The sequence below is a fragment of the Salvelinus alpinus genome, chromosome 13 (genome assembly GCF_045679555.1).
Source record: "Salvelinus alpinus chromosome 13, SLU_Salpinus.1, whole genome shotgun sequence".
Lineage (NCBI taxonomy): Eukaryota > Metazoa > Chordata > Actinopteri > Salmoniformes > Salmonidae > Salvelinus > Salvelinus alpinus.
Window position 1 is genome coordinate 21298196 of NC_092098.1, and position 71542 is coordinate 21369737.

General features: G+C 42.7%; 4 protein-coding genes across 10 annotated transcripts in view; 3 read left to right on the forward strand and 1 right to left on the reverse strand.

The window, feature by feature from the left end:
- Window positions 1-496: 496 nt before the first annotated feature.
- Window positions 497-10946, forward strand: LOC139537337 (serrate RNA effector molecule homolog). Of its 2 annotated transcripts, none has more exons than XM_071338534.1 (20): window positions 497-609; window positions 1266-1404; window positions 1551-1695; window positions 1774-1920; window positions 2131-2319; window positions 4838-5007; window positions 6208-6398; window positions 6568-6699; window positions 6912-7128; window positions 7235-7410; window positions 7594-7655; window positions 7792-7870; window positions 8006-8200; window positions 8298-8468; window positions 8628-8781; window positions 8899-9092; window positions 9239-9395; window positions 9670-9759; window positions 9945-10047; window positions 10682-10946. In XM_071338534.1, the coding sequence occupies exons 2-20, from the start codon at window positions 1284-1286 to the stop codon at window positions 10755-10757; spliced, it is 2769 nt and encodes a 922-aa protein (XP_071194635.1). In that variant the 5' UTR covers window positions 497-609; window positions 1266-1283; the 3' UTR covers window positions 10758-10946. The 2 variants fall into 2 exon arrangements, with proteins under 2 accessions (XP_071194635.1, XP_071194636.1); XM_071338535.1 differs by having other exon boundaries at window positions 6568-6663.
- An 8969-nt stretch (window positions 10947-19915) lies between these two features.
- On the forward strand, window positions 19916-23680 carry LOC139537338 (putative nuclease HARBI1). Of its 2 annotated transcripts, XM_071338537.1 has the most exons (10): window positions 19916-20960; window positions 21051-21112; window positions 21195-21281; window positions 21369-21410; window positions 21479-21652; window positions 21732-21767; window positions 21866-22420; window positions 22490-22605; window positions 22702-22813; window positions 22908-23680. In XM_071338537.1, the coding sequence occupies exons 1-6, from the start codon at window positions 20858-20860 to the stop codon at window positions 21765-21767; spliced, it is 504 nt and encodes a 167-aa protein (XP_071194638.1). In that variant the 5' UTR covers window positions 19916-20857; the 3' UTR covers window positions 21866-22420; window positions 22490-22605; window positions 22702-22813; window positions 22908-23680. The 2 variants fall into 2 exon arrangements, with proteins under 2 accessions (XP_071194638.1, XP_071194637.1); XM_071338536.1 differs by lacking the exons at window positions 19916-20960; window positions 21051-21112; window positions 21195-21281; window positions 21369-21410; window positions 21479-21652 and having other exon boundaries at window positions 21669-21767.
- Window positions 23681-25778: 2098 nt separating this feature from the next.
- Window positions 25779-29960, reverse strand: mogat3b (monoacylglycerol O-acyltransferase 3b). Of its 5 annotated transcripts, none has more exons than XM_071338539.1 (8): window positions 29697-29960; window positions 28500-28590; window positions 28022-28129; window positions 27784-27854; window positions 27457-27661; window positions 27066-27240; window positions 26656-26840; window positions 25779-26292 (listed from the first exon to the last, which is right to left on the reverse strand). In XM_071338539.1, the coding sequence occupies exons 2-8, from the start codon at window positions 28579-28581 to the stop codon at window positions 26138-26140; spliced, it is 981 nt and encodes a 326-aa protein (XP_071194640.1). In that variant the 5' UTR covers window positions 28582-28590; window positions 29697-29960; the 3' UTR covers window positions 25779-26137. The 5 variants fall into 5 exon arrangements, with proteins under 5 accessions (XP_071194640.1, XP_071194641.1, XP_071194639.1 ...); XM_071338540.1 differs by lacking the exon at window positions 29697-29960 and adding an exon at window positions 29451-29539; XM_071338538.1 differs by lacking the exon at window positions 29697-29960 and adding an exon at window positions 28988-29502.
- Window positions 29961-42437: 12477 nt separating this feature from the next.
- The window catches only part of LOC139537341 (neuronal tyrosine-phosphorylated phosphoinositide-3-kinase adapter 1-like), a 46122-nt gene continuing 17017 nt past the window's right edge, over window positions 42438-71542 (forward strand). The window contains exon 1 of the mRNA XM_071338543.1: window positions 42438-43270. The gene's annotated coding sequence lies outside the window, so the exon portion shown is untranslated. The remainder of the gene's footprint in view (window positions 43271-71542) is intronic.

Here is a 71542-nt window from a genome sequence, read left to right on the forward strand (position 1 = left end):
AATGATAGAGGAGTTGGCTTCAGGACACAGTATGGGACCAAACAGGATCATGTAGCCTGGTGGTCCCAGCCCTGTGATCTGAGTCACACACACAGCACCTGTCAGGTGGATGGTTTATCTTGGAAAATAATAAATGCTCACTAACAGGGATGTAAACAAATTTGTGCACACAATTTGAGAGAAATAAGCATTTGTGCTCATGTAAAATTTCGGGGATCTTTTATTTCAGCTCATGAAACATGTGGCCAACACTTTACATGTTACGTTTTATTTTTGTTCAGTGTATATTTTTTAAAACTACCTCTATGATTCATATTTTTGTACAATTATTAACTTCCCCTGAAATTCATATGCTGCCTTTGAAGCATTCAACCTGATATATGATATGTATAATTAAATGTATATAAGACCTTTGTGACGTTTGTAAAAGTTATTTTTATTGTATGTTTTATTGTTCCTTTTTTCTTAAACCCGTGTGTTTGGCTATATTCTTAACTAAATATGCAGTTTGAACGTGTAATCCAACTTCCGGGAAATGTGTTTCCTGTCTAACAGCGTCGCCATTAAGAGACCACGCAGGATTGCTAAAAGAACGTGATTTATTAACAGGTAATTTACCCCCTATAAAGTTTCATTTCATACTGTCACGACATGTATACTAAAGCTGATGTTATGTAAAGAAAGTAACAGCATATGTTTTGTAGCACGTAAAATACAACGGCCTAGTAAAAGTACCGACCTTGCTTTGTTTGCGTCTACCGGTACTAGCTAGCAACTTCCAACTAACGCGGCTAGTTAGATAGCTAGCCAAATAACAGTGCTGGGGACGCTAACTTTAGCTTGCTACTATGAACATGTTAACTAAGCTAGCAGTAAATTGGAAGTACCTAATTAAACTACAACTAGCTACCATGGAGAAAGAAGTAGCTAGCTTCACTAAACCTTCGAAAAACAGATATTCAAGCTAGCTAGTTAATGCGGCGCGAACACTAGCTAGTTAATGTTAGCTACATAAACAGCTAGCTAGCTACTTGAAATGCCATGTAAGATGTTGGTTAGCTAACTGGTCATGTGACTCCCAGTAGCATACCTCAATCAGGAGGCACATGCTTTGCTACACACATTTGGCTAAGGACAACGTAATGTTGGTGTTTAACAAATTATGATGATTATATTAGCTTGATTACTGTGGCCCGTTCGATTTCATTTGTTTGCTGCCATTAGCTACTTACCATTTTAATGTTTATTATGCTATTTGTCCACAGACCTACATTTTTAGGTTGATGGCGGACAGTGATGATGAATATGATCGCAGAAGGAGAGACAAGTTCCGTCGTGAGAGGAGCGACAACTATGACCGCTCCCGAGAGAGAGAGGAAAGGCGTAGGGATGACTGGAATGACAGGTGAGGAAGAGGGAATAGACTTGTATAAAACAAAAGAGAAATAAAGACACATTGGAAACAACTTTTGAAATTAGAGACAACAATTCCAATCCATGTCATACATGCATGGTGTTTCACATGTATCTTTTTGCTCTTTCCGTTTACTGGCGCCCATCTGCAAGGGAGTGGGACAGGGGCAGGGAGCGGCGTAGCCGGGGGGAGTATCGGGACTACGAGAGAGGTCGCAGGGAGAGGTTCTCCCCACCCAGGCACGACATGAGTCCCCAACAGAAACGCATGAGGAGAGATTGGTGAGAATCAAATTTATCTACACTACCCTACATTGCCGTCCACAATGTTTGAGTTAATCTTCCCTCTGTTTTGATCAGGGATGACCATGGAGGAGATCCCTACCATGGTGGGTATGACTTGGGCTACGGTGGTGGCGGAGGCCCCAGCTACGCCCCTCCACAGCCTTGGGGCCACCCTGACCTTCATCTCATGCAGCCTCACCATGGCATACCCATCCAGGCAAGGTGAGGAGGGTAGACTGTGCACAACCAACCTGTTCATGCAGACATGCTGTCTTTGTCATCTGTGGAAAGCAGATGACATTAAAATGGCACCATGTTTTTGACTGGAGCTGTGACTGTTCCACCCAATAGATTAGCTTGCCCTTAGTTAGTCAAAGTGTCTAAGTAACTGGTTATCTCACACTCTTTTTAACCATGTCATTTGTCTACTAGGCTAGGAAACATCCATGATATGGATCTCGGCCTGCCACCTCCAGTGATGAAGAGCTTTAAGGAGTTCCTTCTGTCCCTTGATGACTCTGTGGATGAGACCGAGGCAGTCAAACGTTATAATGAGTACAAGATAGACTTCCGACGGCAGCAGATGCAGGACTTCTTCCTTGCGCACAAAGATGAAGAGTGGTACGATTATCATAGCCTTTGCTGCTCTATTATTAGTATTCATGATCAGTTTGCTGTGAATTAGGCTGGCAACACTGACAACCTTTCTATTCACAGAAATTGTCAGTCAAATGGATCTGGCGCTATCGGAGCTGTTCTTTAATAGCTTGGAAAAGACAGTATAGTTTGTGGAAGACGTTAGGCCTATATTTGACAGGCTGCGATATCAAGGCATACAAGACTTTTAATTGGTTATCTAACTAAAAAGGGTATTGTTGAATGGGTGTATTTAAAATATCCTGAACATACTTAATTACATTTATTATATATAACGATTTTGATCTATTATTGAAAGTGTTAAGAAAATACTTGGTATTTTGGGCAGGCTTATCATGCATACCATGCCACCTTCAGATAAGAATAGTTGGTTAATGCTATGGGCGGTTACCATCATGAATAGAGAGGTCAGTAAATAGCCTAGCTAGTAAAGAGTACAGGATAGAGATTTGGCTCTTAAGTGAATCTGATTTGGATAGTCATTTGACACAGTTTTTAACAGAGTATGTTTGTTGGTTTTGCTTATCACACAAACAAGTGTGTCCAGGGATTATGATACAATGTCAATGTTATTTTTTTTTCTTAACTTAACCAAACCTTCTTCCCTCCCACTCCTCCCCCCGCCCTTCACAACAAGGTTTTTGAAGATGAGAAAAACTGGAACTCCTCGCAGGAATCGTTATTAGACAGCTAGGGTTTGCACTGCGCACAATGCAGTTGCTTTTAGACGTACAGTACCAGGCATACTAGCTAGACAGACAAATAAACCACCTGCGCGCATGGAAATATTTTCTTTTCTTTAGTATGTGATGCTTTTTTCCCCCATTTTTTGTTTTTATATTTGGATCAAATCGAATCCCAAAACCGAAAATGAAATTGTGTGCGCACACAAACACAGTAGGGGGGTGAAGTGGAGCCCATTTTTACAGAAGAGACCCCTCTCAGTATATATGTGTTGTTATACTGGGAGAAAAAAAGGTAAATTTTGACCACTCCATGGCAAATTTGCTCTTCTGAACTGTAAAATTCTAAACTGTGTTATGTTATTTTATTTGATTATCTGTGTCCCTTTTGCCTTTGAGTTATTTTTGGTGCGTTGACCTAAAGCATCCTGATATGTTTCACAAACGGCTATACTCACACACAAACATAACACCATGCAAACTTTGTGAAGAATCCACAGTAGGACACCAGAGCATTTCCAGGTGCAGAACAAAAGTGTTTCTTCATATGCCAGTCACTTGAGTGGACCTAGATACACTACATAACCAAAAGTATGTGGACACCTGCTTGTCGAACATCTCATTCCAAAATCATGGGCATTAATATGGAGTTGCTCCCCACATTGCTGCTGTAACAGCCTCCACTCTTCTCGGAAGGCTTTCCACTAGATGTTGGAACATTGCTGCGGGGGACTAGCTTTCATTCAGCCACGAGCATTAGTGAGGTCGGGCACTGATGCTGGGAGATTAGGCCCGGTTCGTAGTCTGCGTTCCAATTCATCCCAAATGTGTTCGATGGGGTTGAGGTCGGGGCTCTGCAGGCCAGTCAAGTTCTTCCACACCGATCTCAACAAACCAACCATTTCTGTATGGACTTCAGTTTGTGCACGGGGCCATTGTCATGCTGGAACAGGAAAGGGCCTTCCCCAAACTGTTGCCACGAAGTTGGAAGCACAGAATCGTCTAGAATGTCATTGTATACTGTAGCGTTTATAGGCTCGTAGGCTTGTGTGCAGCTGCTCGGCCATGGAAACCCATTTCATGAAGCTCCTGACAAACAGTTCTTGTGCTGACGTTGCTTCCAGAGGCAGTTTGGAACTCTGTCGTGAGTATTGCAACCGAGAACAAATGGTTTTTACACGCTTCAGCACTCGGCGGTTCCGTTCTGTGAGCTTGTGTGGCCTACTACTTCATGGCTGAGCTGTTGTTGCTCATAGTTGTTTCCACTTCACAATAACAGCACTTACAGTTGACTGGGGCAGAAATGTGACAAATGGACTTGTTGGGAAGGTGGCATGCTATGATGGAGCCCCGTTGAAAGTCACTGAGCTCTTCTTCTACTGCCAATGTTTCTCTATGGAGATTGCATGGCTGTGTGCTCAATTTTATACACCTGTCAGCAACGGGTGTGGCTGAAATAGCCCAATCCACTAATTTGAAGTGGTGTCCACATACTTTTGAGTATATATTGTAGTTGCATTTAATTGATGGACATGCTGTGTTCCCCCCAAATAAGACATTGCAGGATACAGGAACGTTCAGAAAAAAGTTGTCCTCCAGTATTTTAATTTTGTTTTTTAAATTTGATTTAGTGTTTGGGTATAGAATGGCAGTATATTAGTCCCAGTTAATTGCTGTAGGCCAGTTTATTTGGCCTGGCCATACATACAAGGGCATTCTCTAACATTCTGCTCTCCTCCCCTCCATCCCTGCTCCTGTCTCTCTCCCATGCTCTTTTGGGGACATTGTTGTGAACTCAGGTTCAGATCCAAATACCACCCGGATGAGGCGGGCCGGCGGAAGGCTGAGGCCCACAGTGGCTTGCAGAACCGGCTGAATGTCTACATATTCCTGATGGAGAACGGCTGGTTCGACACCGTCTCCCTGGACATGGAGAAGGCCCAGGCCATCATGAAGGTCTTGGATGCAGGTAGAGTAGTGGGTGTGGTTAGAGGTGGGTGGCAGTGGGAGACCTCTCTAATGGCTTCATTCAGCTCTCTTCCAGAGTATTTTGATGTCAACCTTAGTTTCGAGCAGTGTCAGGATGAGTGTTATTTGTTGGTTTAGTTACCTCAACAGGTTATATATCCTAACCCAGTGTTCACCAACCTTTTTCTGATTCAATATCACTTTCTGGGTCAAAATGCAAGCCGAATTCTACAATTCACAATTTTGTAACATGACTTAAAAAACGTACGCCTATGCAACATGAACCTATTAAAAACAGGTCTGTAGCAATGAGGGTTGTTCAATATTTTTCTCAGACCATTTTGAAATGATATTTAAAAATGTAAGGTATATAATCACACTGGTAATATATAATTTGTTGTATTACTTGAGGCACAGCTTAGTGAGCATAAATAGCTTTTAAAATTTTTACTGAACTGATGGCCTGCGTCTAAGGCTTCCTCTCACAGTCCCTCTGAGACTGACCAAAAGGACACACATTATTCCAGCTAATGGCAACTCGAGTCGCACTGCATTATTTCTGCCCCATGCACCAATTCATGTTACTCCTATGACCAGAGAAAGTTTAATATTTCTTAATATTGAAGACAAGCGAGCCTTATTTTTATCAGCTTATCTATACAATTTGCTACTTATGCATTGCAACTGCAGTGTTGATTGTAGCGTAAGTGGAAGTAGGGAGAAGCACATTTAATGACTTATAAGTGTTGAATAACTTAAATGTGAACTTCCTCGTAAAAACAGCAGGTCTTTGCTGTATTCATTGACACTCTCTTTAGTCATGGTTTTAATCTCACAGTATCAACTTTGCTGTGTGTTTGAGGCTTCTTTTTACAGTCTTTACATAAGGACGCTCAGATCAGTGTCTGCAGTTATCTTGATTTGCTCTCCGGGGCTGCCGGGTAGGCACAGTTTTACTTTCAGACACATGAAATGGTTCAAACTGGGAACACTTCACTATGCCAGCGCTAGGGCAGCTAGTGCACCTACTGCCAACAGCATGAAATGAATAAGACAAAAATAGATATGCAAGGCTTTATCATTGGGTTTTTTACAGAAATGTTTGCTGAACGACTATGAATGCCTTGGAGATCGACCAGTCGATCACGATCGACCGGTTGGTGACCAGTGTCCTTACCCCTGTCCTCCCTCTGTCATTCAGCGGTGATAAAGATGGAGGGAGGGACAGATCATGACCTGCGTATATTGGAGCTGCCGTCTGAGGAGGAAGAGGAGAGGGAGAGAGCTGACAGGGCGGCAGCTGTTGGTCCTGGAACTGAACCCCCCAAAAAAGAGGAGCCCAAGGATAAGAATCAGGACAATGACCGCAAACCCCCAGCCGACAAAGAGAATGTATGCTGTCTTGTCGTAACCACTTTTTCTTTGCCCTGCTCTATTCTTCCCCCTCGAGAACAGGAAGTCATCCAATTCTATTGGTCACATACTCATATTTAGCAGATGTTATTGCGGATGTAGTGAAATGCTTGTCATCTAGTCATTGATGTAGCAAACTCTGCCACAGGGGGAGAGTGATGCCTGCAGCACGGAGAAGGGTGCAAACGGTGGTGGTGAAGCAGCAGCAGAAGAGAGTGAGGGAGAAGAGAAAGGAGAAAAAGAGGTGAAAAGCAAAGAAGTTGTGCCTGAGCCTAAGAAGGTTAGTGTTTAGCATCCATGTGTCTTAGTCCATCTTTCTGTCTTTTAGAATGAATGTGCTGCTCTTAATGGGCCAAATCCTAACTTGCATCGATGACAGTGGGAAATTTGCACTAAGACAGTACTCAAGTTAGGATTTTGGCTAATTGATTTGAATCAGTGATGTATCTATTGACCTTTACCACCACCTATTTTCCTTCCCATGTGTGTTAGCTGAGTAAGAAGAGGAAGCGGAAGCACAGTGGAGACAGTGAAGATGAGGCCAGTGCCTCTGAGAGTGACTCCGATTCAGACTCCAACTCCCATCATTCCTCTGATAAAAATGCAGAGAAGGAGGATGAGGGTGAGGAAAAGGAGGAAGGGGAGGACAAGGATGATGAGGAAAAGGAGGAGGGGGAGGACAAGGATGAAGAGGAAGAAGAGGGTGAAGGTGAGTGATGAAGGGACTGCGTTGGGGTCACTGTTTTCACAAATTCTAGTATTCAAATATATTTTTGGTAAGGTAATGACTTCTCTGCTCCACTCAAATTGTGTAGCTGACGGAAAGAAAAGCAAAGAGGAGAAACCAAAGGAAAGGGCGAGAGAAAGGGAGAAACAAGAGGAGAAGAAACCCAAGGAGGACCAGCCCCTGAGACCCAGGCCTCTCCACAGGACCTGCTCTTTATTCATGAGGAGCATCGCCCCCACAATCTCCAAGGCCGAGATCATAGCTGTGAGTTCAAGCAATTTGCCTGTACAAACATACTGAACACTTGTATGGACTGTCAGAATGACACTCTACTCTGAAGTTACATTGATACAAGGGACTCTCAGATACAGCTGTTACCCACACACACACACAATGACTGGAGGCATCCAGGAGGAAGAACTAACCTGTTGTTTTTGCCTCCCCCAGCTGTGTCGGAGATATCCTGGGTTCATGCGAGTGTGCTTGTCTGATCCCCAACCGGAGCGCAGGTTAGTTCCACTTCCACAGCTGGACCCTGTCTGCTGCTCCTTGCTGCTAATGGACTATAGTGGACGGTTGAAAATGTACCGTCTGTCATTCGCCTCATGTATGTATACCTCTTACCACCTCCATTCAATGTGTCAGGTTCTTCCGACGCTGCTGGGTGACGTTTGACCGCAGTGTCAACATCAAGGAGACCTGCTGGAACCTCCAGAACATCAGAGTGAGTTTAACAACCTTTCAAGACTACAACATTAGGCAGTACTGGAACCTGATGATGAGCAAGATATGGCACTTGAGTCACACCGCTGGTTAGTGAGTTTTCTGACCCTGTATGTGTCCTCTCGACTGTGTGTAGCTGCGTGACTGTGAGCTGGCTCCGGGGGTGAACAGAGACCTAGCCCGGAGGGTCCGCAACATCAACGGCATCACTCAGCACAAACAGGTGCTGCGCAATGACATCAAACTGTCAGCCAAACTCATCCACTCTCTGGACGACAGAGGCAGGCTGTGGAGCCAAAAGGCCCGGGGAGATAATGTGTCTGCTGTGGAGGTACAAGACACTGAAAGCAATTTGGCATCTTTGCAGTATGTATCATGAATTTATCCGTTTCTTGGATGTTTAATCCCGTATTGTGTGGTTGTATCAGATGGCGGCTCAGAACCCCATCCTGAAGAACATCACTGACTACTTGATAGAGGAGGTGAGCGCTGAGGAGGAGGAGCTACTGGGCAGTGTGGGCGGAGCTGATGCAGAGGATGGCAGCAAGGAGGGGAACCCAGCTGAGATCACTGTGGAGAGGGATGACACGCTGGTCAAGGTCCATCCATCTGCCTTGGCACACACTGATACACAGCAGCTTTACATTATTTTTATATTTTTATTTATTTTACTGTTTGGGTTTTGTCTGACACTAAAGTAGTCAAATGAAAAGGAAAAAGTACATTATCTTGACTTGATTTCCTTCATCTCTTCCCAGGTGTTGGACCGTCTTCTCTTCTACCTGCGTATTGTCCATTCCATTGACTACTACAACAACTGCGAGTACCCCAGCGAGGATGAGATGCCCAACCGCTGTGGCATGATCCATGTGCGTGGGCCCATCCCTCCCAACCGCATCACACACGGGGAAGGTGAGCAGGACACTACTGTAATATTCAACACTGGCTAGGCACACATTTGAGATGGCTGCATCATACACTGACACACTATTGACTGACTGTCTCCCCCTCCCCCTGTCATGCACTCAGTGTTGGAGTGGCAGAAGACATTTGAGGAGAGGCTGAGCCCCCTATTCAGTGTGAAGGAGAAGCTATCAGAGGAGGAGGCAGGCAAGATGGGCCGAAAGGACCCGGAGCATGAGGTGGAGAAGTTTGTGTCGGCAAACACCCAGGAGCTGGGCAAGGACAAGTGGCTCTGCCCCCTCAGTGGCAAGAAGTTCAAGGTGTGTGTCTGTTAGGATGGAAGTAAATTGTCAAACAGAAATATTGTATATCCAAAGAGCATTAAGCATGTACTGGTCTGTATCTCCCTTGCCACGGTGTGGTGCAGATTAAAATGTGAATTAATTTGTTCCCTCTGCCTGGCCAGGGCCCAGAGTTTGTGCGCAAGCACATCCTGAACAAACACGGGGACAAAATTGATGAGGTGAAAAAGGAGGTGGTGTTTTTCAATAACTTCCTCATGGATGCCAAGCGACCTTCCCTCCCGGAGATGAAGCCACCTCCTCCGCCTGGCCCAGGACAGGGTGAGGGACACGTTGCACATAGAAATAGAATGAATAGCGCTGACACGATTCCCTGTTGTCGCTGACGATCATATTTGTTCTACACCATACATTTTGTATTCGAACGTTCTGTAATGTTACATCCTCCTGAACAGGCCCCCGGGGAGCAAATGTTTCTAGTATAGTTTAGGTGTAGGGGAGCAAATGTTTCTAGAATAGTTTAGGTGTAGCTGTATCATTGAATCTTAGTGTGTATTTTTCCACTGACCCTGTCTCTATCCATCTCTCTCTGTAGGAGTTCTTTCTCCAGGCATGCCCTTCCCTCCCCAGGGCCTCATGGGCTTCGGTCCCGGCCAGCCTCGTCCTCCTGTCATGGGTTACGGAGGTGAGCCTCTGCCTCGGCTCCTATCATATAATCAATCACATTGATTTATTAAGCCCTTTTTACTTCACCACTTATCCTGAGAATTTAACACATTACGTTTACCACAACTATGTAATTCATTTGGTTGCAGCTCTCAGGTATTCTGTTCTGACATGACACACATACTGTACCTTTCTCTTCCCAAGGTGGACCTCCTTACCCACCAAACCAGTATGGGGGCGGTCGGGGTAACTATGACAACTTCCGTGGACAGGGTGGTGGCTACCCTGGTAAACCCCGCAACAACAGGTGAGACCATGGTCAGTTAGGGACGAATACCGCACCAATAGCTTCGGCCAACTGCATACCACTGCTGGCTTACCTCTGAAGCTAAGCAGGGTTGGTTTTGGTCGGTCCCAGGATGGGAGACCAGATGCTGCTGGAAGTGGTGTTGGAGGGCCAGTAGGAGGTACTTTTCCCTCTGGTCTAAAAAAACATCTGAATTCCCAATGGCGGTGATTGGGGAAATTGCCCTGTGTAGGGTGCCGTCTTTCGGATGAGACGTTAAACGGGTGTCCTGACTCTGGTCACTAAGATCCCATGGTACTTATCGTAAGAGTAGGGGTGTTAACCCCGGTGTCCTGGCTAAATTTCCAATCTGGCCCACATACAATCATAGCCACCTAATCATCTCCAGCTTCCAATTGGCTCATTCATCCCCCCTCTCCCCTGTAGCTATTCCCCAGGTTGTTGCTGTAAATGAGAATGTGTTTTCAGTCAACTTGCCTGGTAAATTAAGAGGTTAAATAAAAAACATTTTTAAAAAGCTTTCCTTTTCTGCTAATGACTGACTTATGTTTAGAAACCTCTGTTAATTTTTCTGTCACTCTTTCCTATTTCTATGCTGTGCCTCTTCGCTCTGCATCCTGGCTGTTTCCTTCAGAATGTCTCGGGGAGATCCACGCAACATCATTGAATACCGTGACCTGGATGCACCTGATGACATGGACTTCTTCTAGACTATCCATTTAATTATTTTAATCTCTTTTGTTTCTAATCATTGTAATTTCCCCTTCTCATCCCCTTATGTTAAGTGATGAATTAGCCTCCTATTTTTTTGTTCAGTGTCTGCAGAGCAAATGCTCAGTACAATTGTAACCAACTTGAATTAAAAAAATGTATAACCTCAATAAAAACGAATTTGATGACATTGGCAATTTTTAAAATATATATCAGCAAAAAAAGAAACGTCCTCTTACTGTCAAATGCGTTTATTTTCAGCAAACCTAACATGTGTAAATATTTGTATGAACATAAGATTCAACAACTGAGACATAAACTGAACAAGTTCCACAGACGTGACTAACAGAAATGGAATAATGTGTCCCTGAACAAAGGGGGGGGGGGTCAAAAGTAACAGTCAGTATCTGGTGTGGCCACCAGCTGCATTAAATACTGCAGTGCATCTCCTCCTCATGGACTGCACAAGATTTGCCAGTTCTTGCTGTGAGATGTTACCCCACTCTTCCACCAAGGCACCTGCAAGTTCCTGGACATTTCTGGGGGGCATGGCCCTAGCCCTCACCCTCTGATCCAACAAGTTCCAGACGTGCTCAATGGGATTGAGATCCGGTCTCTTCGCTGGCCATGGCAGAACACTGACATTCCTGTCTTGCAGGAAATCACGCACAGAACGAGAAGTATGGCTGGTGGCATTGTCGTGCTGGAGGGTCATGTCAGGATGAGCCTGCAGGAAGGTTACCACATGAGGGAGGAGGATGTCTTCCCTGTAACGCAGGCAATCTCAACGCTGTGCAATGACAACAAGCTCAGTCCGATGATGCTGTGACACACCGCCCCAGACCATGACGGACCCTCCACCTCCAAATCGATCCCGCTCCAGAGTACAGGCCTAGGTGTAACGCTCATTCCTTCGACCATAAATGCGAATCCGACCATCACCCCTGGTGAGACAAAACCGTGACTCGTCAGTGAAGAGCACTTTTTGCCAGTCAGGTCCAGCGACGGTGGGTTTGTGCCCATAGGCGACGTTGTTGCCGGTGATGTCTGGTGAGGACCTGCCTTACAACAGGCCTACACGCCCCTAGTCCAGCCTATTGCGGACAGTCTGAGCACTGATAGAGGGATTGTGCGTTCCTGGTGTAACTCGGGCAGTTGTTGTTGCCATCCTGTACCTGTCCCGCAGGTGTGATGTTCGGATGTACCAATCCTGTGCAGGTGATGTTACATGTGGTCTGCCACTGCGAGGACGATCGGCTGTCTGTCCTGTCTCCCTGTAACGCTGTCTTAGGCGTCTCACAGTACGGACATTGCAATTTATTGCACTGGCCACATCTGCAGTCCTCATGCCTCCTTGCAGCATGCCTAAGGCACGTTCACGCAGATGAGCAGGGACCCTGGGCATCTTTCTTTTGGTGTTTTTCAGAGTCAGTAGAAAGGCCTCTAGTGTCCTAAGTTTTCATAACTGTGACCTTAATTGCCTACTGTCTGTAAGCTGTTAGTGTCTTAACAACCGTTCCACAGGTGCCTGTTCATTAATTGTTTATGGTTCATTGAACAAGCATGGGAAACAGTGTTTAAACCCTTTACAATGAAGATCTGTGAAGTTATTTGGATTTTTACGAATTATCTTTGAAAGACAGGGTCCTGAAAAAGGGACGATTATATTTTTGCTGAGTTTATATATATATATACATACACACACAATCAAAAGTTTGGACACACCTACTCATTGAAGCGTTTATTTTCATTTTTACTCTTTTTCTACATTGTAAAATAATAGTGAAGACATCAAAACTATGAAATAACACAAGGAATCATGTAGTAACCCCCCCCCAAATTAAAGTGCAGTCGCAAAAACCATCAAGTGCTATGATGAAACTGGCTCTCATGAGGACCACAACAGGCAATGAAGACCCAGAGTTACCTCTGCAGAGGATAAGTTAGAGATACCAGCCTCAGAAATCTGCCATTAACTGCACCTCAGATTGCAGCCCACATAAATGCTTCATTGAGGAGACTGTGAATCAGGCCTTGATGGTTGAATTGCTGCAAAGAAACCACTACTAAAGGACACCAATAAGAAGAGACTTGCTTAGGCCAAGAAACATGAGCAATGGACATTAGACCGGTGGATATCTGTCCTTTGGTCTGACGAGTCCAAATTTGCGATTTTTGGTTCCAAATGCCATGTTTTTGTGAGACGCAGAGTAGGTGAACGGATGATCTCACCAGGGAAGAAACCCAGCATCTGGTGATGTCTATGGGTTCCAGACTTCAAGCAGTCATTGACTGCAAAGGATTTGCAAACAAGTATTACAACTCACAATTTAATTTATGATTGTTAGTTTGTGCAATTACTCTTGAGCTCCTAAAATTGGGGGGGGGCTATGTATAAAAATGGTTATAATTCCTACACGGTTCATACAATAATTTTGACAAAACCCTTAAATTAAAGATGAAAGTCTATACTTAAAGCATATCTTGATTGTTTCCTTTCCAATCCATTGTGGCGGCGTACAGAGCTAAAATTATGCAAATTGTGTCATTGTCCAAATACTTATGGACTTGACTGTATATATATAATATGATTTTGTAATATCTTGTTGTGTACCCTTGGTAATGTTATAGTATGACTTAATTAATTAATATACAGTATATAACTACTAGAGAGACAGCGCTGCACTTGAACTTGGTTTATGCCATGACTGCCATGCAATACCCTACCTCGCGCATGCGGAAACTACATCACAGACTTCTACTGTTTTCTTCTTGAACATAATGTTTTATTGCAACATTGCAATCGAAAATGCGTTATTATTGTCCAATAAAATGTTCCTCACTCCCACCCTGAAAATGATTACGGGTGGGATTTTTAGGGGTGGGTGGAGAAGAAAATAGCAATGGAGAAGGAATGTCCATTTTTGTTCATAAACGTTTCAATTATTTGTAAGAGAGGACCTCGCACTTACATCTGATAACAGTGATGCTGAATCTCTTCTCATAGAAATTCCCTCCTGTTGTTTTTGGGGTGATAAAAAAGAGGTAATTGAATGCATCTATCGACCACCCAATTCTGACATTGGTCATTTTATTGATATCCTTGCATCAACCTTGGATTTTATTAATAATGAAGATAAAATGTGTTTTCTATTGGGTGATTACAACATAAACTTATTTAAAAGTGAGAACCACTCACTGACATCTGACTTTTTAAATACTTTATACTCCAGCTATCTGTATCCCCTCATCTATAAACCCACAAGAGTGATCAATTCATCTGCCACCCTTATTGATATTTTTACAAATTATTTTAATAATGTGGCTAACTTTATACTGACATTTCTGACCAAAACTAATTGTGAGGGCTTCAAGATTTTAATGGATAATATTTCATGGGAAAATGTGTATAATCAGGCTGATGTAGAGTCTGCTTACCAGACTTCTCACATCTTTCAACTCTGTATTTCACCACTGCTCTCCCTAAGTTAAATCACGTAAGAAAGCAGCAGTTGGGTTCTGTAAACCTTGGTATGCAACTGGTAGCAAAAACATCCTCAGTTAAAAACAAAGTTGTATAAAAAGTTTCTCACAAATGTCCTCTCCCCTGATTTCTGCAAATTACAGGAAGTATAAGAACAAATTGAATCACCTACTTAAAATATCCCCAAAAATATAGATTTACTAACATATTCCAAGAATCATAAATAATATAACATGAACTTGGAAAATTATCAATCAACTGTTGAATAAGAAAAAGGCATCTACAATTATCCCATCTCAATTTATTGTTGAAAATAAGACCTATAGTGATCCTGATGATAAGTTGCTAAGATGGTGTCGACAGACACGGCAGCTCTGCTTCTATCTCCTAAGCAATTTTGCAGTATTTAGTTTTTTTGTGTGTTATTTCTTACATTATTACCCAGAAGTTTTTTCTACTGCACTGTTGGAGCTAGGAACACAAGCATTTCGCTACACCAGGCAATAACATCTGCTAAATATGTGTATGTGACCAATACATTTATTTGATGTTATTTCATGTGAATTTAATAACTTTTTTTTGTGAATGGGTTCCTCTATGTCAAAGAAAATAGAGAAAACTGATGGAAATCCCTTGGATTACATTAAGGGGCATTTCCCTTCTCTGCTCCAGTTTGATCCTCCTGATGTAATAATGGAGGTAATAGGTAACTTCAAGATATCAGCAGCAGGTCAAGGTGAGATTGGTGCCTCTGGTGAAATCAGTGCCTTCATCGATTACTGAGCTTCTAACAGTAAAAAAATTGGACACAGTTACTCATTCAAGGGTTTTTCTTTATTTTTACTATTTTCTACATTGTAGAATAAATGTGAAGACATCAAAACTATGAAATAACACATATGGAATCATGTAGTAACCAAAAAAGTGTTAAAAAAAAATATATATATATTTTATTTGAGGTTCTTCAAAGTAGCCTCCCTTTGCCTTGATGACAACTTTGCACACTCTTGGCATTTTCTCAACCAGCTTCATGACGAATGCTTTTCCAGCGGTCTTGAAGAAGTTGCCACACATGCTGAACACTTGTTGGCTGCTTTTCCTTCACTCTGCGGTTCAACTCATCCCAAACATCTCAATTGGGTTGAGGTCGGGTGATTGTGGATGCCAGGTCATCTGATGCAGCACTCCATCACTCTTCTTCTTGGTCAAATATCCCTTACACAGCCTGGAGGTGTGTTTTGGGTCATTGTCCTGTTGGAAAACAAATGATAGTCCCACTAAGCACAAACCAGATGGGATGGCGTATCGCTGCAGAATGCTGTTGTAGCCATGCTGGTTAAGTGTGGCTTAAATTCTAAATAAATCACAGACAGTGTCACCAGCAAAGCACCATCACACCCCCTCCTCCACAATTCATGGTGGGCACCACACATACAGAGATCATCCGGACATCAATCCCTACTGCTTAAACACACGGATAACTCTCAAACAACATTCTGCTTTTCCCCCTATTGCAAGGTTTAAAACAAAACAAACATGATAACTTTCTCCATATTGGAAGGCATTGTTTTCATCTTAGTATCCCTTCAAAAGTTACTCTATATTTATTTCACATTTCTGTTGGATATTCACTTTCTGCTTCAATATTTATTAAATGTTTATTATTTTAAGATGCATATGTAATGCTTTGGAGGCATCAACATATAATAACTGGGTTGCACTGTCTATCAGTCCCCTGTAGATGGCATGCTCTGTCCATAATAAGTCTCTACCTAGCACGTTAAACGGTTGAGTAGGAGAATACAGAAAATCATTGGTTCTATTTTCTATTTAACAGGGTATGGGCTTATTTCAAAATGTATTACCAGGGTGGAGGAAATCTCATAAGCGTGTATAGTTTTATTGGTTAGGGATACATCAAGTCCCGTACAATGCTTTAACCTCATCTTTATCATATGATCCATAAAGGGACCACTCTGAACAGAATAAAGTATATTATTATTATTATTTATATTGTTACTTCATCAGATCTCTAGTAACCCATTATACAAATATTATGTTACTTTATCTCTAGTAACCCATTATACATTTGTGCTACATCACAAATTCCTCCTCTACACTAGTGTTTTATTTAACAGCATATTCGGAAATATATTCAGCATATTCTCCTTTCATATGTCCATACAGAATCCCTTTATAACGTTATAGGGCTTCTACTGTCTGTGCTCACTACCTGTAGATCGATGGGCAGTGGTGGACAGAACACCATGATAACGTTATAGATCTGAAAACTCAGCTCACACAGAATCAGTAATCCTCTTTCCCACTGGAGCTAGTCCCCTGACAGCTCTCATTCACTCTGTACAGTCATCTTAATATCCACATTTCAATCAGCTTATTATCCAAATTCCAATCAGCTTAACATCCAAATTTCAATCAATCATCTTATTATCCAAATTCCAATCAGCTTAACACCCAAATTTCAATCAGTCATCTTATTATCCAAATTTCAATCAGCTTAACACCCAAATTTCAATCAATCAGCTTATTATCCAAATTTCAATCAGCTTAACATCCAAATTTCAATCAATCATCTTATTATCCAAATTCCAATCAGCTTAACACCCAAATTTCAATCAATCAGCTTATTATCCAAATTTCAATCAGCTTAACACATCCTTTCCTCACTTACACAACCATACACAACTTTCACATCCACATTCACTTAGTACAATTCCCAAACACACTCTGTAATCTCCCTTATTACCCCATGAGCATCTTCAACGATTCTCTGTCGTTATCTCCTATGCATCATATGTATCTTCACTATACATATGAAATAGCACAGAGTGCACCTTATGCTATTCTCTACCAGTGGCTGCAGACCACGTGCACATTTCTCTTATAAATGCCTACAGACAGCTGTCAGTGGAGCGTGGTACCGTTACTTGCCCTCGCTCTAGTCTTCTCTCTAAGATTAGCTCTAGCCTTCTTCCACGTCATATGTATCTTCTGCAGTTCCTCTATAGTCTCTACAGTCGCCATAGTCTCTACAGTGTCCATGGTCCCTGAGCATCTATAGTCCCTGAGTATCCATAGTCCCTATAGCTATAGCATCTATGGTCCCCTACAGCATCTATAGACCCTCAGCATCTACAGTCCCTGTGCTATGGTCTCTATAGGTTCTATAGTCTTGCCACTTCCCATACATGTAAATAACACCTGGTATTCAAAAACACCTTGTGTTATCTTGTAGGTTAGTGGTACCATCCTTCTACATCTTTATGTTTAGTTTCATTGGTTTTATAATTTAAATGTAATTTCTATACACATTCCTTTAAATTGACTTACTGAAATCAGTTGCCATCCCTCAATTGTTTGCAGATGATGTGTCTCCTCCTGCGCAGCTCACAGTAAGAGTCTGATCTGGGCGGTTTCTTGTCCTCTTTTGGTCAGATGGGAATTTCCCTCACACTTCATAAAATGCGCCACCGGTTTTTCCTCGCAGACCCCACCTGGAAAACTCTGCAGGCAGCATCAATTGTCATTCATGATGCCAAATTGTCGTGGAAATTCACTACCATGTCGTGGAAATTACCACCAGAGACACTCAAAGTCAATCTTAAATGAATCATCCTTTATTATCAGCACGCTGGAGAGATCTCCAACCAACTCAAAGCACCATAGTACACTTGTCAATCAGGAGCTCTGCTGGAGCAGTCCCAGCAGTTGTCTTAAATAGGGATATACACAGACAAGTTATATTTCCATGATTTAGCATAATTAATTAATCATTACCATTTTGTTTCATTCATGTGACTGACCAATACTGGCTCATAACATGTGATAGACCAATACCTCACGAGGCTTCTTCTCTCTAAGCTGAGATCTTGAAACAGATATCTTTCATCCTCAAAACAAAGGTCTGGACGTACTGTCAAAATGCAGCTACTGACAGTGAGGATTTGTTCAGTCAGTCACTTGCATGAACACAGAAAAGTTATTAGAAAAGCTTTGTGCTTTTAAAAAATTCCAGTACAATTCAAAATACATTTTCAAGACTGGCCACCTCTAATTACCTGGCACAATCTGCACCTTTGTTTAAGAAATTCAATATGTTGTCTATTTACGACATTAATGTCCAACTATGCACTTCTATCTACAAATATTTATACAGCCCAGACAGTTTACTTAAACCCTTCAATGGTTTCTTCCAGGTTAATTCTGAAATCCACCTATATAACACAAGACCTCACATTGCCAGGTCGCTGTCAGATTTGGAGGTACCATACCCTCGAATTCTTATCTTCACATTGCCAAAACATCATCATCCTTCAATAACTTCAAGCAAAGACTTGGGGTCAGCCTGATGAACCAAACTACTCTGTAATCTCCTCCATATGGTGTCAATACACTCACATGTACACACCCAAATAAATAAAAACATATATATTTTTTTCATGATTACAATTAATTTATACATTTATAATTAGTACGTTTTGTTATCTGTTTTAACAAACCTTTTTTATTTTTGTACTTATGTATTGTATATTGTTTATTTTGATGTGACGTTTTCATATAACCCCCTGGGGTTTCAACCAGACATGCACTGTTTATTTTGTTGTTTTAATTGTTTTTTTTATCTCTATTGTCGTCTATCACTTAGTTTTCCTTGTTGCAAATAACTAAAATAATATTCAAAAAATAAGTATGTGTTTATACAAGTACCGCCCCCATAGGACCAAATACCTAGCTTCTTACTACTTTAATACACATAAGTGGATTTGTCCCAATACTTTTGCTCCCCTAAAATGGGGGGACTATGTACCAAAAGTGCTGTAATTTCTATACGGTTCGCCCAATATGGATGAAGATAATTAAAGTTGATTTCAAATCCAAACTTTTGGAGTATAGTCAAAAGAAGACAAAATGCTTCAACCAATCACGTCAATGCGGACCTATACGGAGCAACATTTGAGAGGTGCATGGAGCTTGATTTGGCCTCTGCATGCTTCCAGAGGCTCCACAATTGCGCCACAACCTCCAAACGAAGTCTCCGACCACATTTTCGGATCAAGCATAACTTGGCTTTTATCCAGACAGCTAAAGACACTTGGAAAATGACAATTGATGATCCTCATTCCAGCCTAAACCAGCTGACCAAGAGGCTCCCCCAGTTTGAGGACAGCCATGAGTCTAAAGCAAACATAATCAGATCAGAGATACCTAATACACAAGTTTTGCAATGACTGATCTGTCCATTCCTGGCTCACTCCACTTATGTCCTCAGGCAAGAAGAGGAAGACACGAGGAGATCATTTCAAATTGAGATTTCAGAAAAACTTCCTGGCTCTACTGGAAGAAGAGGTGAGGTCCATAAGTTTGGCCCAGCTTTCCTCCCCTCTCTTTAGTCATCTGCTCCTTCTCTTCACAATCCTTCTGTTTCCTTTCATCTCCAGCTGCTCGCTATAGGAACTGATTCGGAATGAGGGACCCGACTGCCTGTGCCGAGCCCTCCAAACTGCCCCAGCGTCACTTTTGTGCCATGTGTGGCTTCTGGTCTCCCTACACCTGCAATTCCTGTGGGGCGCGCTACTGCTGTGTCCGCTGCCTGGGCACGCAACATGAAACCAGGTACACCACTGGCACTGCAGAGGGTGTACCAGGGGCCTGTTGCAAAAAAGTAGAATTAAGACATCCGGGATAAATGACTCAGCTGAGCTCAATGAAGCCAAAACATGTGCGTCCAGGCTTAATTGGTTGCACAAAGACCAAGCCAGGATGAGCAGACACGGATTCATTAAGCCAGGTGAAACCAATCCTGGATAGGTGCGCGCTCACGGCTCACTCAAATAGACCCCGCCACAGATCACAGATTAACTGATTTACCATGGCAACTAGAGCCGCGTACTTTTCCCCGTCGGAAGCACAAATCCTCATGGAGGCATACGAGGAGGTAAAAGATATAATTAAGAAGAAAGGCAACACCGCCACAGTGATAAAGCAAAGAGAAAAAGCGTGGCAAAGTATTGCAGACCGCCTGAATGCGTAAGTAGTGCACAATTACACACTCACCGCTCCGCTGAAACATCACAATTACAATTCAAATATTTAATTCACATCTCCAAAAATGCAGTTGTACTGTAAATATGAAACGGTTAAATTTTTAATTGAAATGCACTGCAGATATGAGTGAAATTGTGTAAAGTAACTCCATCACACTGTATAAAGCTATGATAAATGTTTTGATATTTTTACTGAAAACAAGACAAAAATACCAAGTAATTTTTTGCAGTGTGACTCCATTAAATGTGTGTGTGTGTGTGTGTGTGTGTGTGTGTGTGTGTGTGTGTGTGTGTGTGTGTGTGTGTGTGTGTGTGTAGATTAAACATGAACGGGCCAAAACGGACATGGCAGCAGGTCAAAATCAAATACAAGAACATTCTGCAGAATGGTATGGTCCCTGACTAATATTTAACAAAGCACAAGCATATATTGTACCCAGAAGGTGCCTGCTCACACATTGTCTGTACTGTTTTAGCAGTGAAAAAGAATACCCACAGACAAGGCACGGGTGGTGGGTCACCAAAGGCTGACCTTACCCCAGCAGAGGACATGGCCTTGGAGCTAAATAAAGGCAGGCCCGTCTTAGAGGGGATCCCTGGGGGGAAAGAGACGAGCATAGGTTCCTCCCAAGATGCCACCCGCTTCATTCAAGGTATGTCCTTCCATCTCTACATGGGATACAACCACATTCATATTGAATCAATTTGGACTGTCTGACTTTGGTTTACCTATTGCCTTGCAGTGTCTGGCAGCACTGTGTTCCTGTTAGAGCCACCAGCACAAGCACCAGACGATGCTGATCCAGTGAGTACTCCATCAAAGGCATACTGTAGGCCTGGCATGTCTTGTCTACTAGCTTCAATATGAATCCGATTAAATGTGATAGGGTGAAGGCCCCAGTGCAGCAGCAACAGCACATGATGGAGACGATGATGAGGAGGAGACCATCTCTCTGGATTCCAGAAGGCATGAGGTATCATGTTAAGACTGTGAAAGTACTATTTACTCTACAATGGTGAGGAGTCCTCATCAAAATCAAAAAATCTAATTTCTTTTACAGGACCCAGATGCTATACAGTGGGAAAACCAGCCTGGCAACATAGTGCGTATTAATAAAAGGACACCACATCCTGCCAAATTCCAGCTGCGCTAATTGTATTGTGTTCACAGAGCTCACAAGCTATCAGAAAGTTGTATGGCAACCACCTCCGGCGCCAAATAGAACTGGCAGACATAGACATTCAGTACAAGAAGAAAAAGATGGAAAATCTTGCACTGGAGTCCGAAATAAAAAAGAGGACAATTAGGAAACTGGACCTTGAAATAAAAAAACTTGAGAGGGAGGTGAGATATGCCTTCAATGTACACTGTATGCTAACTGTAACACAAATGTATTAATCATTATTTTTCTTTCCTCCCCCAGCTCCAAGAAGATGACACAGCTCAAAATAAAAATTAGGTATATTCTCGTAAAGTCAAGTGAGCCATGACATATGAGCTCTTATTGTGAGCACACAGGACGGTGGCATCTTTCTAAGTTTTTTTTTATTTTCCCAGCAATCAGTACAACCAAGTCATCGTTATAAGGCATCGCCCTCTTTTGCCCACCCCCCCAGCACCAGGTGTGGCCACTAGCCTATATGAAGGCCCAAAATTGTGTGTTCCTTTCTGCTCTGACAATGGCATGCCCATTCGTGCGAGATGTGGTGGATGAAGAAGCACTTGTGCTGAGGAGAGCCTTCAGGCGAGAAAGGGTCTTCAGGGACCGGTTGGACCCACTGGCCTTCCCTGATGACCATCTATATGAAAGATACAGGTTTTCTGCAGATGGCATCAGGTATCTATGCAGACTACTGGGTCCCAGGATTAAGCACCGCACTGCACGGAGCCATGCACTGAGTGTGGAGCAAATGGTTTGTGTGGCCTTGCGCTTTTTTGCTAGTGGAGCCTTCCTGTACTCAGTGGGGGATGCAGAACAGCTGAACAAGGCCACAATTTGCCGCACAATAAGGAGTGTGTGTCTGGCTATCAAAGCATTAGCAGATGTCTTCATCTCCTTCCCTGGCCACAGAAGACTCTGTGACATCAAAGAGGAGTTCTATAGGATTGCAGGTAAGAGGATCTACAAATTACAGGACAACTGTTAACACATAGTAGGATACTCATTACTTTGTGTGACAGGTTTCCCCAATGTCATTGGTGCAGTGGACTGCACACACATAAGGATAAAAGCCCCCTCAGGTGCCCATGAGGCCGATTTTGTGAATAGGAAATCCTTTCACAGCATTAATGTTCAGGTGAACATAACTTTTTGATATTGTCCATTGACGAACACTCTGCATTGCCAGTGATGTGCATTGATTGGTGTAATATTCCTCATCTTATGATTTCAGATGGTCTGCAATGCTGACTGTGTGATCAGCAATGTTGTGGCAAAATGGCCTGGCTCAGTCCATGACTCCAGAATCTTTCGGGCCTCTGAAATCTATCAGTGCCTATCACAAGGTAAGCCACACAACCCCTATTTATAACCATCATGGCTGTGTCAAGAATATCACTGTGTTTATGAGGTAGTAATGATGAGATTTTGTGTTGACAGGTGAATTCTCTGGTGTGTTGCTGGGAGACAGGGGGTATGGCTGCCAGCCTTTTCTCCTGACACCTTTCACAGACCCCCAGGAAGCACAGCAGGCCTACAACCATGCCCATGCCAGGACCAGGGCCAGAGTTGAAATGACCTTTGGCCTCCTGAAGGCACGCTTTCACTGCCTTCACAAATTAAGGGTCAGCCCTGTTAGGGCATGTGATATTACTGTGGCTTGTGCTGTCCTCCACAATGTGGCCTGCCTGAGGAAGGAGAGGGCCCCCAGAGTGCCACCAGCCATGGACTGGGACAATCCGGCAATCTTCCCTGATGACGACAGTGGTCGGCTGCTGAGGGACCAATATGTGTTGAATTATTTTAGTTAGTATGTGTGCTTTCAATTTTGGTTAAATATGTCCTGCGGTGGCAGAGGAATTTGGGTTTTTTTGGGTTCGTTTTTTGACGAATTTGGCCTCTTATGATGTTTGTGCGGTATACTGTGTGTAATACAAGGCTGCAGGGAGGCTACTGCATCCATTCATTTGTCTGTTCAGTTGATGTGTATGGATTTGTCCTGCATTTATTTTAGTGTGCAGACATGCAGGGTGTGTTATATACAGACCTTTGAATGTGTATGTATCATTTTGTATAATATGCTTGGATTCTGTGCTTTCCATCTTGTAGAGTCACTGTGACTTCAGTTTCGAAAGGAGCTGATGGTTTACCTGCTTTGTTTTGTCCTTATTCAATAAAGGAACATAATGTTACACATTGTGTTTTTATATTCATATGGAATGTGTATTTGTTTATATGACAGAGTACTAGGGCCACACTGAAGAAAAAGGATAAAGTCATACATTTATGAGGCTGGTTCTTTCTGCAGAAAAGCTACATATTGTTTTTACAGTTTTGATACTTATGACAATGTGATACTTAATATTCTGGCACATCAGCATGTCTTTGTTTATGAAACCATACTGAAGTACAATTTCACGAAATGCCCCACATCTGTCATTTTAACAACTGTCCTCCTTTAAAACAACTGGTTACAATATTATGACTTGTGTTTTTTTCCCCTCTGTGGCCCTAATATTCTATCATTTTATATATAGCCTTATAGTCTATGGGAAACTGTAAATTATCTAATGATAGCAACATCATCTAAAAATCATTTTTTATCCAAAATCATTGAAATTAATGATCACAAACGTTTAAATAATAACAGTGGGTCTAGTTATATGTGATAACAATGTATAGTGAGCAGTGAAATAACTATTGGTTTCCATTTGTGGTGACTGCTGACTGACATTAGGGATGAGATTAAATAGATCCTGGAATTTAGCCTGGTCTGGAGCAGGCTAGCTCCACAGAATAAATCTCCATGGTAATTTATACCATAACATATCCTCCTGCTCCCTATCCATCTTTAGTGCAACCGGATTACGGATCAATTGAGCCAGGATCACCAAGATATCCTGGCTTAATCCCTTATCCTAGTTTTGTGCAACAGGCCCCAGGTCTCTTCTCTTTTGGTTGAATGTTGTTAGTGTTGTGATAGGTAGAACTTGTGAGAGTTTCTCCACTCATAATTTAGCAATGACTCCCTCTCTCCCTCCTTTCACAGGTGTCTGATATTTATGTCTCTAACTTTCTCCCTCATCATTATTCACGATTCATTCAGGACTACCCGTAATCATGGTAGCATCCACATTCATGTAGAAGTGTATGCACAGTATTTCCTTATAAATCCTAAATCACACAATCAATCTGTTTGTTATGAAATGGAGTGTATCTTAAAGGCATCATCATGCTTCCCAGCCGAAACTGTTCAGTAGAGTTCGTGCATTAATTAAGACAACATTTTGTGACGATTTTGTTCGTTATGGACTTCGGTGAGGGTTTTTTCGGCTGTTCGGGAACACAAATGTTTTTCTGGAGGCGAGCCGAAGTTCGGAGCTGAAGTCTACGCCCCTTCGTCGGTGATTGGTCAACAGTAGGGATTCTTTAATAACGTCTATGTTGTCATTTAATGAGACGACTCATTTTCATGCAAATTTTTTCATTAACTAAGATGTTTGGTGGATTCTTTTTCAGATGTAAAATTGTGTGACTAAGATCCCTCTGGCAAAAACGTCAACATTAATGACAGGATTCTTCAGTTATCTTAGATTAATTCGGACTATTTTGAGAAAGTGTATACTGGCTACGGCGTCTCAAAATGGACAAACAGTACTATTGACACTTTTTTCTAATTTTTCAAACAATGGAGTATGCGAGCACACTCGTTCGGTTCGGCTAGGTGCCATCCAAACTGAAGCATAATGACGCCTTTAGAAGGCACCATGCTGTCAGGCTTATGGAGGTTAAACTCCACCTTGGGTGACTCAACTCCTGCAGGGCATTCCACTCGTCCATACATCTCCATGGCAACCTGTACCACCACCACCACCTCCTCCACCTCTGATGGTCTGTGATGGATAGGAGGGATATATAATACACACATTACAACTACAAAAAATATAATTATCTACCTGTTGCACTGTGCATCTTGCCAGTATCAATCAATATTATTACCCCCAAAAGTTGTTGAGTTGTGGTGTGTGCGTGTTGTACTTAACAGCTTTTGGGGGTAATAACATTGAGATGTGGGATGTTGGACGAGTGGAAGGCGTCGGTATGCTTCAGTTCGGCTGGTTGGCTAGCCAAAGTTCTAGCCAGTATACACTTTCTCAAAATAGTCAGAATTCATCTAAGATGACTCAAGAAATCTGTCATTAATTTTGACGTTTTTGCCGAGGAGATCTTAGTTACGCATTTTACATTTAAAGATGTTTGGTGCAGTATTTCTCAATGAAAAAATGTGCATGAAAATGAGTCGCCTCTTGCTGAATGACAACAAAGAATTTACTGAAGAATCCTACTGTTGAATACCGACTTCGGCTTGCCTCAAGAAAAAATGTTGTGTACCTGAACAACTGAAAAAACCCTTACCAAAGTGGTTAAATTACTGGTACATTAAAGCACATGCACTGTTCCCTTACAGTAAATACAGTCAAAAGTTATTAGCCAGGCAGCTTAGTGGATCCAGGGATCAATGATTGGGACATCGCTGGATCCTGAGTTGGAATATGTTCATTCAAGTAGTCTCACTGTGGAGATCGGTTGGCTACAGTATCTGACAGAAAGACACCATGACAAATCACATCATTCACATAGTCCTTGTGGGAGCAGTCTAAATGATTGGCCTATATGATGCGCAGCTCATGGCTGTCTGAGAGTCCACAGCTGGCCTTGTGTCCATGGAAAAGCTTGGCCAGGGCCTCCATGTAGAGGCCATGGTAGTGATCCACTTCCTCCTGAGTGGGGGAAGGCCGCTTTGGCACTGGGATAGGACTACCCACTGGAGAGGAATACACAAAAATGGGTGGAGCAGAGTGAGATACTTAACACTATGTTGCTGTGCATACAAAGAAAGAGAGCATTTGTTCAAAGCTACACAAGCTGCGTTCTATAATCAGAGTCACTCGAAGCGGTATTCTAATCTAGTGAATTACTAAAGTAACTTTAAAACTCACTAAAAGTTACTAAAACACTTCTGAAGCCACTACTTTTGCAAACTACTGTGTAACAGAAAAAAGCTATACCTCAGTAACCGATTGCAACTCTGGAAGAGATTGTAGATCATAAGACAACGCTGTGCATTTTCAAAATGACAAGTTAATCAGTAAATTAAGCAAGGCATTTCATTGACATAGTCACTGACCGACAGTGGTGACAGGGCAGTGGTAAGGCATCCAGAACCAGCATTCACCCACGAACAGACAGGGGGCAAAGCCCATCAGCTTCTTAAAGAGTTGCTGCAACCTCCAGCCCAAACTGTCCTCTGTGAAGATCACCTGGCGGAAGATATTGTTCTCCCCATACGAGTAGACAGGCACCAGGTCAGCTCTGAGGAACAACGAGAGAGATGAGAACTGACCCACTGGGTTGTTATCTAATAAATGTACAAAAAAGTAATTCTTAAACACAGCCAAAAGCAGTTAGCCAGTCAATTCAGTGGATCAATGATGTAGCTATGTGATGTATGGTTGTATTTTTTTATAACTACAACACTGCTTTCTTGTGCATTCGTGGCCTCTCACTACTGGTCCATCCATAAGATAGATAACTCACCCAAACTCCAGGGCCACCCGGACAAAGCCTTTCCTCTGCTTCATATACACAGTATTGACCCCAGGCAGACTCAGCAGAGACTCAGCAGCGCCCCCTATCACAATCACTACCGCATTGCCTTTCCCACTTTTAGATAGAAGGTGCTCTAGACTTGGCTTGCTGACTGGATAACAACCTGATGAGAGGAATAACAGACAGAGAGACAGACAGAGAGTAATTTATTGAACAGAGGCGAGTAGAAGGATATTGTGTTATATTAAGGGGGGAATTAATGGTGATTGATTGGCAACAACACAACATCCCTTTTCCTCACAGAAAACATTTACATCTCCTTACAATATCCACTACTACAGCTTCCAGAGAGCTAAACTTCCCTGGAAGCCATATATACCTGTGGCCATGGCATATTCCCTGTAGAGGGGGACCTTGAAGATGCCACTTAGTATGCAGAGGCAGGAGCGCACCCCAGGGAAGAGGTCCATAAAGCCACAGGCCTCAGTGCTGAAAGAAGTAAAGGCTCCCATACTCATGACCCCATGAGGATGACACCCTAAGATGTAGTTCTTGTTTGGATTCAACTCCGCTGTCTTCACCAACTGAACAAAGGCAGGGAGAGAGATACAGATTGGGGGAAAGAAGCAGGGTGTTTAAAATGATTAAGACAAAAAACAAAACAATAATTCCGGTCAATTTACAAAGCTTGTCATCATCAACATACCTTCATTGGGAAGTAGTCCCTTACGTGTTTCCACATTTTCCAGTTTCTCACAAATGCAGTTCTCCTGCCCCCTGGTGGTGACAGAGCAGAACTTTCACACAAGCAAATTAAGTTGCACACATTCGGGAATTCAATTTTTTGTTTACTTGAGAGTTAAAAGAGACCTTAGAAGGGATTAGTATCACTTGAAAAATGCACAACATTGAAGAATTCAGGGCAACATTCAGTATGCCAGTACCTCTTTCAGGTGTGTGCCAGTCCTTCAACTGCCATATGAAGTAGAGAGTAGGCAGTGGCCACAGAGAGGTAAACATAAGGTACACCATCAACCCAATACAAGCCAGACCTGAGGAATAGGGAATGGTGAGCGGGTCCACAGGGAGGGATGCAAAATATGACACATACATTTTGCTCAACGCCAGTCAGCATAAGGGCTCCCGAGTGGCACAGTGGCCTAAGGCACTGCATCTAAGTGCTAGAGATGTCACTACAGACCCAGGCTGTATCACATCCGGCTGTGATTGGGAGTCCCATAGGGCGGTGAACAATTGGCCCAGCATTGTCTGGGTTAGGGTTTGGCCGGTGTCATTGTAAATAAGAATTTGTTCTTAACTGACTTGCCTAGTTAAATAAAGGTTAAAAACATTTAATTAAAAAGCATGTTTCCCCCTCACACAAATGTACAAGCACAGATACATGCAAATATGGGGTCTCACCTAATAAGAGGAAGGTCAGTATCCATTGCAGTACACTGATATTCTCTAGGAAATCCTTCAATTTTGTCTTTTTCTGCTTCATCCCTTCAACCTAAAGAGCAAAAAGAGATCCAGTTCAATATGATCAGGCATTCCCATCTCTGTCAGCAATTTGTGTGTTTCAAATGAGATCGTCTTGGGGACGTGTAGGCCTTTAGGCTAGGCTACTACACTTGTTGGAGACTTGAGATGACAAAGTGGTAGTCTACATCACTAATCTAAATTCAATTTTACTTGTGACTTTAGCATTGGCGATAGCCCTAATGTCTGTGCATCAATATATCATTATGTCTAGCCTACGGAATATCAATCAAAAGATCAGGGCAATGTGTTAAATGTAAAATCGATAATCCACCAAAAAGTTTACTTGACAATCTAGACAAACTAGAATGCATTTTGGCAAACTGGTTAAATTACATTTAATCGGAAAAGGATTTGATTCTTGTTACCTTTCCTGTCATTTCCCCTAAATTGTTCACAGAGCAACTGTCCGGAGTAGCCTAGCAGAACTAACGTTATACCCTGCATGGACGTAGGCTACTTCGATCGACTGTCCGGAGTAGCCTAGTAGACCTAACGTTATACCCTGCATGGACGTAGGCTACTTCGATCGACTGTCCGGAGTAGCCTAGTAGACCTAACGTTATACCCTGCATGGACGTAGGCTACTTCGATCGACTGTCCGGAGTAGCCTAGTAGACCTAACGTTATACCCTGCATGGACGTAGTCTACTTCGACCACAGTTCAAGTTGCATATATGGCAAATAACGATTCACTTCCACCCCCCAACACTTTGACACACTAACGAGCTATTGTTAGTGTGTCTAATATGTTGAACCATTGACAATAGAACAAGTTAATATATTAACAATACTATTATCTTTAATAGTAACTCAAGATCATCTATTTACTAGAACAAATCTCGGAGCGGAAGAGTATGTCCCTCGGTGAGTTTCCGGATCAACAGTCAAACCGCAGATAGAACAATGAGAGATATTTCACTGAATGTATAAATATGAAGCATCCGCTTGGCGTTTCCACTCATTAATAAATATGGTAGTGATGACGTTAGATTGATTTTGTCCAACATTCTGCAGAATTTTGCCAAACACTATAATCTGTTACGAGCAGAGTGAACAAAGTTTTTTAGACTTTACCTTTTGTCAAAGATTTTAAAAATTGCGTTGTTTAGAAGGAGTGCAAAGGCGAATTGGGTTATTGCACCCGCACACTTAACGGAAATGTGCAAATGTCTGTTAGAACGCGCCAATACGACCTCGCTAGCTTGTGCTTGGCTCTGCCCACCTCCTTGCTTGTTCTGCCCACTATGACTCATTTGTTCCCAATAGAAACGACGGGCTGTGGTCTATCTTGGTTTAGCTATAAAAAGTATTTGGTCAAACGATAGATCGCAGCCTGGCTTCTTCTTCTTCTGTGTGGTTTAACTGCGTTTGGCGTTCAATATGTTGCATTACCGCCCCCAATTGGACAATAGTATAATTCCATTATACTTTGTGATACAAAATGGCATAAAAGGAAAATAAAAAAACACCCGACTAACCCTAACCCTACCCCTTTCCACTACTTTGACCCTATCTGCTCCTGCACCATGCCAATGGGCTGGGAGGACAGAACACCACCACTCAACACACCCTGTATCTCATACACTCAAGTACGTCTCTGCAGCTGCCACCACAACATCTATTTTCTGTGATTTACGTTCCATTTCAGCGATACGGTTGATTACCATTGCTATGAATGATAAGAAGCCAACCTTACTGAAGCATATATCTGCTCCTTTTATTCTCTGTCCCCAACAAACTAGACGACCAGTTCTTATAGCCTTTAGCCGTACCCTTATCCGACTCCTCCTCTGTTCCACTGGTGATGTAGAGGTTAACCCAGGCCCTGTAGCCCATAGTTCCACTCCTATTCCCCAGGCGCTATCCTGTGTTGACTTCTGTAACCGCAAAAGCCTTGGTTTCATGCATGTTAACATCAGAAGCCTCCTCCCTATGTTTGTTTTACTCACTGCTTTAGCACACTCTGCCAACCCTGATGTCCTAGCCGTGTCTGAATCCTGGCTTAGGAAGGCCACCAAAAATTACAACATTTTCCGCCAAGATAGAACTGCCAAAGGGGGTGGAGTTGCAATCTACTGCAAAGTTAGCTGCAGAGTTCTGTCATGCTATCCAGGTCTGTACCCAAACAGTTCGAGGTTCTACTTTTAAAAATCCACCTTTCCAGAAATAAGTCTCTCACTGTTGCCACTTGTTATAGACCCCCCTCAGCCCCCAGCTGTGCCCTGGACACCATATGTGAATTAATTGCCCCTAATTTATCTTCAGAGTTTGTACTGTTAGGTGATCAAAACTGGGATATGCTTAACACCCCGGCCGTCCTACAATCTAAGCTAGATGACCTCAATCTCACACAAATTATCACGGAACCCACCAGGTACAACCCTAAATCCGTAAACACGGGCACCCTCATAGATATCATCCTGACCAACCTGCCCTTCAAATACACCTCCGCTGTCTTCAACCAGGATTGCCTGCGTCCGTAATGGGTCAGCGGTCAAACGACCACCACTCATCACTGTCAAACGCTCCCTGAAACACTTCAGCGAGCAGGCCTTTTTAATCGACCTGCCCCGGGTATCCTGGAAGGATATTGACCTCATTCCGTCAGTAGAGGATGCCTGGTTAATCTTTAAAAATGCTTTCCTCACCATCTTAAATAAGCATGCCCCATTCAAAAAATGTAGAACTAAGAACAGATATAGCCCTTGGTTCACTCCAGACCTAACTGCCCTTGACCAGCACAAAAACATCCTGTGGCGTACTGCATTAGCATCGAATAGCCCCGCGATATGCAACTTTTCAGGGAAGTCAGGAACCAATATACACAGGCCGTTAGGAAAGCAAAGGCTAGCTTTTTCAAACAGACATTTGCATCCTGTAGCACTAATTGCAAAAAGTTCTGGGACACTGTAAAGTCCATGCAGAACAAGAGCACCTCCTCCCAGCTGCCCACTGCACTGAGGCTAGGAAACACTGTCACCACCAATAATCTACGATAATCGAGAATTTCAATAAGCATTTTTTTTTAAACGGCTGGCCATGCTTTCCACCTGGCTACCCCTACCCAGTCAACAGCTCTGCACCCCCCACAGCAACTTTCCCAAACCTCACCCAAATCCAGATAGCTGATGTTCTGAAAGAGCTGCAAAATATGGTCCCCTACAAATCAGCTGGGCTAGACAATCTGGACCCTCTCTTCCTAAAATTATCCACCGCAATTGTTGCAACCCCTATTACTAGCCTTTTCAACCTCTCTTTCGTATCGTCTGAGATCTCTAAAGATTGGAAAGCTGCCGCGGTCATCCCCCTCTTCAAAGGGGGTGACACTCTAGACCCAAACTGTTACAGACCTATATCTAGCCTACTCTGCCTTTCTAAAGTCTTCGAAAGCCAAGGTTGGTGCTATGGTGACCAGTGAGCTGAGATAAGACGGGGCTTTACCTAGCAAAGACTTATGGATGCCCTGGAGCCAGTGGGTTTGGCGACGAATATGACACCTAGGTATTTGTAGTTGTCGACATATTCTAAGTCAGAACCGTCCAGAGCAGTGATGCTAGACGGGTGGGCGGGTGCGGCCAGCGATCAGTAGAAGAGCATGCATTTAGTTTTGCTTGCATTTAAGAGCAGTTGGAGGCCACGGAAGGAGTGTTGTATGGCATTGAAGCTCGTCTGGAGGTTTGTTAACACAGTGTCCAAAGAGGGGCCAGAAGTATACAGAATGGTTTCTGTATAGTTAACAAACAGATCACCGACCATTTCGAATCCCACCGTACCTTCTCCGCTATGCAATCTGATTTCCGAGATAGTCATGGGTGCACCTCAGCCACGCTCAAGGTCCTAAAGGATATCATAACCGCCATTGATAAAAGACTGTACTGTGCAGCCATCTTCATCGACCTGGCCAAGGCTTTCGACTCTGTCAATCATCGCATTCTTATCGGCAGACTCAACAGCCTTGGTTTCTCAAATGACTGCTTCGCCTGGTTCACCAACTACTTCTCTGATAGAGTTCAGTGTGTCAAATTGGAGGGCCTGTTATCTGGACCTCTGGCAGTCTCTATGGGGGTGCCACAGGGTTCAATTCTAGGGTCGACTCTTTTCTCTGTATACATCAATGATGTCGCTCTTGCTGCTGGTGATTCTCTGATCCACCTCTACGCAGATGAAACCAACTACAAATACCTAGGTGTCTGGTTAGACTGTAAACTCTCCTTCCAGACTCACATTAAGCATCTCCAATCCAAAATGAAATCTAGAATTGGCTTCCTATTTCGCAACAAAGCCTCCTTCACTCATGCTGCCAAACATACCCTCGTAAAACTGACTATCCTACCAATCCTTGACTTCGGCGATGTCATTTACAAAATAGCCTCCAACACTCTACTTAGCAAATTGGATGTAGTCTATCACAGTGCCATCCATTTTGTCACCAAAGCCCCATATACTACCTACCTCTCATTGGCTGGCCCTCGCTTCATATTCGTCGCCAAACCCACTGGCTCCAGGGCATCCATAAGTCTTTGCTAGGTAAAGCCCCGTCTTATCTCAGCTCACTGGTCACCATAGCAGCGACCACCCGTAGCACGCACTCCAGCAGGTATATTTCACTGGTCACCCCCAAAGCCAACTCCTCCTTTGGCCGCCTGTCCTTCCTGTTCTCTGCTGCCAATGACTTATATCTCCCTCACTAACTTTAAGTATCAGCTGTCAGAGCAGCTTAACGATCATTGCACCTGTACATAGCCCATTTGTAAATAGCCCACCCAAGTACCTCATCCCCATTTTGTTCTTTTTTTTTGCTCCTTTGCACCCCAGTATCTCTACTTGCACATTCATCTTCTGCACATCTATCACTCCAGTGTTTAATTGTTAACATGTAATTATTTTGCCACTATGGCCTATTTATTGCCTTACCTCCTTAATCTTACTACATTTGCACACACTGTATATAGACTTTTCTATTGTGTTATTGACTGTACATTTGTTTATCCCGTGTGTAACTCTGTGTTTGTGTCGCACTGCTTTGCTCTATCTTGGCCAGGTCGCAGTTGTAAATGAGAACTTGTTCTCAACTGGCCTACCTGGTTAAATAAAGGTGAAATAAATAAAAAATATATATATCACTCGTTTGCTTATCCCTCTGTGCTGGCACAGATCTACTACTCACAGGGATCATCTCAGGATTCCTCACTCTTGACCCATCCTCCTCTACTTTCTTCACTGCCTCAGCATACGACACCTTCTGCAGTACTCTGGCCACCTCAACCTGCCTCTCTTGCACCGGACACTTCTGATCCCCAGCAACATAGGCAGCCCTACAGTTGACACAGACAACTCTTTCCACCGAAACAACATAATCCTCTATCCCATGCACTCCTGCACACTTCCCACATCTTGGAATCTCCCTCCTACACACTGCTGCTACATGACCATAAGCATTGCACCTGAAACACCGCAGTGGATTCGGCACAAAAGCTCTAACAGGATTACTGATATATCCTAACATGACTCTGATTCAAAACGCAAAAGGACAGACTGTGACGACTCTGCTTCACCACACTCCCTACCGGGCCTGCGTCGCACCAAACGTCGGGTGTCACAAACACCAGGGATGTTCAACTTCAGTTGCTCCACCTCCACACTAAACGGTACCCCAGAAATCAAACCTTTCAATGGTGCCCTGTTCCTAAGAGCAAATGAAGAAACGGTACTTGACCCGAGTTGCGTGGCCGTTCCCTTTTGGCGGAAGAAACACAGACAAACATTACAAGTCCACTTTGGGTTACCTTCACTGATTTAACTGTACTCAACATCTTTTCCACCCAACCTGATACCACATATGGAACAGCCAAAAGGCCTGAATCTCACTCCCACTGGGCCAAACTCAACTTTATTATAACCATGTCCATCGATGCAAGACTCACCGCACCTTTCATCTCACTTAAATCTCCCTCATTCACTTCCATTTTACCTACAGAACTCGGTCTGGCAGACATCTCACTCTGTTTGTACTTGAACCCAGTCTTCTTCGACAGACCATCTCCCTTTTAATCGCTATCTTCATCAAATTCAGATTTAACCTCAGCTTTCCTCATTCCCTTTGACCTCTCCTTTCTCTTTTCACTCCTCCATTCCTCCTCTGAAATCCACCTTTCCGTGTTCCTGTCTCAATATTTCTCTTCTCCCGGCTTTGCTAGCGGCCTGGTGGCATCCCAACATAACTCCATCTCTTGATCGTCCTGCTCACCTCTGAAACGTGTATTCTCCGGGTGCCAACATTTTGAGAGCATAAGAAGTGTCACAACTCCTTCATCCACCAACCTCAGTCAACGACGGCCCCAAAACCACAGTCTGTCATTTTCAATGGGAGCAAAATAATCATAGTGGGCAGAACAAGCAAGGAGGTGGGCAGAGCCAAGCATGAGCTAGTCAGATCCTATTGGTGTGTTTGAGCATTTATTTTCATATTTCCATTAGGGAATGCCTACTTCGTGAAGTGCACGTTTGCAATAACTCAATTCGCCCTTGCACTCCTTCTAATTTTCTGAAACTTTGGCAAACGGTAAAATCTACAAAACTTAGTCCACTCTGTAACAGATTCTAGTTTTAGGAACAGAAAACTATATTGAGATCAAAGGTTTCATCGATGAGAAAATTAGCAGAATGTTGGCCGAAATCCATCTCACTCAATCTTCTCCCACTGCCGGCCACTGGGCTTCCTCTCATCACCATATTTGGCTCAGATGTATACATCTGGTGAAACATCTGGCTCATTGTTCTATCTGTGTCTATACTACTCAGTCTAAACTCTAGAGTCTAGACCACAGGTGTCAGACTCATTCCACGGAGGGCTGAGTGCGGGTTTTCGCTCCTCCCTTGTACTTGATTGATGAATTATGGTCACTAATTAGTAAGGAACTCCCCACACCTGGTTGTCTAGGGCTTAATTGAAAGGAAAAACCAAAAACCTGCAGACAATAGGTCCTCCATGGAATGAGTTTGACACCCCTGGTCTAGACTGTCAAGTGACAGAAAAGTTGGTGGGTAACTAAAGATAGTTCACTCAGGCCATTTACCATTGGAAAAAATGGTAAGTTCCAGTCTACTTAACTGGGTGTCTCCCATAGACACCAATGCAATAGCAGGTCAGCCTGGTCTACTTGTTTCATTGACTTTCATTGAACCAGAAAACAAAACAAAAAAACAGCGAGTGGCACTTCCTCTTCCGTCTCTGACGACAGCCATTGGTGACAGCTCATAACAGGGAGACAATGCATGGAGTGCTTGGCAAGTTTCGGGAAATCATGTCGATCGCAATGTACCAGCTTGGACGCCCATTTACATCTTACATGAATGCATGCATTCCAGATACACATTCTGCGCACGCCTGCTCATATTAGAAGATAAGAAAGCTTATCCAGGCATTGGAAAGCGGTCGGCTGCTGAGAGGACAGCTCATAACAATGGTTGGAACGGCGCGAATGGAATGGCATGATGTATTTGATACCATTCCACTGATTCCGCTCCAGCCATTACCATGAGCCCATCCTCCCTAACTAAGGTGCCACCAACCTCCTGTGTTGAAAAGATCTGATGTTCTACACACGCCTGCCCAGAATTTGTGTATCTGATACGCTCCTTATATGTCTTCTGACTATGGCTGTCATCGAAGAGGATCAAAACTGTAATGTATCATGGGTAAATTGTGACTGACTGATCTACAAATAATAATGAGTAGTTATTTATGATTCAATGTTCTTGTAGATCAGTCAGTCGGTAGTTGCCTGCACCGTTGGCTGCAATGTCGAACAAGCCCATTGTCTTTTGACTTTCGAGACCATGGGAGGAGGCCTGTAGGTCTACATACTGTAGAGATGGAAGGGCCTTTCCGAAAGCGTCTGTTGATTACCACATCTGGCTATTCAGGGGCTGTGAAATATGAAAAGCAAGGTGTGGACTCTCCAAATATTAATAAATATTAAAAGGGACTCACCATAAGCTACATTATCTTGGATATGATTCTTATTAAGTTGATTATTCGTTATATCTCTGGCACATTTCTTAAGTAGGCTACACTCTTAGAAAAAAAGATGCTATCTTGAACCATAAATGGGACTTTCCCCATAAGAGGACTCTTTGCAGAACCAGTTTTGGTTCTAGATAGAACCCTGTTGGTTCAAGGTATAACCATTTTGGAATCCAAGAATAACCATTTCCACAGTGTTCTACATGGAATCCAAAAGGGTTCTACCTAGAACTAAAAAGGGTTGTACCTCTAAGCAAAACTATTTATCCTATGGGGACAACCGAAGAACCCTTTTGGATTTTTCTTCTTCTAAAAGTGTAGATCTACTGGTGCTCCATATGCCTAGCGTGACCTGTTTCCCTTCAAAGGGCCACAAACTATCATGGTCCAAACACTCCAAGACAGTTGTGAAAAGGGCATGACAACACCTTTTCCCCTCAGGAGACTGAAAAGATTTGGCATGGGTCCCAAGGTCCCCAAAAAGTTCTACAGCTGCACCATCGAGAGCATCATGACCGGTTGCATCACCACCTGGTATGGCAACTGCTTGGCATTTGACCGTAAAGGCCCTACAGAGGGTAATGCATACGGCCCAGTACATCACTGGGGCCAAGCTTCCTGACATCTAGGACTTATACTCAGAAAAAAAAGAAACGCCCCTTTTTCAGAACGCTGTCTTTCAAAGATAATTCATAAAAATCCAAATAACTTCACAGATCTTCATTGTAAAGGGTTTTTCCCATGCTTGTTCAATGAACCATAAACAATTAATGAACATGCACCTGTGGAACGGTCGTTAAGACACTAACAGCTTACAGACGGAAGGCAATTAAGGTTACAGTTATGAAAACTTAGGACACTAAAGAGGCCTTTCTATTGACTCTGAAAAACACCAAAAGAAAGATGTCCAGGGTCCCTGCTCATCTGCGTGAACATGCCTTAGGCATGCTTCAAGGAGGCATGAGGACTGCAGATGTGGCCAGGGCAATAAATTGCAATGTTTGTACTGTGAGATGCCTAAGACAGCGCTACAGGGAGACAGGACGGACAGCTGATCGTCCTCGCAGTAGCAGACCACATGTAACACCACCTACACAGGATCGGTACATCCGAACATCACACCTGCGGGACAGGTACAGGATGGCAACAACATCTGCCCGAGTTACACCAGGAAAGCATAATCCCTCCATCAGTGCTCAGACTGTCCGCAATAGGCTGAGAGAGGCTGGACTGAGGGCTTGTAGGCCTGTTGTAAGGCAGGTCGTCACCAGACATCACCGGTAACAACTTTGCCTATGGGCACAAACCCACCGTCGCTGGACGGACCAGAGAGGACTGGCAAAAAGTGCTCTTCACTGACAAGTCGCGGTTTTGTCTCACCAGGGGTGATGGTCGGATTCGCGTTTATCGTCGAAGGAATGAGCGTTACACCGAGGCCTGTACTCTGGAGCGGGATCGACTTGGAGGTGGAGGGTCCGTCATGGTCTGGGGCGGTGTGTCACAGCATCATCGGACTGAGCTTGTTGTCATTGCAGGCGATCTCAACGCTGTGCATTACAGGGAAGACATCCTCCTGCAGGCTCATCCTGACATGACCCTCCAGCATGACAATGCCACCAGCCATACTGCTTGTTCTGTGCGTGATTTCCTGCAAGACAGGAATGTCAGTGTTCTGCCATGGCCAGCAAAGAGCCAGGATCTCAATCCCATTGAGCACGTCTGGGACCTGTTGGATCGGAGGGTGAGGGCTAGGGCAATTCCCCCCCCCGAAATGTCCAGGAACTTGCAGGTGCCTTGGTGGAAGAGTGGGGTAACATCTCACAGCAAGAACTGGCAAATCTGGTGCAGTCCATGAGGAGGAGATGCACAGTAAGAGGACGTTTCTTTTTTTGCTGAGTTTATGTACTACGTGGTGTCAGAGGAAGGCCCAAAAAATTGTCAAAGACTCCAGTCACCCAATTCATAGACTGTTCTCTCTGCTACTGCACGGCAAGTGGTACCAGAGCACCAAGTCTAGGACCAAAAGGCTCCTTAACAGCTTCTAACCCCAAGCCATAAGACTGTTGAACAATTAATAAAATGGCCACCGGGACGCTTTACATTGACCCCACCCCCCCTTTGTTTTTACAGTGCTGCTACACGCTGTTTATTATCTATGAATAGTCACTTTACAAATTACCTCGACTAACCTGTACCACGCACATTGACTTGGTATTGGTACCCCCTGTATATTGCCTCGTTATTGTTATGTAATTTTGTTGTGTTACTTATTTGTATTTCTTTTTTAAAACTTTATTTAGTAAATATTTTCTTAACTCTATTTCTTGAACTGCATTGTTGGTTAACGTTTGTAAGTAAGCATTTCACGGTAAGGTCTACACCTGTTGTATTCAGCCCATGTGACGAATATCATTTGATTTGATTTGAAAGGGTATAAAGCACTAAAGGTAGGCCTTTAACTAATGGTAAAATTAAGTTAAGAGTATGAGTCGAATAGAGAATACATAAAAAATGTCAGTTATTTATCTAGAAAGGGTATTACACATATGCCCTCAGCTATTTTCGATTTAGACAGCACCCCGCACCTCTCTGATTCAGAGGGGTTGGGTTCAATGCGGAAGACACATTTCAGTTGAAGGCATTCAGTTGTACAACTGACTAGGTATCCCCCTTTCCCCTTCTTTTCTCTCATTTCTTCCATCTCCCTGGTTTGGAGCTTAGGCCTACACAGTAGCCTAGTGGATATGATTCATTCTACGATAGCGATATTTGCATACAGTTGAAGTCAGAAGTTTACATACACCTTAGCCAAATACATTTAAACTCAGTTTTCACAATTCCTGACATTTAATCCTAGTAAAAATTCCCTGTCTTAGGTCAGTTAGGATCACCACTTTATTTTAAGAATGTGAAATGTCAGAATAATAGTAGAGAGAATTATTTATTTCAGCTTTTATTTATTTCATCACATTCCCAGTGGGTCAGAAGTTTACATACACTCAATTAGTATTTGGTAGCATTTCCTTTAAATTGTTTAACTTGGGTCAAATGTTTCAGGTAGCCTTCCATAAGCTTCCCACAATAAGTTGGCTGAATTTTGGCCCATTCCTCCTGACAGAGATGGTGTAACTGAATCAGTTTTGTAGGCCTCATTGCTCGCACACGCTTTTTCAGTTCTGCCAACAAATTTTCTATCGGATTGAGGTCAGGGCTTTGTGATGGCCACTCCAATACCTTGACTTTGTTGTCCTTAAGCCATTTTGCCACAACTTTGGAAGTATGCTTGGGGTCATTGTCCATTTGGAAGACCCATTTGCGACCAAGCTTTAACTTCCTGACTGATGTCTTGAGATATTGCTTCAATAAATCCACATAATTTTCATTCCTCATGATGCCATCTATTTTATTAAGTGCACCAGTCCCTCCTGCAGCAAAGCACCCCCACAACATGATGCTGCCACCCCCGTGCTTCACGGTTGGGATGGTGTTCTTCGACTTGCATGCTCCCCCTTTTTCCTCCAAACATAACGATGGTCATTATGGCCAAACAGTTCTATTTTTTTTTCATCAGACCAGAGGACATTTCTCCAAAAAGTATGATCTTTGTCCCCATGTGCCGTTGCAAACCGTAGTCTGGCTTTTTTATGGCGGTTTTGGAGCAGTGGCTTCTTCTTTGCCTAGCGGCCTTTCAGGTTATGTCGATAAAGGATTCGTTTTACTGTGGATATAGATACTTTTGTACCTGTTTCCTCCAGCATCTTCACAAGGTCCTTTACTGTTGTTCTGGGATTGATTCGCACCAAAGTATGTTCATCTCTAGGAGACAGAATGCTTCTCCTTCCTGAGCGGTATGACGGCTGCGTGGTCCCATGATGTTTATACTTGCGTACTATTGTTTGTACAGATGAACGTGGTACCTTCAGGCGTTTGGAAATTGCTCCCAAGGATGAACCAGACTTGTGGAGGTCTACAATTATTTTTCAAAAGTCTTGGCTGTTTTCTTTTGATTTTCCCATGATGTCAAGCAAAGAGGCACTGAGTTTGAAGGTAGGCCTTGAAATACATCCACAGGTACACCTCCAATTGACTCAAATATGTCAATTAGCCTATCAGAAGCTTCTAAAGCCATGACATCATTTTCTGGAATTTTCCAAGCTGTTTAAAGGCACAGTCAACTTAGTGTATGTAAACTTCTGACCCACTGCAATTGTGATGCACTGAATGATAAGTGAAATAATCTGTCTGTAAACAATTGTGTCATGCACAAAGTAGATGTTCTAACCGACTTGCCAAAACTTTAGTTTGTTAACAAACAAATTGTGGAGTGGTTGAAAAACGAGTTTTAATAACTCCAACCTAAGTGTATGTAAAACGGAGAGCCTATGACTACATACAGACATCGAATACACTTGTACAAACACTACTCAGAAGGAACCAGGTAATGTACAACTTTTTATACTACCTGTAACAAAGAATGTATGGGACTGTTGACTGCATGACTGAGACCCCAAGCATTGGACCCCTCCCTGCGTTGTAACTGACATTGTAGAAGCCGCAAGTACAATGAAGATATCTCTAGCCTGCAGGAATCCATTGATATGCCTCACCGCCTCACAAACTTTTAGCAACATGGGCAGTTACGAGTTCAGCTCAAAGTAAACAGAAACGTTAGCACCACTGTTCAACTGAACAGCAATGCGCTCAGGTCCACACACCTTTTAGCACCGTGGACAGTACCGCGACCAGCATGAAGTAGGCTAGCCTAAACAGAAGACTGACAGCTGATTCAGCACCATTGCCACTGAACAGCGCTGCGCTCATGAGCACGGTAGTTCAGCACTATGGACAATACCGCAAAGGCGAAAAGCGAAGTAAAGAGAAGACCATCTAGATTCAGCACCACAGCCGCTGAACAGCGCCACACCCAGGCAGCTCATATCCTGAGTGAACATTCCAAACACCTCTAATTGCAGGCGGAAAGCCTGCTGACAGATTACATACTTTGCTATTGTTTCCATTCCCCTTTCCAGTCCCCCCTGAACTTTAGAATTGCGAACTTGTAGGAAATAAATAGAACATAACTGCAAAACTGCTCTCAGACTCTTTGGTATCCCGTTACACCCTGACAGTGTTCAGCTTCTGAGAATACATCTTCTACATATTTCCCTTCTCACATGCCAACCTGTCATATAAGACAGTGATGATGGTGCAGCCATTTTCAAAGGTGCTTCTATTTATAGATTAAGAGGAGAGTGATGGGATGGAGAGGAGAAACTAGGCGGGATTGAAGGAATACCAACATGAAAGTAAGCATTAGAGAACTTTAGGCTAAATAGGCAACTGTTATAGAGTGGTAATTGAATAGACTGGCTATCTGTTTCAAAAAGATCATAGTGGAATGTTAAACAGTTTTGGGACACTTCCACCGCCGACAAAATCCCAATTTAACTCAATCCCAATTCAATTTACATTTCACAATATTGAAAATACAGACCTCAAGATGGGAAATAGGACTAGCCTAATGAAGTGACAGGGTTAATACCTGTAATAAACTGTTCATAAGTAGGCTATAACTGGCTAGTCGGCAAAGTTGATACAAGTCCTGAAATGGTTTAATGTATTTCTGAAGATTTTTTTGGACCCTGTCTGTTGAAGTTCAATGAGTTTGGTGTGAATGTGTGTCATGTCAACCCGTGCACAATGTGCTTTTCGCAAGCCGTGTGTTATTTTATGTGTGAATGTAATGTTGTAGCCTATGTCTGTCAGTTTCGAAGGTGAAGATGGGCTGCTATTGGGGATGTGCGTTTAGGAATGCACACGCTGTCAGTCTGCTTACGTCTGCAACGAGTCCGCAGACGAAATTGTAAATAGCCTACTGGAGCCGAGTCAGTTGATAGAGGTGGAGAAAAGGGCAGACATATAAATTTAGAAAAAAACGACGTATAGAAAATTCGTAGGCTACTCGGTCAGGCGGGCAGATATGTCGACTCGACCATCGAAAAAAACGACGTCACATCGGGTTGAACGAGACGCGCATTATATAATCTTCATAAACCTGCCTCGTTGCATCCGTTTTTTTTTATCAACCAATGGCCTCTTCTGGACAGCTATGCATATGAATATAAATGCAAATATCTGGTAGCGCACTGCTTGAACCGAAATGTCTGTGTTTATTTGTGCTGGTGTTATTTTTAGCCTAAGCCATCCATGTTTCATCTGATGGTTCCCGAAAAGGCGCATAATTTAATAGCATTACATTATTTTATTTGTGAATGGGGTTTATCCCTCTGTTTTTTGGAGAGGAACATTTTATAACGTCGCAATGAACTGCACCATGGATTTCAATCAGACTTCTTAGGGTATAGTGCCGGTTTAATCGGTGGAAAGAGGGAAACGCTGTTCATGTAAACAAGAACCGACAATCCTCTCAGATCCGCCCCATTTATTTATTATATCTTTCAGTATTTCTTGACACATCTGCAAAAGTGTTTTTTCTACCGTTCTTCCACGAAGACGGCAATGTCATCATCAACATCCCGGCGTGGTTTTGTTGTTGTCTGATTTTACTACTGGATATCGGCAGTTACCCCTGCGCCAAGCCATACATCAGTATTTCTATAAGGTAATGCCTTTACCTTCATTTCCCATAACATGTTATAGGAAAACAGAAAATGTTGCCCCAAACACCATAGATGAAATCAGATCCCTTAAATATATTATTGCATATAGCCTACCTTACTGTAATATTGCATGTGAAGTCAATGTAAATAGGAGATAGAGGTCGGTGTAAGGTGTTTTTCCACAATAATTGACATGTATGCAATTTCTGCTGTAGCACAAGTAGGCCTAGTAGATGATATATCGTGTGTTTGTATGATATGCCATTTCCCACAGAAACTCTAGTCAGCATGTCTGCTTTATTGGCGATAGAACTATAAAGATAACGTATCCCGGGTTTTAGTACTGTGCGTTTAACTTCAGTCGTGACGTGACTAGTGCTCGTAAATATTTCACAGAAAAACAAAAAGTCCAGCAGCTGACTTGTGATGATGGAGCCCATGCACGGTATCTTTCTAATCATATTTTAACGGATGGCTTTGTCAGAAAACCTCTTATCAGACGTGGTCATCGCGTAAACATATCGACAGCGTCGTTGGAATTCATAATAATGACATTTTTTCTGTTGTTTATGTGAATAAATGTGTAGACATTAGGCCTACGCACCGCGTCTGTGCGCGTAGTCAGGTGAATGGGTTTATCATGCGCGCGTCTTTGGGGTGTTGGGGTTGGGGGTGTGCTCGTCTGGCTGGGATGATAATTTGTTTTGAGTTCATGAAGCTATTTCGATATCAGTGCTTTAGCTAATATCATTTCGTCTCAAACACATTCAATGACAGCGTGAGAATGCATATGCCACATGTACAGAATGCATCTATCAAGCTGGTCGTTAAATTGGACAAACAGAGGCGTGGGGGCGTGGCGTGGCGTGTGTAACATTTTAGTGCTGGATACGCTGAGACAGGACGAGTACTCATTCAGATACACCTTTCAGGCTAAAATATTTGTATTGCAGACTGACAAATGAACACAGAATGTAGGCCTACTAAATTACAGGAGGGAGTTTGGTTGGGTGGGGGATTCCAATATACACTATCTGTAAGTTATTTGTGTGACTGTGACTGCAGCCATTTGTCATGTGGAGCTTTTCTATACAAGCATATTCTATGCCAAAAGGTATAATCAATTTTATTTGAATACCAGGGTGTAGTGAGGAGTTTTAGCTTGGGGAAGGAAGCTTTGATAAAAATGAAAAGATAAGAAGCTCCACATGATAAGAAACTCCACATGTACAATGATGTCTACACATGTCTGGAGGCTAACAATTTATGTGACTGAATCCAATTCCATGTCCTGTCACAAGTTCCAATTGTATGTACAGTTGAAGTCGGAAGTTTACATACACTTAGGTTGGAGTCATTAAAACTCGTTTTTCAACCACTCCACAAATTTCTTGTTAACAAACTATAGTTTTGGCAAGTCGGTTAGGACATCTACTTTGTGCATGACACAAGTCATTTTTTCCAACAATTGTTTACAGACAGATTATTTCACTTATAATTCAGTGCATCACAATTGCAGTGGGTCAGAAGTTTACATACACTAAGTTAACTGTGCCTTTAAACAGCTTGGAAAATTCCAGAAAAAAGATGTCATGGCTTTAGAAGCTTCTGATAGGCTAATTGACATCATTTGAGTCAATTTGAGGTGTACCTGTGGATGTACTTCAAGGCCTACCTTCAAACTCAGTGCCTCTTTGCTTGACATCATGGGAAAATCAAAAGAAATCAGCCATGACCTCAGGAATAAAATTGTAGACCTCCACAATTCTGGTTCATCCTTGGGAGCAATTTCCAAATGCCTGAAGGTACCACATTCATCTGTACAAACAATAGTACGCAAGTATAAACACCATGGGACCACACAGCCGTCATACCGCTCAGGAAGGATACGCGTTCTGTCTCCTAGAGATGAACATACTTTGGTGCAAAAAGTGCAAATCAATCCCAGAACAACAGCAAATTACCTTGTGAAGATGCTGGAGGAAACAGGTACAAAAGTATCTATATCCACAGTAAAACAAATCCTATATCGACATAACCTGAAAAGCCGCTCAGCAAGGAAGAAGCCACTGCTCCAAAACCACCATTAAAAAGCCAGACTATGGTTTGCAACTGCACATGGGGACAAGGATCATACTTTTTGGAGAAATGTCCTCTGGTCTAATGAAACAAAAATAGAACTGTTTGGCCACAATAACATCGTTATGTTTGGAGGAAAAAGGGGGAGGCTTGCAAGCTGAAGAACACCATCCCAACCGTGAAGCACAGGGGTGGCAGCATCATGTTGTGGAGGTGCTTTGCTGCAGGAGGGACCGGTGCACTTCACAAAATAGATGGCATCATTATGTGGATATATTGAAGCAACATCTCAAGACATCAGTCAGGAATTTAAAGCTTGGTCGCAAATGGGTCTTCCAAATGAACAATGACCTCAAGCATACTTCCAAAGTTGTGGCAAAATGGCTTAAGGACAACAAAGTCAAGGTATTGGAGTGGTCATGACAAAGCCCTGACCTCAATCCCATCGAAAATTTGTTGGCAGAACTGAAAAAGCGTGTGCGAGCAAGGAGGCCTACACACCTGACTCAGTTACACCAGCTCTGTCAGGAGGAATGGGCCAAAAATCACCCAACTTATCGTGGGAAGCTTGTGGAAGGCTATCTGAAACGATTGACCCAAGTTAAACAAGTTAAAGGCAATGCTACCAAATATTAATTGAGTGTATGTAAACTTCTGACCCACTGGGAATGTGATGAAATAAATAAAAGCTGAAATAAATCATTTTCTCTACTATTATTCTGACATTTCACATTCTTAAAATAAAGTGGTGATCCTAACTGACCTAAGACAGGGAATTTGTACTCAGATTAAATGTCAGGAATTGTGAAAAACGGAGTTTAAATGTATTTCGCTAAGGTGTATGTAAACTTCCGACTTCAACTGTATGTTCCTATGAGTGTGCATGTGCAGTAATATGTGTCTGATTTGTGGTCATTTTCATTTAATTTCTGGTCAGTTGAATTTAACATCAACTTCCAGTGCAATACCTAAATTGACTGGCATCAAGATGGCAAACTGCTTCTTACTCGCTTGTGTGTTTGTTTGATGATTTTATGCTATTGTGGAAGTTTACATACATATTGGTATTATACTATAAATGTGCATGCATATGTCCGGATTTGATCATATTTATATATGAAAATCAATCTCCATGTAGATATATATGTGTGTGTCACATGACATAAAACATCTTGTTTTGTTCGTAACTGTCTTTACAAAAGCATGTTTGCATAGCTTTATTTATTTTTTTAAAGTCAGGCATAACATTATGAAATAGTTGTTTTTGTAATGAAAGCGTACAGTACACAATTCACAGACCTATCTTTGTCTGCTTTTTGTCTGTGTGTGTCTATATTATTAGAGGGTGCTATAGGTACCAATGTATCCTACAATATTGTTCAAAACAAAACTTAAAAGCATTAAGTAGCCTAGTGGTTAGAGCTTTGGGCCAGTTACCGAAAGGTTGCTAAATCAAATCCCTGCATTGACAATGTAAAAATCTGTCGTTCTGCCCCTGAACAAGGCAGTTAACCCACTGTTCCTAGGCTGTCATTGTAAATAAGAATTTGTTCTTAACTGACTTTCCTAGTTAAATAAAGGTAAAATGGAAGAAAAAGTATCATCATCCTTACCCAAAGTCCCTAAACTCCTCCAATGTTTAGTGATTATAGCAACAAGATAATCTATAGCAACTCATAGTGGTTGTGGATTAGAACACACAGCCTAAATCTTTCTCTTCCTACTAAGGTGGCCAATGCATTAGTAAAGTACACATTCCCAACGAACCTGAATGTCACAGAATTCAGTTTTTTCTTTGCAAACAGCGACACAGGCGTGGATAGTGTTGTGCCTTCAGAAAGTTTTCATACTCCTTGACTTATTCCACATTTTGTTGTGTCACAGCCTAATTTCAAAATTGATTAAATATATATTTTTCTCACCTATTTACACATAATACCCCATCATGACAAAGAGAAAACATGTTTTTAAAATCTTCTGCAAATGTATTGAAAATTAAATACATTAATATCTCATTTACATAAGTGTTCACACTCTCTAAAGGCTTTCCACACTTGTATTGTGCAACATTTGCCCATTATTCTTTTCAAAATTCTTCAAGACCTATCACATTGGTTATTGATCATTGTTAGACAACCAATTTAAGTCCGTGCCATATATTTTCAAGTAGATTTAAGTCAAAACTTTAACTCGGCCACTCAGGAACATTCACTGTCTTCTTGTTAAGCAACTCCAGTGTAGATTTGGTCTCGTGTTATTGGTTATTGTCCTGCTGAAAGGTAAATTCATCTACCAGTGTCTGGTGGAAAGCAGACTGAACCAGGTTTTCCTCTAGGATTTTGCCTGTGCTTAGCACCATTCCGTTTATTTTTTATCCTGAAAAACTGCCCAGTCCTTAACGATTACAAGCATACCCATAACGTGATGCAGCTACCACTATGCTTTAAAATATGGAAAGTGGTATTCAGTAATATGTTGTATTGTATTTCCCCCAAACACAACACTTTGTATTCAGGACAAAAAGTGAATTGCTTTGAAACATTTTGTTACAGTATTATTTTAGTGCCTTGTTGCAAACCGGATGCATGTTTTTGAAGAAAAACAAATTATGTACGGGCTTCCTTCTTTTCCCTCTGTCAATTAGGTTAGTATTGTGGACTGACTACAATGTTGTTGATCCATCCTCAGTTTTCTCCTATCACAGTCATTAAACTCTTCAACTGTTTTATGGATGCTTGTATCTTTGTAGTGACTGGGTAAATTGATACACCATCCAAAGTGTAATGAATAACTTTACCATTCTGAAAGGGATATTCAATGTCTGCTTTTTTTAACCCATCTATCAATAGGTGCCCTTCTTTGCGAGGCATTGGAAAGCCTCTCTGGTCTTTGTGGTTGAATCTGTGTTTGAAATTCCCTGCTCGACTGAATGACCTGACAGATAATTGTACATGTGGGGTTCAGAGATGAGGTAGTAATTCAAAAATCATGATAAACACTATAATTGCACACAGAGTAAGTCCATGCAACTTATTATGTGACTTGTTAAGCAAATGTTTACTCCTGAGCTTAGTTAGGCTTGCCATAACAAAGGGGCTGAATATTTATTGACTCAAGACATTTTAGCTTAAATTTTTTCTTAATTTGTAAACATTTTGAAAAACATAATTCCACTTTGACATTATGGGGTATTGTGTGTAGGCCAGTGACAAAAAATATTTAATCCATTTTAAATTCAGGCTGTAACACAACAAAATGTGGAAAAACTCAAGGGATGTGAATATTTTCTGAAGGCACTGTAGGTGTAAAACTGGTGATGACTAAAAGAGGGAAAACGAAAGGGTCCACTGCAATGAACGAGAGGGAAAGAGAGAGAGCCCACTATCTGGCCATTTGCCTGAGGAGGCTTAGACGTTCCATCAGACACAGACATGCAGTGGAATTCCAGAGATATTGAGTGATTGAAAGATGGAGGGATACTCAAATGAGCCTGACAGACAGGGGGGAAGAAAAGGCTCACAGAGGGAAAGACGGAAGAGAGACAAAGAGAGAGAGGACAGAGAGAGAGAGAACACTGAGAGAGAGAGAGGACAGAGAGAGAGAGGACAAAGAGAGAGAGAGGACAGAGAGAAAGAGAGGACAGAGAGAGAGAGAAAGACAGCGCGAGAGAGATGAAGGGAGGAACTGACGAGTGTCAGACAGACATGGCAGATGCTCACATTTAAAGCTCATTTCGCCACTAGAGTTCCGCACTGCCGGGCTCCTGATCTGGCTGATCCGCGATGAATCTTTTACTGCAGATGTCCTGGAAACGCAAAATTTAATTTGACTGGACCAGAGTGTGAGCAGTATGATTATATACAGTATGATTCAGAGCCCTGTTTGTGGGGAGGGAGGGAGAGAAAGAGAGAGCGGGAGAGAGGGGTAGAGAGAGAGAGAGAGAGAGAGAGAGAGTCTGTGAGTGTGGGTAAAGGAACCAGAGCAGGTGTAGTAATAGCACAGACTGTAGTGTGACTGTGGAGTCCAGCTGTAGTCCTCTCTAAAGCTGAGGACGGATGGGAGGAGGAGTGGGGTGCTCACTGGATCAAGATAATTCCCAGATTTGTTAGTAGATTAAGTTAAGGAATAAGAGGAACAAGATGGCAGACTGAACACAGCAGTGCAGTTCACCTCAATATAAAAACATAATATTCAATATCTGTAAGTTAGACTAAATATTTGTACTTCACATACTGGTAGGTAATAACCTGGGTAACAACACAAAACAAATCATAAGGGTAGAGAAATTTATCGACAAATATTACAAAAACAAGCAACACCCAAACCTGATGGAGAACCAATCTCCAAAAGAAAACGCGACTCCTTGACGGACACAGACGATTTAAGCTTTTCACCAACAGGAATGGTAAGGGTGGAAAACTGATCTGTTAAAATTGATAAATGACAAACTGGGCATACTTGAATTAGTTAGTGAAGATATAAAGGAGTTGGAGGCGAGCCTCGAGATGAGTGACGAAAAAGCTGTGACAACGGAGAAAGAAACAAACGAGCTAAAAGGGACAGTCAATAAGATTGAAACTGATGTAAATAAACTTAAAAAGGAGAACATCTTTCTGAGAGCCTTAATTGACATGCAGACTAGATCTAGGAGAGAACATCTGGTACTTACTGGTATCCAAGAGAAAGAAGGAGAAGTTCCTGAGGGTGTAGTGAGGGAGTTCCTCCTTACAGCGTTTCAGATCCCACGCAAAGCTGTTGACAAAATCCAACTAGAATGTGTACACCGTTTTGGACAGAGAGGACTGAGATATGAGCGCCCAATCGTTGCCAAATTTGCTATTTAAAGATAAAATAATGGTTAAAGACGTGCTAACACAAAAATAGGCATGAATGATCAGTTCCCGAAGGAAATTGAAGAATGGCGCAAAGTTTTGTTCCCAATCTTCAAGGAGAATAGAATAAAAGGGAAACGTGAGGCTCTCATAGTCAATAAACTGTATATTGATACAAATGTTCCGAGACACAAAGATGACTCAATGGCTATTCTAAATATTACAAAGTTCCCATAGAGGAGTCGAATAATGGAAAAGCCAATACTAGTCATGTTAGGGATTGTAATAAAAAAACTATTGTTAAAGAAATAAACTACAACTACACTATACCATTCTAGATAGGGAACGTTGTAAAATAGTTAATATTAGACTCTCCATTTATAGTATTTCATAAATTGATAAAACAGCATTAGAAGAAAGGATAATTAACGAAGTAATACATCTTCAAATATAAGGAACTGGAACACAAAAGTACTCAATCAACATGGTAGAGATAAAACAGAGAGGACATAGAAGGCTCAGTATGTGGGTATGTACAGATGGAAGGTGGGGTGTGGGTTTTTGTGTTTGGAAAAGTGTGGAGTTAAGTGAGTGAAAAAGGATAGCGGTTGCAAATCCCAGAGCCCATGGGTGTTTGTGAGCAGGGGTTGTGAGTGAGAGCTTTTTTGTGCAGATATGGGATATACATTTGAAAATAAATGATAAATATAGTTTATTTATTTATTTTCCTATCATGATGGAACGCTCCCCAACCCTATACATTTACATTTAAGTCATTTAGCAGACGCTCTTATCCAGAGCGACTTACAAATTGGTGCATTCACCTTATGATATCCAGTGGAACAACCACTTTACAATAGTGCATCTAACTCTTTTAAGGGGGGGGGGGTTAGAAGGATTACTTTATCCTATCCTAGGTATTCCTTAAAGAGGTGGGGTTTCAGGTGTCTCCGGAAGGTGGTGTCTATACCCTAGACACCCACCTGAGCAACCCATACACTAAGGAGAAGTCCTTATCTGTTTATGGGCCTACTGTAAGTAGCCTATATGCAGCCAAATCAGAAAGATGAATGTGGTCAGAGACCTTCTAGAGCAGCACCGCCCCCTCAAGAATCTGAGCCTGCCTGGCAGGGTTGGTCCTGCAAAGCCAGAGCCCCCTGATGGGAGAGCATAATATAAGGAAATTCTCAAAGCTGCTAATGAGAACCTTGACGACCTTGTACCTAGCCGGCGGGGTGCCCCCAACCAGGTAGTGCTGGCAACACTAGCTGCAGTAACCCATGGGGAGGGGGTCACACTCGTAGAGGGGGCATATTATTGTGGCCCTGGTGGCACAAAATAATCAAAGGTCTGACTGCACAGAGATACTTGGGAATATGGTAACAACGGGGGACCATGTGTGGGTGTTTCAGGGGAACGGGATATATCTGACCTCTATCATCTAGGACCTGAAAATGGTTAATCAAATCTACCCATTTTTTGACTTTTTTGCTCAGTTTTGCCTTTCGTCTCAAACAGCTGCAACTGTATATGCATTCGTAAATCAAGACCTTTCTTGAGTTGAGCTCTGGGTTGGAACTACTGTTGAGCATCTGAGTTTATGTTTGTTTGTGGGGGAAAGGGGTTGAGTGTGTGTGTGTGTGTGTGTGTGTGTGTGTGTGTGTGTGTGTGTGTGTGTGTGTGTGTGTGTGTGTGTGTGTGTGTGTGTGTGTGTGTGTGTGTGTGTGTGTGTGTGTGTGTGTGTGTGTGTGTGTGTGTGTGTGTATCCCACAACTGTTGCTAGGGAGTAAAGATGTTAAGGACAATATAGGATGAATTACAATAATTGTTTGCTAAAAATGTAATTTTTGTAATGGCAATCCTGGTTAGAGGTAACAATCCTTTGCATGAACCACCTAAATTATTACAAATATTAGTTGTTAATTATGAAAATTAAGATAAGCAGGATTTTTAATATATATTTTATTAGCTATACTGTATATAATGCAAATTGGGGTGAGGGCGATGGAAATGCTTTTGGCTGTTGATCTGCTTCACCATGGTACTTTTTAATGATAAGTTTACAAACATATATTATGATAAATTCATTTGAAACTTGTGTCTCATTATGGTAAATGGTGAAATAGGTATAGCTAGTTATAATTGTAGTGGCTTAGCAGATAATAAGAAAAGACTATCAGTGTTTACCTGGCTAAAAGAGAAGGAATATAATATCTATTTTTTACAGGAAACTCATTCAACAATTTTAGATGAAGTTGTGTGGAAAAAGGACTGGGAGGGAATATACTTCTCCCATGGGCAAAGAAATAAAAAATGGGTGATGATATTAATTAATAGTAATTTTGATCCGAATGTGCAAATTGTCCAAACAGATCCTCAAGGTAGATGGATGATTTAAAATATGTTATTGGACCATAAACAGATATGGCTCATTAACCTATACGGTCCAAATAATGATGATCCACTCTTCTTTGAAAATATACAGGACACACCTATTCAATCAAGGGTTTTTTCTTTATTTTGACTATTTTCTACATTGTAGAATAACACATATGTAGTCATGTAGTAATCAATACATATATTTATATTATATTTAAATATACTCATATTTTATATTTGAGATTCTTCAAAGTAGCCTCCCTTTGCCTTGATGACAGCTTTGCACACTCTTGGCATTCTCTCAACCAGCTTCATGAGGTAGTCACCTGGAATGCATTTCAATTAACAGGTGTACCTTGTTAAGATTTCATTTGCGTAATTTCTTTCCTTAATGCGTTTGAGCCAATCAGTTGTATTGTCAAATCAAATCAAATCAAATGTAATTAGTGACATACAAGTGATTAGCAGATGTTATTGTGAGTGTAGTGAAATGCTTGTGCTTCTAGTTATGACAGTGTGTCACGCCCTGGGCATAGAGAGGTTTTTATTCTCTATTTTGGTTAGGCCAGGGTGTGACTAGGGTGGGCATTCTAGTTTCTTTATTTCTAAGTTTTCTATTTCTTTGTATTTGGCCGGGTGTGGTTCTCAATCAGAGGCAGCTGTCTATCGTTGTCTCTGATTGAGAACCATACTTAGGTAGCCCTTTTTTCCACCTGTCTTTGTTGGGAAGTTGACTTTGATTAGGGCACATAGCCTATAGTTTCACGGTTTGGTTTTGTAGTGTTTATTGTTTTGGTCGGTGTAATTTTTATGAATAAAAAGAAAATGTACGCTCACCTCGCTGCACCTTGGTCCACTCCTTTCAACAGCCGTGACACAGTGCAGCAATGTCTAACAAGTAATATCTAACAATTCCACAACAGATACCCAATACACACAAATCTAAGTAAAGGAATGGAATAGGAACAAATAAATATATGGATGAGCAATGTCAGAGTGGCATAGGCTAAGATGCAATAGATAGTATAGAATACGGTATATACATGACAAGGTAGGGGTGGTATACAGAAGATAGCTCTATTTGGTAAAATACCAAGTTCATATTATGGCAAGAACAGCTCAAATAAGCAAAGAGAAACGACAGTCCATCATTACTTTAAGACCTGAAGGTCAGTCAAATCGGAAAATTTCAAGAACTTTGAAAGTTTCTTCAAGTGCAGTCGCAAAACCCATCAAGCGCTATGATGAAACTGGCTCTCATGAGGACTGCCACAGGAAAGGAAGAACCAGAGTTACCTCTGCTGCAGAGGATAAGTTCATTAAAGTTACCAGCCTCAGATTGCAGCCCAAATAAATGCTTCACAGAGTTAAAGTAACAGACACATCTCAACATCAACTGTTCAGAGGAGACTGCTTGAATTAGGCCTTTATGGTCTAATTGCTGCAAAGAAACCACTACTAAAGGACACCAAAAAGAAGAAGAGACTTGCTTGGGCCAAGAAACACAAGCAAGGAAAAGCAGCCAACAACTGCTTAGCATATGTGGGAACTCCTTCAAGACTGTTGGAAAAGCATTCCAGGTGAAGCTGGTTGAGAGAATGCCAAGAGTGTGCAAAGTTGTTATCAAGGCAAAGGGTGGCTACTTTGAAAAATCTAAAATCTATTTTGATTTGTATAACACTTTTTGGTTACTACATGTTTCCATATGTGTTATTTTGTAGTTTTGATGTCTTCACTATTATTCTATGTCCAAACGTTTGACTGGTACTGTATATATATGTGGGGCGGCAGGGGCGGCAGGTAGCCTTGACATTTTCAAAATGTTGTTATGTTACAGCGTATTCTAAAATGGATTAAAAAATGTTTCCCCTCATCAATCTACACATAATGACAAAGCAAAAACATGGAAATATCACTTTTACATAGCTATTCAGATCCTTTACTCTGTACTTTGTTGAAGCACCTTTGACAGCAATTACAGCCTCGAGTCTTCTTGGGTGTGACACTACAAGCTTGGCACACCTGTATTTGGGGAGTTTCTCCCATTCTTCTCTGCAGATCCTCTCAAGCTCTGTCAGGTTGGATGGGGAGCATTGCTGCAGAGCTATTTTCAGGTCTCTCCAGAGATGTTCGATCGGGTTCAAGTCCGAGCTCTGGCTTGGCCACTCACATTCAGAGACTACTGCGTTGTGTTGGCTGTGTGCTTAGGGCCGTTGTCCTGTTGGAAGGTGAACCTTCGCCCCAGTCTGAGGTCCTGAGCGCTCTGGAGCAGGTTTTCATCAAGGATCTCTCTGTACTTTGCTCCGTTCATCTTTCCCTTGATCCTGACTAGTCTCCCAGTCCCTGTCACTGAAAAACATCCCCACAGCATGGTGCTGCCACCACCATGCTTCACCATAGGGATGGTGCCAGGTTTCCTCCTGACGTGACGCTTGGCATTCAGGCCAAAGATGTCAGTCTTGGTTTCATCAGCCCAGAGAATCTGTTTCTCATGGCCTGAGAGTCTTTAGGTGCCTTTTGGCAAACTCCAAGCAGGCTGTCATGTTCCTTTTACTGAGGAGTGGCTTCCGTCTGGACACTATACCATAAAGTCTACAGAAATGGTTGCCCTTCTGGAAGGTTCTCCCATCTCCACAGAGGAACTCTGTTGCTCTGTCAGAGTGACCATCGGGTTTTTGGTTACCTCCCTGACCAAGGCCCTTCTCCCCCAATTGCTCAGTTTGGTCGGGTGGCCAGCACTAGGAAAAGTGTTGGTGGTTTGAAACTTCTTCCATTGAAGAATGATGGAGGCCACTGTGTTCTTGGGGACCTTCAATGCTGCAGACATTTTTTTGTACCCCTCCCCAGATCTGTATCTAAACACAATCCTGTCTCAGAGGTCAACGGTCCTTCGACCTCATGGCTTGGTTGTACTGATATGCACTGTCAACCGTTGGTCCTTATATAGACAGGTGTGTGCCTTTCCAAATCATGTCCAATCAATTAAATTTACCACAGGAGGACTCCAATCAAGTTGTAGAAACATGTCAAGGATGATCAGTGGAAACAGGATATCAAAGGGTCTGAATACTTATTTAAATAAGGTATTTCTATTTTTAATACAGTTGTTAACATTTCCAAAAACCTGTTTTCGCTTTGTCATTATGGGGTATATATATACAATATATATGGGGGATTGGAAGTGATGCAGACAATTACATTGATGGAAGCTACAATCTATCTGCAATATTAAAGCTGATCTAATCCCTAAAAACATATAACTTATAATAAAATAAAAGTTCCCCTACACAGAATCTTCCCAAATGATGTCAGATTCTGAGTCACATGGAAGTCTAGATCAATCATAATAACTGTCTTTATATGGCAATAAAGTTGACAGAGATGAGGGTTTCAATGAGATATTGTGATGTGTATGTCTCTCATAACAACAGCCCCCACCTCTTCTCTCCTCTCCTCTTTGAGAACTCAGCGTGTGTGGATGAGCTCCTCTCCGTCTGATCGAAACCCAGACATTCATTTATTAAACACTATATTTTTTATGCACAGACATTAGTCCAACATTAGTATCTTGCAACATCAGTCGCTGTATCATGAGTCTGGCAGCGAGACTAGTCCAACATCTATTTGTGATTTGGTCGAGTTGACCTTGCAAATTGGATGCACAGTACAATATGCCTTACAGTAGAATGCTGGTTGAAATGACCATAATGTGATTAGTGTTAGTGTTGTGTTGATTAAGCCCATTTTGTTGGAGCCAGCAATAAAAGCCATTAGCCACTGAACTGCACAAAGCTGACATCCAGCATAAATGAAGATAAATGAAGGGGAAAGGGTTAATATACTATTTAGACTGTAGTGAACAAGAGAGGGAGGGAGAGAGAGGAGAGAGGTAGATTTAGAATATGATTCCTGCTCAGCAACAGTGCAGATTTTTTGGGGGGAAAAGAGGCAGTTGAAAGGAACAAAAGAGGGCAGCGATAGGAGAAAAACAAGTAAAACCACATAAATGTTTCAAAGAAGTGGTTTATTGGAACATGAATCATACACAACAGCGAGGGAGCGAAACAGGCATGGAAGGCAGTGCAGAGCAGCAGACCTCTTTCCAGAAGCCTCCTTCCAGTAGCATCCCTTTCTCCTCTCTTTTGCTGGCTGGCCCAGAAACAGGTAAACATTACAGAAACACTGCTCCTTGCTGCTCGCTCCACTTCAGAAGAGGTCAAAGGGTACACCCCCCCAGGGGTAGGGCTCTATCTTCTCCAAATACTGTGTTAATTGTCATGGATCTCATCTCATCTGGGTTTGCTACACAGTATGTAAATATATTTAACTCAGAAATAGACCTCAACTACAGTAGACAGACAGACACACTCTTAGACATTGGTGTCTTCTCAGACAGAACATGATGACAATTTTGGGAGATGGTAGAAATGAAAGTGTACATGACTGTGTATCATGTTGTATGTATTTTTCACATAGTCCTGATTCATTGCCTCATGATGCTACTACATTTTTAATGATGTCAGAGGCATTGTAGGTTTGCCTAAAAACACATTTGCATCCATGTTTTTCAATGTTTCCTATATTTTCATAATTTTTTGATTGGTCACAAAACAAACAAATGCTCTGAATTATACAAAAGATTTCTGAGTACCAAGGAGGGCGCAGGGCAATGTTGCAGGGAAATTGGCATCAGACGATAGGATAGTCAGATCCTGTTTCGGAAAGGATGCTGGCTTAGTGTTCAGGAGTGTGTGTGTCTTTAGGCTTCAGCAGAACGGGGCGCCCCGTTCCCCCTGAGGAACTGCATTTTTACCATTTTCATTACTGATACCAACCCTCTCTCTCTCTCTCTCTCTCTCTCTCTCTCTCTCTCTCTCTCTTTCTTACTCCTCTCTCTCTCTCTCTCTCTCTCTCTCTCTCTCTCTCTCTCTCTCTCTCTCTCTCTCTCTCTCTCTCTCTCTCTTTCTCTCCTCTCTCTCTCTCTCTCTCTCTCTCTCTCTCTCTCTCTTACTCCTCTCTCTCTCTCCCTCTCTTTCTTACTCCTCTCTCTCTCTCTCGCTCTCTCTTTCTTACTCCTCTCTCTCTCTCTCTCTCTCTCTTTCTTACTCCTCTCTCTCTCTCTCTCTCTCTCTCTCTCTCTTTCTTACTCCTCTCTCTCTCTCTCTCTCTCTCTTTCTTACTCCTCTCTCTCTCTCTCTCTCTCTTTCTTACTCCTCTCTCTCTCTCTCTCTTTCTTACTCCTCTCTCTCTCTCTCTTACTCCTCTCTCTCTCTCTCTCTTTCTTACTCCTCTCTCTCTCTCTCTCTTACTCCTCTCTCTCTCTCTCTCTTTCTTACTCCTCTCTCTCTCTCTCTCTTTCTTACTCCTCTCTCTCTCTCTCTTTCTTACTCCTCTCTCTCTCTCTCTTACTCCTCTCTCTCTCTCTCTCTTTCTTACTCCTCTCTCTCTCTCTCTTACTCCTCTCTCTCTCTCTCTTTCTTACTCCTCTCTCTCTCTCTCTCTTTCTTACTCCTCTCCCTCTCTCTCTCTTTCTTACTCCTCTCTCTCTCTCTCTCTTTCTTACTCCTCTCTCTCTCTCTCTCTCTCTCTCTCTCTCTCTCTCTCTCTCTCTCTCTCTCTCTCTCTCTCTCTCTCTCTCTCTCTCTCTCTCTCTCTCTCTCTCTCTCTCTCTCTCATATGCACACACACACACACACACACACTTACACACACACACACACACACACACACACACACACACACACACACACACACACACACACACACACACACACACACACACACACACACACACACACACACACACACACACACACACACACACACACACACACACAGGGACCTTCCTCCTTTCCACACTCACATGCCTTCTGAGAGGGATGAACCCAGTTGCACAGACAGCACATGACAGGAAGTAGTCACAGGAAGTACCCTCAACCAGCCAAGATGCTCCCCAGAGATTTAGAGGTGGGAGGGATATCAGTGTGTGTTTGTTTGCATGACGTGCTGTTTTTTGTGTGTGCATGCATGAGTGCAAGTAAGTGAGTGTTTGTGTGTGTTCCTGTCTGTGTGTGTATGACATGATGGTGGATACCAAATTGCCCATGGCAACGCAGGACACCAGCAGCAGGTCAAGCTGGCCTGGTCATTTGGAGTGTGTGAATTTCGGCTCACAGAGGCAGCTGAGGCAGAGAGTGTCTGTGTCTCAAGGGCAAGTTATCCTGTTGTATGAGAGACTCAGCAGCAACCCATTGGTGTCACTGAGGAGTGTGATGTGCTGTTGTGCCAAGCCTCTCATCATGCACATACTGTACCACACATGCTGAGCTTTCAGTGGCAGTATATACTCTGTCTCTTCCTCTCCCCCTTCTCTCTCTTCCTCTCCCCCTTCTCTCTCATTCTCTCTTCCTCTCCCCCTTCTCTCTCATTCTCTTTTCCTCTCTCTTCTTCTCTGCCCCCTCTATCTCTCAACTTTCTTTCTCTCTCTCGCTTCCACTCTCTTCGTCCCCCCTTCTCTCTCTCTCTCTCTCTTCCCCCTCTATATCTCTCACTCTCTGTCTTTCTCTCTCTCGCTCTCTCCCTCTCTCCCCCTCTCTCTCCCTCTCTCCCGCTCTCTCTTTCTCTCTCTCCCGCTCTCTCTTTCTCTCTTTCTCTCTCTCTCTCTCTCTCTCTCTCTCTCTCTCTCTCTCTCTCTCTCTCTCTCTCTCTCTCTCTCTCTCTCTCTCTCTCTCTCTCTCTCTCTCTCTCTCTCTCTCTCTCTTCTCTCTCTCTCTCTCTCTCTCTCTCTCTCTCTCTCTCTCTCTCTCTCTCTCTCTCTCTCTCTCACAGAGCAGCACTAAGGTATTGTCTGAGACAGTAGAGGTGGTTGTGTGTGTCTGGAGCTCTGGGGTTGTTGTAGCTTCTCTTCCATTTGGAATTTTCTTGAGCACAGTGTGTGTGTGTGTGTGTGTGTGTGTGTGTGTGTGTGTGTGTGTGTGTGTGTGTGTGTGTGTGTGTGTGTGTGTGTGTGTGTGTGTGTGTGTGTGTGTGTGTGTGTGTGTGTGTGTGTGTGTGTGTGTGTGTGTGTGTGTGTGTGTGTGTGTGTGTGTGTGTGTGTGTGTGTGTGCGTGTGCGTGTGTGTGTGGCCAGTGAATGTTCATGTGTGCTGAGTGCACTGAGTCACCTTGGTTACTGCAGATACCAGCCAGAGATGATGAAGCCAACGGCAGGTTGGGGTAGGGAATGGAGGGCAGGAGGGAGGGAAGGGGAGAGGGAGGTCATTGAGTGCCTTTGTATGTTGACTATACCATGGTGGTAGAGCGAGAGAGAGAGAGGGAGAGAGAAAGAGAGAGCACGACTAGTTTACTGTAATTTTAATTTGCTTGCAAAAATAGGAGAGAATCATAAGGTAATATACAGTATGGTTTTGGCCTTAAACACATACTCCAAAAAAAGTTACACTAATTCACTATGTACCCAAGTGTACGGTGGCTTGCGAAAGCATTCACCCCCCTTGGCAATTTTCCTATTTTGTTGCCTTACAACCTGGAATTTAAATAGATTTTTGGGGGTTTGTATCATTTCATTTACACAACATGCCTACCACTTTGAAGATGCAAAATATATATTTTTGTGAAACAAACAAGAAATAAGACAAAAAAACTGAAAACCTGAGCGTGCATAACTATTCACCCTCCCTAAAGTCAATACTTTGTAGAGCCACCTTTTGCAGCAATTACAGCTGCAAGTCTCTTGGGGTATGTCTCTATAAGCTTGGCACATCTAACCACTGGTATTTTTCCCATTCTTCAAGGCAAAACTGCTTGAGCTCCTTCAAGTTGGATGGGTTCCGCTGGTGTACAGCAATCTTTAAGTCATACCACAGATTCTCAATTGGATTGAGTTCTGGGCTTTGACTAGGCCATTCTAAGACATTTAAATGTTTTCCCTTAAACCACTCAAGTGTTGCTTTAGCAGTATGCTTAGTCATTGTCCTGCTGGAAGATGGACCTCCATCCCAGTCTCAAATCTCTGGAAGACTGAAACAGGTTTCCCTCAAGAATTTCCCTGTATTTAGCGCCGTCCATCATTCCTTCAATTTTGACCAGTTTCCCAGTCCCTGCCGATGAAAAACATCCCCACAGCATGATGCTGCAACCACCATGCTTCACTGTGGGGATGGTGTTTTCAGGGTGACGAGAGGATTTGGGTTTGCGCCAGACATAGCATTTCCTTGATGGCCAAAAAGCTCAATTTTAGTCTCATCTGACCAGAGTACCTTCTTCCATATGTTTGAGGAGTCTCCCACATGCCTTTTGGCGAACACCAAACGTGTTTGCTTATTTTGTTCTGTAAGCAATGGCTTTTTTCTGCCCACTCTTCCGTAAAGCCCAGCTCTGTGGGGTGTATGGCTTAAAGTGGTCCTATGGACAGATACTCCAATCTCTGCTGTGGAGCTTTGCAGCTCCTTTAGGGTTATCTTTGGTTTCTTTGTTGCCTCTCTGATTAATGCCCTCCTTGCCTGGTCCGTGAGTTTTGGTGGGTGGCCCTCTCTTGGCAGGTTTGTTGTTGTCAGGGTTTTCACTGCTGGTCATTCGAGTCAAGTGCAGGAGAGCAGAGAATAGGTGATCAGGCGACTTTATTAGCCAAGAGCAACAAACAGACAGGAGCAAACAGCTACCACTCAAGCCAACCGGCAAAAGTGACAAGCGCAAAATACCATCAATAATATAACAATAAGGTTCACCAATAATTCCCCAAATAGGGTACAGGCAATGCCCAGTGTGAAAAAAACAGATTGGCGCGATACAACAAACACAAAACAAAACAATTCCACACAAAGACATGGGGGGAAAGAGGAATATATATATGCAGTGTGATTAGGGAATGTAAACCAGGTGTGCGGGGAACAAGACAAAACAAATGGAACAATGAAAAATGGAGCGGCGATGGTTAGAAGGCCGGTGACGTCAACCGCCGAACGCCGCCCGAACAAGGAGAGGAGCCGACTTCTCGGAAGTCGTGACAGTTGTGGTGCCATATTCTTTCCATTTTTTAATAATGGATTTAACGGTGCTCCATGGGATGTTCAAAGTTTTGTATCTTTTTTTATAACCCAACCCTGATCTGTACTTTTCCACAACTGTGTCCCTGACCTGTTTGGAGAGCTCCTTGGTCTTCATGGTGCTGCTTGCTTGGTGGTGTCCCTTGCTTAGTGATGTTGCAGACTCTGGGGCCTTTCAGAACAGGTGTTCTGAGATCATGTGACAGATCATGTGATACTTAGATTGCACACAGGTGGACTTTATTTAACTAATTATGTGACTTCTGAAGGTAATTAGTTGCACCAGATCGTATTTAGGGGCTTGATACATAAATCCAAATAAAAATCTATTTAAATTACAGGTTGTAATGCAACAAAATTGGAAAAACGGCAAGGGGGATGAATACTTTTGCAAGGCACTGTACACACGCACACACACACACACACACGCACACACACACACACGCACACACACACACACACACACACACACACACACACACACACACACACACACACACACACACACACACACACACACACACACACACACACACACACACACACACACACACACACACACACACACACACACACACACACACAGAGCTCTGCTATTGGCTTTTCTTCACATAATGCAATGAGACAGAAATATATGTGAGGACGGAGGAAGGTATTTTGAGTATCTTTTTGGTTCCAACTCAATGAAAGATTCATCGTTCACTCAGTTTGTACAATGCAGAGGAAGAGAAGCAGTCGTTGACTGGGCTGGCTGGAGCAGCCAATGCAGGGGTGGAAGAGGGATATGCAAACCAAGGAGGGTGTAGTGTGTTTATTTACAGTGTGTTTGTGCGTGTGTGTGTGGTGTGCATGCATGCACGTGTGTTTGTGCTTGTTTTTGCGCGTGTGTGTACGAGTCTGTATGTTCTTTGAACTAGGTGACTATACCCAGTGAACTTTGTTAGGGTCAGCATCCAATGTTTTTATTTAAAAGTGTACTCTCTCAGTTTAATTTGTTTCAGTGTCTTTCTCTTTCTAATCTAATTTTATTGATCTGGTAAAATTGAGTTTGTCATAATTATCACACAGAAATGGAAGATTATACTGCCTACCATATCAGTTTTAGTCAGCTTAGTCAATTGTATTTTTAAGTCCTCATGCATTTTAACAGTACATTTTCATTGATCCTCCTCCCCCAGTATTCTCGGGAATACCTCTGTGGAATGTCAGAGGATCTATTCATTTATTTATTTTTTGGGGGGACTCAACTAACTGTAGAGAGTTAGAATAGGAGAATACACAGGGTGCAATTTCTAAATGTGGTTGTGAATCAGCAGGTTTTCTCTTGCTATGTCAGATACTGACAGTCACTCAATGAGCTCATGTCAGCTAACATTTTGCAGATTGGTAAATTAGTCTAGCCACCTATCTAAACTTGTATTAATCATGGTCGAATTACAGAACGAGGTGCCCCCAATGATTTTGTTCATCATTATCACTCAGATGTCATGTTAAAAAACTGCAACAGAATTTCACTTAGGGTCCCCAAAAGTCTAGGGCCGACTCTGACTCCATGTGTGGGTATGGATGTGGGTAAGCAGACTCTTGAGCCAATGCGACCCCTCATGATGAGTTCAGATTTTTTTGTGGTCCCCACCCCATCTAAATTGCCCATCACTGATCTTCAGAATTGTATTGTACTTGTCTTGTACTCAATCTATATTCCATACATTGCATTATTCAATTATCTTCATTCTGAAGTGCTGCCGGTCACATGCAGTCATTTGACACCCAATACTGCTCTATTTCTCATGCATTGTATGAATGAAGGTCTTTGTATTCATTTGTTTTAGTGTGAGCAGCCCAGTGGTTGGCAGTAATCCCATGGAGTGTCCCAGTGGGGTTCCTTTCTGACCATACATCACAGTGACTCAACACACTGTATTCTCTTAACTACCACAACGATATACACCAAATACAGCGTGATAACATCATCACACCATTGGAAAAGTTGCTTCCAATTTAATTTCATAGTAGGCCTATATGGATTTTCGTAATACATATACTGTATGTGGAATCGACTGGTAGCCTTAGAGATGACTGTGTATCATTTGGAGAATATATGAAAATGGCACTCTCTACACAGCGTATGGTATCTATATTATAGATATACTATGGAAATTAAGACACAATGTAGGTGTACACAGAAAGGCTAATTAAGCGGGGTAGAATTGGATCCCTAGCATGTTAACTTTCCCATTCAGATAATCATGAACGACAGCGCTAACATCCCCCTTTGTGAATATTTAGCGGTTGGAGAGAGACAAGTAGCAGACAGTGTTGCTAGGAGACCACACACGCAGTGACTGGTGTGAAAGACTTGTTGGTTTCACATGCAGCCCTCCCCCATTCTTACAGTCCAGCTCCTTTTCTCTTTCACTGTTTATCTATTGCCTCCTTTTTTCTCCATCCCCTCGCTCTCTCCATCTCACTATTTCTCTCTATCAATCTGTCCCCATTTAGTTTTCTTGTTTATCTCTACCTTGATCTCTCTCTCTGTCTCTATTTATCGGCTTCCCTCATCCTTCCCCATACCTCCTCTCCTCTCTTCCCCATACCTCCTCTCCTCTCTTCCCCATACCTCCTCTCCTCTCTTCCCCATATCTCCTCTCCTCTCTTCCCCATACCTCCTCTCCTCTCTTCCCCATACCTCCTTTCCTCTCTTCCCCATACCTCCTCTCCTCTCTTCCCCATACCTCCTCTCCTCTCTTCCCCATACCTCCTCTCCTCTCTCCCCCATACCTCTTCTCCTCTCTCCCCCATACCTCCTCTCCTCTCTCCCCCATACCTCCTCTCCTCTCTTCCCCATACCTCCTCTCCTCTCTCCCCCATACCTCCTCTCCTCTCTTCCCCATACCTCCTCTCTTCCCCATACCTCCTCTCCTCTCTCCCCATACCTCCTCTCCTCTCTCCCCCATACCTCCTCTCCTCTCTTCCCCATACCTTCTCTCTTCCCCATACCTCCTCTCCTCTCTTCCCCATACCTCCTCTCTTCCCCATACCTCCTCTCCTCTCTCCCCCATACCTCTTCTCCTCTCTCCCTCAAGCTCCTGCCTGAGCTGTCTTCCTTCCTCTCCCTTCCTCTTCTTTTCTCTCTCCTTGTCTATGCATCTCTACCCATCCTACTCTAGAGGACCATTTATTTCTCCCCTCCTCCCCTGTCTCTCTTTCTCCCTCACCCACTCCATCTCTACCTCTCCCTCTTCCTTTTCGCTCTCTTTCTCACTCTCTGTATCTCTTTCAATCGGTATCTCTCTCCCTTCCTCTCGGGTTCTTCTCTCCCTGACTGATTGGCTGCAGTGTTTTAGACTGCCACGGCGTACAGCCGGGCGTGTCAGAGTGTGGTGATAGTGACATTGTGAATGCGTGCGGCACAACACGGCCACAGGGGTCAGGCCATAATAACACGCCATGTGGATCTGTGCTGTATGCTGTGACGGTGTGGCGGTGTGGTGGAGCCCTGTAACAGGCCAGCAATGTGGAGTGACAGACAGCAGCCCCATGGCCCAATAGAGCAGACAGCCTGACAGCTAGGTGCTCTCTCTGCCACCACTGGGAGGCAGGATGGGGGAGGAGAGAGGGAGGGAGATGCAGGTGGAGACAGGGAGGGAGGAGGGAGACAGACAGAGAGGCAGGGAGAGAGGAAGGGACGAGGGGAGACATGGGAGACGGGTGGGGAGACAGAAATGAGGGAGACAGTAGGAGGGGGAGAAGGGGTTGATGATGTAGGGCTCACTGTCTCGGGAGCACTGTCTCCCACAAACAATCCAGATGGCAGTGAATGCAAAGCCTGCATCCAGAAGTCATCCAAGGTTGAGTTTAAATAGGAAATGTAGAAACAGCCACAGTCCTTTGACACCACAGATCCTCAATATACTGTAGGCCTATAATGGTTAGCCACTCCATTCCCTATTTTTATAACCAGAGATACTTCTCACAGTAATTATTGTTTGATTAGTTTAAATTGTGGGCATATCTCATTTTCACATCTTTTCCCACATCATTTACTGTTGCAAGCCTCTACATTCTAATACTGTGGCACGCCTCTACATTCTAATACCGTGGCACGCCTCTACATTCTAATACCGTGGCACGCCTCTACATTCTAATTCTGTGGCAAGCCTCTACATTCTAATACCGTGGCAAGCCTCTACATTCTAATACTGTGGCAAGCCTCTACATTCTAATTCCGTGGCACGCCTCTACATTCTAATACCGTGGCAAGCCTCTACATTCTAATACTGTGTCAAGCCTCTACATTCTAATACTGTGTCAAGCCTCTACATGCTAATACTGTGGCAAGTCTCTACATTCTAATACTGTGTCAAGCCTCTACATTCTAATAGTGTGGCAAGCCTCTACATTCTAATACTGTGTCAAGCCTCTACATTCTAATACTGTGTCAAGCCTCTACATTCTAATAGTGTGGCAAGCCTCTACATTCTAATAGTGTGGCAAGCCTCTACATTCTAATACTGTGTCAAGCCTCTACATTCTAATACTGTGTCAAGCCTCTACATGCTAATACTGTGGCAAGCCTCTACATTCTAATACTGTGTCAAGCCTCTACATTCTAATACTGGCAAGCCTCTACATTCTAATTATGTGGCAAGCCTCTACATTATAATACTGTGTCAAGCCTCTACATTCTAATACTGTGTCAAGCCTCTACATTCTAATACTGTGTCAAGCCTCTACATTCTAATTATGTGGCAAGCCTCTACATTCTAATACAGTGTCAAGCCTCTACATTCTAATACTGTGTCAAGCCTCTACATTCTAATACTGTGTCAAGCCTCTACATTCTAATACTGTGGCAAGCCTCTACATTCTAATACTGTGTCAAGCCTCTACATTCTAATACTGTGGCAAGCCTCTACATTCTAATTATGTGGCAAGGCTCTACATTCTAATACTGTGGCAAGCCTCTACATTCTAATACTGTGGCAAGCCTCTACATTCTAATACTGTGGCAAGCCTCTACATTCTAATACTGTGGCAAGCCTTTACATTCTAATACTGTGGCAAGCCTCTACATTCTAATACTGTGGCAAGCCTCTACATTCTAATACTGTGGCAAGCCTCTACATTCTAATACTGTGTCAAGCCTCTACATTCTAATACTGTGTCAAGCCTCTACATTCTAATACTGTGTCAAGCATCTACATTCTAATACTGTGTCAAGCCTCTACATTATAATACTGTGTCAAGCCTCTACATTCTAATACTGTGGCAAGCCTCTACATTCTAATACTGTGTCAAGCCTCTACATTCTAATACTGTGGCAAGCCTCTACATTCTAATACTGTGTCAAGCCTCCACATTCTAATACTGTGGCAAGCCTCTACATTCTGATACTGTGGCAAGCCTCTACATTCTAATACTGTGGCAAGCCGCTACATTCTAATACTGTGGCAAGCCTCTACATTCTAATACTGTGGCAAGCCTCTACATTCTAATTATGTGACAAGCCTCTACATTATAATACTGTGTCAAGCCTCTACATTCTAATACTGTGGCAAGTGTCTAGATTCTAATACTGTGTCAAGCCTCTACATTCTAATACTGTGGCAAGCCTCTACATTCTAATACTGTGGCAAGCCTCTAGATTCTAATACTGTGGCAAGCCTCTACATTCTAATACTGTGGCAAGCCTCTACATTCTAATACTGTGGCAAGCCTCTACATTCTAATACTGTGGCAAGCCTCTACATTCTAATACTGTGGCAAGCCTCTAGATTCTAATACTGTGGCAAGCCTCTACATTCTAATACTGTGGCAAGCCTCTACATTCTAATACTGTGGCAAGCCTCTACATTCTAATACTGTGGCAAGCCTCTACATTCTAATACTGTGGCAAGCCTCTACATTCTAATACTGTGGCAAGCCTCTACATTCTAATACTGTGGCAAGCCTCTACATTCTAATACTGTGGCAAGCCTCTACATTCTAATACTGTGGCAAGCCTCTACATTCTAATACTGTGGCAAGCCTCTACATTCTAATACTGTGGCAAGCCTCTACATTCTAATACTGTGGCAAGCCTCTACATTCTAATACTGTGGCAAGCCTCTACATTCTAATACTGTGGCAAGCGTCTAGATTCTAATACTGTGGCAAGCCTCTACATTCTAATACTGTGGCAAGCCTCTACATTCTAATACTGTGGCAAGCCTCTACATTCTAATACTGTGGCAAGTCTCTACATTCTAATACTGTGGCAAGCCTCTACATTCTAATACTGTGTCAAGCCTCTACATTCTAATACTGTGTCAAGCCTCTACATTCTAATTATGTGGCAAGCCTCTACATTCTAATACTGTGTCAAGCCTCTACATTCTAATACTGTGGCAAGCCTCTACATTCTAATACTGTGGCAAGCCTCTACATTCTAATACTGTGGCAAGCCTCTACATTCTAATACTGTGGCAAGCCTCTACATTCTAATACTGTGGCAAGCCTCTACATTGTAATACTGTGGCAAGTGTCTAGATTCTAATACTGTGGCAAGTCTCTACATTCTAATACTGTGGCAAGTGTCTAGATTCAAATACTGTGGCAAGCCTCTACATTCTAATACTGTTGTCACGATCGTCTTGCGGTGAGAGATTGGACCAAGGCGCAGCGTGTGAAAAATACATCTTCTTTTATTAGAAGAGAGAAAAACACGAAACTAACACTATACACAAACTAACAAAATAACAAACAGACGACCGTGAAGCTATATAGAAAAATAGTGCTGACACAAACACTACACATAGACAATCTCCCACCATCACCTAAAGCCTATGGCTGCCTTAAATATGGCTCCCAATCAGAGACAACAATAACCAGCTGTCTCTGATTGAGAACCAAACCAGGCAACCATAGACTTTCCTAGAACTCTCTCCTGAACACAACCCCATACACTATTCAACACCCCCTAAACAATACACACCCTAAACTAGACAAAACACACACACTTCCCATGTCACACCCTGACCTAACTAAAATAATAAAGAAAACCAAGAATACTAAGGCCAGGGCGTGACAACTGTGGCAAGTGTCTAGATTCTCATACTGTGGCAAGCCTCTACATTCTAATACTGTGGCAAGCCTCTACATTCTAATTATTTGGCAAGCCTCTACATTCTAATACTGTGTCAAGCCTCTACATTCTAATACTGTGTCAAGCCTCTACATTCTAATACTGTGTCAAGCCTCTACATTCTAATACTGTGTCAAGCCTCTACATTCTAATACTGTGGCAAGCCTCTACATTCTAATACTGTGTCAAGCCTCTACATTCTAATACTGTGGCAAGCCTCTACATTCTAATACTGTGTCAAGCCTCTACATTCTAATACTGTGGCAAGCCTCTACATTCTAATACTGTGGCAAGCCTCTACATTCTAATACTGTGGCAAGCCTCTACATTCTAATACTGTGTCAAGCCTCTACATTCTAATACTGTGGCAAGCCTCTACATTCTAATACTGTGGCAAGCCTCTACATTCTAATACTGTGGCAAGCCTCTACATTCTAATACTGTGTCAAGCCTCTACATTCTAATACTGTGGCAAGCCTCTACATTCTAATACTGTGGCAAGCCTCTACATTCTAATACTGTGGCAAGTCTCTACATTCTAATACTGTGTCAAGCCTCTACATTCTAATACTGTGTCAAGCCTCTACATTCTAATACTGTGGCAAGCCTCTACATTCTAATACTGTGGCAAGCCTCTCCATTCTAATACTGTGGCAAGCCTCTACATTCTAATACTGTGTCAAGCCTCTACATTCTAATACTGTGGCAAGCCTCTACATTCTAATACTGTGTCAAGCCTCTACATTCTAATACTGTGGCAAGCCTCTACATTCTAATACTGTGGCAAGCCTCTACATTCTAATACTGTGGCAAGCCTCTACATTCTAATACTGTGGCAAGTCTCTACATTCTAATACTGTGTCAAGCCTCTACATTCTAATACTGTGTCAAGCCTCTACATTCTAATACTGTGGCAAGCCTCTACATTCTAATACTGTGGCAAGCCTCTACATTCTAATACTGTGGCAAGCCTCTACATTCTAATACTGTGTCAAGCCTCTACATTCTAATACTGTGGCAAGCCTCTACATTCTAATACTGTGTCAAGCCTCTACATTCTAATACTGTGTCAAGCCTCTACATTCTAATACTGTGGCAAGCCTCTACATTCTAATACTGTGGCAAGCCTCTACATTCTAATACTGGCAAGCCTCTACATTCTAATACTGTGGCAAGCCTCTACATTCTAATACTGTGTCAAGCCTCTACATTCTAATACTGTGGCAAGCCTCTACATTCTAATACTGTGCCAAGCCTCTACATTCTAATACTGTGTCAAGCCTCTACATTCTAATACTGTGGCAAGCCTCTACATTCTAATACTGGCAAGCCTCTACATTCTAATACTGTGTCAAGCCTCTACATTCTAATACTGTGTCAAGCCTCTACATTCTAATGCTGTGGCAAGCCGCTACATTCTAATACTGTGTCAAGCCTCTACATTCTAATTATGTCGCAAGCCTCTACATTCTAATACTGTGGCAAGCCTCTACATTCTAATACTGTGAGCATTTGGGGTTGTAGCTCTAAGGGTTTCATTTGTGTCCATGTGTCACAATGTGTGTGTTTGTGTCCATGTGTCACAGTGTCACAGTGTGTGTGTTTGTGTCCATGTGTCACAATGTGTGTGTTTGTGTCCATGTGTCACAGTGTCACAGTGTGTGTGTTTGTGTCCATGTGTCACAGTGTGTGTGTTTGTGTCCATGTGTCACAGTGTCACAGTGTGTGTGTTTGTGTCCATGTGTCACAGTGTGTATATTTTTGTCCATGTGTCACAGTGTGTGTGTTTGTGTCCATGTGTCACAGTGTGTGTGTGTGTTTGTGTCCATGTGTCACAGTGTGTGTGTTTGTGTCCATGTGTCACAGTGTCACAGTGTGTGTGTTTGTGTCCATGTGTCACAGTGTGTGTGTTTGTTGTCCATGTGTCACAGTGTGTGTGTTTGTGTCCATGTGTCACAGTGTGTGTGTTTGTGTCCATGTGTCACAGTGTGTGTGTTTGTTGTCCGTGTGTCACATTGTGTGTGTTTGTGTCCATGTGTCACAATGGGTGTGTTTGTTGTCCATGTGTCACAATGGGTGTGTTTGTGTCCATGTGTCACAGTGTGTGTGTTTGTGTCCATGTGTCACAGTGTGTTTTGTTTGTGTGTGTGTCTGCATGTGTGTGTTTTGTTTGTTTATGTGTCACAGTGTGTGTGTCTATGTCTGTGTGTGTGTGTTGTGTTTGTTTATGTGCTGAATGGCAAAATTTTCTGCAGCCTTGCATGCAGATCCAGTAATGTGAATAATGCCTTCATCTGCCTCCATCTGCCTCCATCTGCCTTCATCTGCCTCCTAGCTCTAACGAGGTGGATTTGAATGACTTCTGACCCTGTAAATGCCTCTTAAGCTGCTTTTACAATCCCTGAATTGCTGATTTAGTGTGTCAGTGTGGGGGCTTTGGTTGCATATCTACATTGTGGGCTGCATATACAGTATAGCCTATGTAGTGTGTGTGTGTGCGTGTGTGTGTGTGTGTGTGTGTGTGTGTGTGTGTGTGTGTGTGTGTGTGTGTGTGTGTGTGTGTGTGTGTGTGTGTGTGTGTGTGTGTGTGTGTGTGTGTGTGTGTGTGTGTGTGTGTGTGTGTGTGTGTGTGTGTGTGTGTGTGTGTGTGTGTGTGTGTGTGTGTGGTCCCGTGTGGCTCAGTTGGTAGAGCATGGCGCTTGCAACGCCAGGGTTGTGGGTTCATTCCCCACGGGGGGACCAGGATGAATATGTATGAACTTTCCAATTTGTAAGTCGCTCTGGATAAGAGCGTCAGCTAAATGACTTAAATGTA

Bases quoted from the DNA above. Each gene is read 5' to 3' on its own strand.
- LOC139537338 (XM_071338536.1), top strand. From the start codon at position 21,949: ATGAAGGCCCAAAATTGTGTGTTCCTTTCTGCTCTGACAATGGCATGC. The intron at 22,421-22,489 runs GTAAGAGGATCT...TTTGTGTGACAG, and splicing joins GGAGTTCTATAGGATTGCAG to GTTTCCCCAATGTCATTGGT. The intron at 22,814-22,907 runs GTAAGCCACACA...TTGTGTTGACAG, and splicing joins CTATCAGTGCCTATCACAAG to GTGAATTCTCTGGTGTGTTG.
- mogat3b (XM_071338538.1), bottom strand. The intron at 27,662-27,783 runs GTATGTTGATGA...GCCTTTGTTCAG, and splicing joins GGGACTACTTCCCAATGAAG to TTGGTGAAGACAGCGGAGTT. The intron at 26,841-27,065 runs GTGAGTTATCTA...GTTGTTCCTCAG, and splicing joins CGGGTGGCCCTGGAGTTTGG to AGCTGACCTGGTGCCTGTCT.
- LOC139537337 (XM_071338534.1), top strand. From the start codon at position 1,284: ATGGCGGACAGTGATGATGAATATGATCGCAGAAGGAGAGACAAGTTC. The intron at 8,782-8,898 runs GTGAGCAGGACA...TCATGCACTCAG, and splicing joins CCGCATCACACACGGGGAAG to TGTTGGAGTGGCAGAAGACA. The intron at 9,093-9,238 runs GTGTGTGTCTGT...CTGCCTGGCCAG, and splicing joins TCAGTGGCAAGAAGTTCAAG to GGCCCAGAGTTTGTGCGCAA.